Source organism: Petromyzon marinus, chromosome 38 (assembly GCF_048934315.1).
Source record: "Petromyzon marinus isolate PM22_M1 ecotype Great Lakes invasive population chromosome 38, UKy_Petmar_22M1.pri1.0, whole genome shotgun sequence".
Lineage (NCBI taxonomy): Eukaryota > Metazoa > Chordata > Hyperoartia > Petromyzontiformes > Petromyzontidae > Petromyzon > Petromyzon marinus.
In genome coordinates this window covers 9,828,299-9,900,387 of record NC_133704.1, presented here as the reverse complement: position 1 = coordinate 9,900,387, position 72,089 = coordinate 9,828,299, and the positions used below count along the sequence as shown (strand labels likewise).

Below are 72,089 nucleotides of genomic sequence, written 5' to 3'. Positions count from 1 at the left end.
CGTTTCTGATGATGATTGCTTGTGTTGCAGTCGAAACGTCGTGAGAATTGTATTGTTTTATATATTTTTTATTTGATTGTTTCCCTTCTACGTGGTGACTTTACCGAAAGAATCAAGAACATGAATCCCTGCAGTCACGAAAGCTTTAAATCACGGACACAGTTCATATGTTGAGCGGTCAGAGTTAGTCGAGCTAATGGAAGAAGTTCAAGACTTCATTGGTAACCCACACACATGAGAATAGTATTCCATGGGCCCAGTTCATGACCATTTTTTTTTAATACAAATTTTACGAAAATTCTGCCATCAATACATTTCCCAAAATGAATTCTGCCCCTATTCATGGAAATGTCAAATTCCCAGGAGGAATTTGTGTGGTGCCATTCTGCGCCACCAACCATCAACCTTCGCAACAAATACAAAAGACACGAACAGATTGTATGAATTTGCCACACTTCACAATGTTTGCGATTCTGCCTCTGGAATCGGGTCATAGAAGTTGGGTCAGTTTCGACAATGTCGTGGCTCTTGGCCTATGTCCACCCTGGATGCATTTTAACCTTGCCCAGTTCAGCCCATTCTGCGGTGCAGACCCCACCGTGGTAGAATGTGGTCCACCAAAGGTAAAATTAGCCACGCAAGTAAAATTGTGGAATGCGGTGGAGTTTGCCATTCAACTTGGCCATTCTAATAAAACGCGGCAATGGTCAATTAATTGGGCCCTGTGTATCTCATTGTAAATGTGTTTTGGTTGGTTTGAAGTCTGCATATAAAATGACTGGAAATATTCCCGTGAATTTTCTGTTATTGGAACAAAATGTAAATATTGTACAAGATGGCGACTTATAAATATCCATGCTGTCCCGTGCATGAATGTTCATTTCTATCGTTTCTTATAATTTCTAATTCTAAGACCTATTTATTCTTGGTTCTTTCGGTAAAGTCACGTAGAAGGGAAACAATAAAATAAGAAAAATATAAAACAATAAAATTCTCACGACGTTTCGACTGATGATGCAATCATCATCAGGTGTGAAAACCACAGCAAGAAAATGTTTTGCTGTGGTTTTCACACCTGATGATGATTGCTTGTGTTGCAGTCAAAACTTCGTGAGAATTTAATTGTGTTTTTTATATTTTATTGTTTCCCTTCTACGTGACTTTACCGAAAGAACCAAGAATATGAATCCCTGCAGTCACGAAAGCTTTAAATACAAAAAATAACTATAACTTGTGCAGGCCGAATGCTCTCTATAATCACGAGCGCCAGGTTTTACCATTCGCTGCTCTTCCGTGGACATTACACAACATTCCACGTGGTTCGGAGGGAGGGGGGTGATGGGGGGGGGGTGATGGGGGGGTGATGGGGGGGGGTTGAGGGGGCGAAGGGCGAGGGTCCAAACTGGATATCCAATCCGTGAAAACACTTCGTGAGAAGTCCAACTCCCCAGCCGGAACCAACCCAATCTGTAAGTACGATCGGGCGTTTTTATGTGCTGTGTTGAAGGCTCGTTGCCCGGAACGTCGTATTTTCCTTTTTACTGAAGAATGTATTGACTTGTTCTTTGGTTCTTTCGGTAAAGTCACGTGGGTAGCAATAAAATAAAACTGATCACGTTTTGATGGCAACACAAGCGACGCGTGATTTGTCGTGTTGTTTCCTTGTCGCGTTGATGAAACCCGTAGCCGCGGTGAGATTTTTTCCCCCGATAGAACGTAAATGCTGAAGGCGGCCTGTGTTGCGATCGAAACGTCGTGATTTGTTTTATTTTATTTCTACCTACGTGACTTTACCGAAAGAACCAAAGAGTATGGATTCCTGCAGTCACGAAAGCTTCAAATCAAGATTATTGACTTGTTATTTGAGCTTCGTGTGCAACCATTGCCGATGCAGTGGTGTGTGACATAAAATAATGTATTTAGTTGATTCAAATTATGAACCAATCCAACAATGATACTGTGGGCTGGAAAACAACAAAGCTCTTTCGTGTTATACTACTCGTGCTTTTTTATGTGACAATAAAAATGATCACGCGTTAATAAGGGGAGAAAATCCCTCTCAATATTTAACAATTAGAAAAGTTGCGTTTTTTTACCAAATACATTAACATACTGTCTACTACAGTGAGGGGAAAAAAAGTATTTGATCCCCTGCTGATTTTGTACGTTTGCCCACTGACAAAGAAATGATCAGTCTATAATTTTAATGGTAGGTTTATTTGAACAGTGAGAGACAGAATAACAACAAAAAAATCCAGAAAAACGCATGTCAAAAATGTTATAAATTGTTTTGCATTTTAATGAGGGAAATAAGTATTTGACCCCTTCTAAATCAGAAATATTTCTGGCTCCCAGGTGTCTTTTATACAGGTAACGAGCTGAGATTAGGAGCACACTCTTAAAGGGAGTGTTCCTAATCTCAGCTTGTTACCTGTATAAAAGACACCTGTCCACAGAAGCAATCAATCAGATTCCAAACTCTCCACCATGGCCAAGACCAAAGAGCTCTCCAAGGATGTCAGGGACAAGATTGTAGACCTACACAAGGCTGGAATGGGCTACAAGACCATTGCCAAGCAGCTTGGTGAGGTGACAACAGTTGGTGCGATTATTCACAAATGGAAAAAAACAAAAGAACTGTCAATCTCCCTCGGCCTGGGGCTCCATGCAAGATCTCACCTCGTGGAGTTGCAATGATCATGAGAACGGTGAGGAATCAGCCCAGAACTACACGGGAGGATCTTGTCAATGATCTCAAGGCAGCTGGGACCATAGTCACCAAGAAAACAATTGGTAACACACTACGCCGTGAAGGACTGAAATCCTGTAGCGCCCGCAAGGTCCCCCTGCTCAAGAAAGCACATATACATGCCCGTCTGAAGTTTGCCAATGAACATCTGAACGATTCAGAGGACAACTGGGCGAAAGTGTTGTGGTCAGATGAGACCAAAATGGAGCTCTTTGGCATCAACTCAACTCGCCGTGTTTGGAGGAGGAATGCTGCCTATGACCCCAAGATCACCATCCCCACCGTCAAACATGGAGGTGGAAACATTATGCTTTGGGGGTGTTTTTCTGCTAAGGGGACAGGACAACTTCACCGTATCAAAGGGACGATGGACGGGGCCATGTACCGACAAATCTTGGGTGAGAACCTCCTTCCCTCAGCCAGGGCATTGAAAATGGGTCGTGGATGAGTATTCCAGCATGACAATGACCCAAAACACACGGCCAAGGCAACAAAGGAGTGGCTCAAGAAGAAGCACATTAAGGTCCTGGAGTGGCCTAGCCAGTCTCCAGACCTTAATCCCATAGAAGATCTGTGAAGGGAGCTGAAGGTTCGAGTTGCTAAACGTCAGCCTCGAAACCTTAATGACTTGGAGAAGATCTGCAAAGAGGAGTGGGACAAAATCCCTCCTGAGATGTGTGCAAACCTGGTGGCCAACTACAAGAAACGTCTGACCTCTGTGATTGCCAACAAGGGTTTTGCCACCAAGTACTAAGTCATGTTTTGCAGAGGGGTCAAATACTTATTTCCCTCATTAAAATGCAAATCAATTTATAACATCTTATTTGGTTCTTTCGGTAAAGTCACGTAGAATGAGAATAAAATAATAAATTGATAAAATAAAATAACACAATAAAATTCTCACGACGTTTCGGCCACAACACAAGCACCCTTCATCAGGTGAAGGGACGAGACTGTCTGGAGGACAGCGCTGGAGCAAACACAGCCAAGCTCAGACCGCGACCTTTAAGCTGTGTATCTTTGAAATAACGTGATCAACCGGACTATGCGTTAATTGTGTTTTGACCGACCGTCTGTGTTGCTTTACATGGTTCCAAAATTTTTGCTAAACCCTGTTTGTCTGGTATGCTTCTCTCTCTGTGTCCCCTGTTGTATCTGTGTCATTTCCCCCTACTTGGGTGTCTGTATATACATCTGAGATTATGTGTTTCCCCTCTCTCCCAAATTTAGCTCTTCTGTACCTGATGATGGCTGCTTGTGTTGCAACCGAAACGTCGTACGCTATTATGTTATTTTATTATTTCTTATTTATACGTGACTTTACCGAAAAAACCAAAGAGTGATAATTTCTTCGTCAGTGGGCAAACGTACAAAATCAGCAGGGGATCAAATACTTTTTTCCCTCGCTGTATATTGTTTTTACTACTGGACAGTGTTTGAAAGGAAACATTGTCTACTTATCGACGGTATTGTGTCGTTAAGATCATAAACAACGACACGAATGGCAGACATCCTGGTCACTTGATTTGCCACCGTAATTCAGTAGCAAAGCAACAACAACACGAACCCTCTCCATCTCCAGAAGCCCTCTCTCGTGGCCGGCAGAAGCTCCGGGACATTGCCCCCCCCAGTGAACTTAGGGGCCGTCCATAAATGACGTCACGCGATTTTGGACGATTTTTGACCCCCCCCCTCGTCACACGGCGTCAAAAAAAGTCAGACCCCCCCCCCTCAAATATGACGTCACAAAGCTCTGCTCCCCCCCCCAAACCATATTTCCATTTTGAAAATAAAACATGCTTAAAATTGCTTTAAACTATTGTCATTGTAGTGCGTATTTAATGTGGCGCTGCACTCTGATGTTGTAGGAGTGTTGTTATAACAATTCTATATTATTTAAAGTTGCGCATTTTGATGTGACGTCACATTTCTCACTCCCCCCCCCCGCCTCGTCACACATCATCACAAATGTCTGCCCCCCCCCCCCCTGGGTGCGTGACGTCATTTATGGACGGGCCCTTACACGTATTGGCCGTCTTACCCAGTGGTTCTTCTTAACCTTGGGGTGCAGGAGCCCCCTTGGGGGTGCGAGATGCCTTTAGAAGGTGTAAATCGTCGAAATAACAAACTAAGCACAACTACTCTGTGTCACCAAACCCCATGTATTTATTAAGGGGCCGTCCGTAAATGACGTCACGCACCTGGGGGATGGGGTTCAGACATTTGTGACGATGTGTGACGAGGGGGGGGGGGGGTTTGAGAAATGTGACGTCGCATCAAAATGCGCAACTTTAAATAAACATAGATAACACGTTCTACTTAATTAAATAGACGTTTTAATAAATGTTTTCTCCTACAACATCAGAGTGCAGCGCCACATTAAATACGCACTACAATGACAATAGTTTAAAGCGATTTGAAGCATGTTATATATATTTTTTGGGGGGGCAGAACTTTGTGACGTCATACTTAAGGGGGCGGGGGGGGGTCTGACTTTTTTGTGACGCCGCGTGACGAAGAGGGGGGGGGGGAGGTCAAAAATCGTGCAAAATCTCGTGACGTCATTTATGGACGGCCCCTAAGAATAGCGGCAGTAACATGGGAAGACTGGCTTCATCCATCGCTCCACCCCAGTGCGTTGATTGGCGCGCGCGTGTTCCGCCTGACTCCCTTGGCCCCCTTGGGGTGCCGGATGATTTCTGCGTGGGTCATCACCGGCCGCGCGTGTCACGTGAATTTGCTACGTACGCGACTGCAACGTTGAACTTCTTTCGCACCGTGCGTAGCCGACCTTGCTAATCGCGCGTGCATGCATAGCATGCGTGCCGAATTTCTTTCGCGCCGTTACAAGGCCAACGTTTAAATTTCGATTTAAAGCTTTCGTGACTGCAATGATTCATCTTCTTTGGTTCTTTCGGTAAAGTCACGTAGAATGAGAATAAAATAATAAATTGATAAAATAAAATAACACAATATTATTGTGTTATTTTATAATAATTGTGTTATTTTATTTTATCAATTTATTATTTTATTCTCATTCTACGTGACTTTACCGAAAGAACCAAAGAAGAAGGTCAACGTTTGTTCATCGCCGTAGGTGCGCGGGTGATCGATCACCACTGGCACGTTGAGCAGCTTCGGCTTGGCTGTGTTTGGGTGTTCGAGCGAGCACATTGGGGGTGGGGGGGGGTTTGGGAGGGGAGACTAACAGCGTCCTGCACGATTTAAGTAAGCGTTTGCGTCGTCGATATGTGTATATATATTTTTTTTTACGATAATAATTTTTGGTGCGTGTGAAAGGCGCCTAACAAGTGCACTCTGTTGTTGCGGCTGCGATCATTGAGCGATGCTCACCCACCAATCCCCATCTCCTGTGTATGGGATCTGACAATAGTACAGATGTTCACATTTCTAGATTTGAAGCTTTCGTGACTGCAAGGATCCATATATTCTTTGGTTCTATTCGGTAAAGTCACGTAGGTAAAAATAAAATAATATAACAAAAACGTCGTGATTTTTGTTAGATGTTCACGTGTTTAAACGCCAAATAGACAACCTATTATAATGCGTCAATTCTGCTTTAAGCGCACGCGTTTGCGGTACAAAACATGTACTTTGACAATTATGTATGAATTGTCCTTAAAACTGATTGGCCGACACCAGAGACGTTTGCGTCGATCTTTGGCGAGACAAAAGTCATTAAAGAGGCTGTCTCTGGTTTCAACGGTGGACGATATCTCGGGCATGTTCGCACCTTTGGCTGCCACTCCCGTTTGTTCTCAGCCACGGATCATCATCCATCTAGCAAAGTGTCCTGCCACAGCCTGCTCATCTTCAATGTCGGAATGATGCATTCCACGATTGTCAACGTGTAACTGCGGCAAGCCCTCGCTTAGCGCGTGTTCGCACAACGCGTTTTCGCGACAACGCGGTTTCTTTCATTTGGAAATACTTTTAGCGCAACGCACAGCACGCGGAATGGAAAAGTAACGTGGTGGCCTACCCTCAGTTTGTCATGCCGCCACGTTAGTGTGTGCGTACATTGTATCTTTTGCCAATTTGATCGCTACATTATTAATGGTGAAAAAGTTTTCGATTGAAGCATTTTTCGCTTTTTTAATATTTAAGATTCCTATATGTTGAATGTATGCACCTTCCTGCCAAAGTAAATTCCTTGTCTGTGCGAACTTTCATGGCGAATAAAACTCCCTTTCTGATTCTGATTAACGCGGGACTTTTCAGGAATGCATCTACCGCATTAAATGAGGACTGACTGTATTCGGTGTAAATGCAATGTCCTCTCCATCTACATCTTTTAATTTAATTACGTGTTGTTCAGAGGCCCTTCTAAACAAGTCTTCACCTTTTCTGCTCTTTATGCACAGGGGATGCATTGTTATGCACGTGCATTTGCATATCGTAATCGATTATCGACCGATTGATGCGAGTGCTCATTGATACCATTTTCCTGCTCCCGCCCAGCAGAAGACTAGGTCCACTTAAGTCAGGGGTGGGGAACATTTTTTCTAGCCAAGGCCCATTTGGATATTTATATAACATCATCATTCGCGGGCCATTCAAAATGATCAACTTAAAAATTAGCCTGTTATATTTGGTCAAACATTTAATTAACTCACCCCTAATGCGATGGCTGGAACTGCTTCTCTTTGGTGAGGCGTGTGATGATGTTAGCTGGTATTGATGATGTTGCTACTCGCAACTGCTTTTCCAGGTTTGCTCCTACCTAGATTTATTGAATTTAGAGTCCTGCCTGCGGTTGCCTTGGCAGGGCCAGAGACCAAATGATTTCGCGGGCCTCATACGGCCCGCGGGTCAGACGTTCCCCATCCCTGAGTGGACAGCAGGGCTATGCCAATCAACATCAAAACTCCGCCCACTGTTGAAAAGATATGCAACTACTGTACTGTAGAGGTGATTGCGTGGATTTCGGATTAACCGGAGCACAATATTTATTCGGTCTAAGCATGTGACTTGTAATAAACATTTCCAAGAAAAACAATGCATAACTGTTATTAGATTATTCATTTCGGCTCATGGGATTAATTTTTGTCAAAATCTCAGGTGCGCAGTTAATCCGAAAATCGGATAAAACGCACGCGGATAATCGAGCCTACTGTACATTAGTAAAATAAGTCAAAGTGTCTCTCAGTTCTAATGAACAATAAAGTGTGAGTGAAGGTGAAATTCATCAACACCACGGCAGGGGTCAGTGTCTCCATATGATGGCCACCACTGACTTTCCACACAGAGGGTGCTCATTCCGTGACCCTCAAAGGAGCATGGGCAGAGTTCACCCTTACGTGTGAATTGACACAACCTTATTTCGTGTCGCTAAGCTGGGCTGCAGTTTTTAAAAAAATATTTTCTGCTTAAGAAATGCAATACAGTTATTGAAGTATATTCACAGTTAATGTAGTCTATAGAATGTTTTTTTTTTATTGAAGTATGTCATATTTCTACAATCACGTAAATAATGGTTATTGTGGATACATCAGGAACAGCATTAAGTTTGCATGCGTAACATAACCATTATTTATAGTTATTTTTTTAGTGAATAAATACCATGCAGTACAAATATTTCTAGAGTATGAAATACATTTGTGTTTCTTCCCCTCCACCCTCCTCCAAAGCAATGGAGGCCTCTCATGCCATCAAGAGAGGAAAAGGTGCTTCTGCCCTGCAAAAGCAAACGGGAGCACCTTCTTTTCACATCCGACCGTACGAGGATAAAGATTTCCATCGTGTACGTGAGCTCTTCTGTCAGGGAATAATGGGACTGGCGCGACCTCTATTTTACAGCACAGTGAGTCGCTTATCAAATCTGCTGATAATGGTCGCCTTTCTGGCTCTGATTTACATCTGTACCTCCTCACTCTTGGCTGCCATCGGAGGAGTCATGTTGGTGGTTCTTGCCATCTACTACTGCTGCTGGTTTGCGTACAACTCCTACGTGACGGCCATGCTCAACTCACAAATGGCAAACATACGGGAATATTTTGTGGAGCGTCCCGGCTCCTGCTTCTTGGTGGCTGAGACCTGCTGCGACGAGGCCACTGGGAGCGGGGGAGGTGGAGAGGTGGTGGGAACTTTGGCGCTCGTTCCAAGCACGCAGGATCCCAGCGTGTGTGAGATGTTTCGCATGGTGGTAGACGAACGTTACAGCCGACGTGGAATCGCTTCGGACCTCATTGATGCGGTGGTGCAGAGGGCACGGGAGCACGGGTATCGCCTCTGCAAGTTGACGACCACGATGGTTCAGCGCCCAGCCATTGCCCTGTATAAGAAGAAAGGTTTCATCATCACAAAAGAAGCACTGACAACGAATGGACATTCACTTCTCATGCTTCTGATCAAATTGATCATTTACGAAATGGAATATGTTTTTTGAGGGCTTTCAGTAATCGAAAGCATTTACGCAATTGCTGAACCATGGTGTGATACCAAGAACAAAAATGACAGCTCCGTTCTTCTTGATTATCATAATGAATGTACGTTAAGTTTAAATTATTTTGGTTTGAAGTAATAGAGCGGTTAATTGTGTGGTGGTAATAATTTTTGCAACTGTGTATTTTTTAAATAATATATTTTGCAGTCGGTGGCGACTGGACATTCGGAGTCAGTGGGGATAAGCTGCACCAGTCGAAATCGATAAAATAAAATAAAAACACAAAACGTGCACGTTTTCAAATGTATACATTGAACATTACTTAACAATTTACACGAGCCACCAGTGTGAAGTTGTGCGTGGGGCTCCGATACACCAGAGTTGAACTCGCTCTGTTTTTTGGTAATTTTATTAAGAACAGCACTTATAATATATAATCAGTTAATATTGTGTACGTCGATTTACAACCAACGAGGTGTATGCAACACGTAACGAATCACGATTCAATAAACTAACACCAATCCACGTCGTGTCGCATCGTCTGTAATCTACACCCTACAGTCTACGCAGTTCAATTCACACAGCTCCGTCCCATGTCACTCACGCGCGTCAGGTCCCCACACCGATCCCGTCATGATGGTGCATTGCCTTTGAGTTGTGCGCCTTTTGGCGTCTTCTGGTCCAACACCATGTGCGACGAGGCTCTAAAGAAAGCTGTCTCGGGTGTGGACCAATCAATTTCAAGGACAGTGAATACATTATCAGAGTTGTTGTTTTTTGTTTGCGTTCCGACCGCAGGTATTGTGGTCAATGTAAACATGACTCCTTGTAAAAAAAGGTGTCAGTTTTGTTGCCAGATAAAAGGGTAAAAAAACAATTATCATATTTTGTTACTGGCAAATGAGGTTTCCAATGGTGTAAATGCTTACCCCGAGCTCTCATACTCTGATGGTGCATTGTCTTTGAGTTGTGCGCCTTTTGGCGTTTTTTGGTCCAACACCATGTGAGACGAGGCTCTAAAGAAAGCTGTCTCGGGTGTGGATCAATCAATTTCAAGGACAGTGCCACATACATTATCAGAGTTGTTTTTTGTTTGCGTTCCGACCGCAGGTATTGTAGTCAATGTAAACATGACTCCTTGTAAAAAAGGTGTCAGTTTTGTTGCCAGATAAAAGGGTAAAAAACCAATTATCATGCTTGAAATCGCTTTAAACTATTGTCATTGTAGTGCGTATTTAATGTGGCGCTGCACTCTGATGTTGTAGGAGAAACAATTATTAAAAAGTATATTTTATTAAGTAGAACGTCTTGTCTATATTTATTTAAAGTTGCGCATTTTGATGTGACGTCACATTTCTCAAACACCCCCCCCCCTCGTCACACATCGTCACAAATGTCTGAACCCCCCCCCCCCCTCTAGGTGCGTGACGTCATTTATGGACGGCCCCTTAGCACACATTTTGAACTCTCGGCGAGCAGTGCTACCCCCTTGTGGTAAGGTTTAAGAAGATGTTTAGGTTGTGCATGTGAATTAACGTCATGCAGATGACACGAAAAGTGGGCCCGATTTCCCATGGACGACGGTCAAGAATACTTGAACGGGATTGCCAGCCAGGGAACGCAACGCGATTTGAGATTACAGGCACCGAGGAGATGGAGTGATGAAATCAGTTCATTCTCGAGGTGTTTTTTGGGGGGGGATTGATCACGTAAACATAAATGCGTCGCTCTAAACCCGCCACCACCCGACGCAGGCAATCGGTAAGGTTTGTCACGTGAACAAAACGTGGCCAATTCGCTACTTGTTCAGCACACCGGTGTGTTGGAGAGTAAACTCACAAAAAAATCTCTATCTTGGATATTGATCGCAATAAGCCTACGTGTTAAATTGAAATCAGTTCACGTGCAGGATTTGGATGGATTGTCGCATCATAAGATCGTGAGAGGTGGCAGCGGATTGGTGAGGCCTTCATCCAGCAGTGGATTGATCATTGCTGCTGCTGATAGCCCATTCGATCAGTTTGTTGCACAGAAGTGAGATACATTTTGGCATCCGCTGGGGCCGTGACGGACGGAAACGCCATGGGGAAATCCGAAATATTTGACTGAGGTTAATGGGCACGTGTAAGATGATGATGATGGGGGGGGGGGGGTTAAACCTGCAATGGAAAGGCCATTGCCAATTATAACAATAGCCCATTGAAACTAAGCGTCTCTAAAAAATTGCATAACACAAATGCACATCATAAGGCTTAGTGAAAACAGCAGAAATGCATTGGAGTGGTCTCCCTTTGTAATGGGAATAAAACTAACTCATCTTACTCATTGGTTCTTTTGGTAAAGTTACTAAAGTCACGTAGAAATAAAATAAATAAAATAATAGAATACGACGTTTCGCAACACAAGCGAACTACATTTGAGAGAGAGGCCAAACACAGACACTGAGATGCACAGACAGACACAACATAGACACATAGGTCTCTGTGTGTCTATGTTGTGTGTGTCTCTCTGTGTGTCTGTGTTGTCTCTCTCTGCTCGTGTGTCTGTCTGTGTGTCTCCGTGTCTGTAGTTTGTCTCTCTCTCAAATTTAGTTCTACCTGATGACGGTAGCTTGTGTTGCAATCGAAACGTCGTATTATAGTATTTAATTTATTTTCTTTCTACGTGGCTTTACCGAAAGAACCAAAGAGTAATTCCTGCAGTCACCAAAGCTTAAAATCAAACTAACTCCTGTATAGATTTTTTTGTAATTCATAATTTATACCGACGTATGCTTTTAACGGACTCAACATTGTAAGCTTGTCGTTCACCAACGTTGAGTCCGTAACACATTCTCCTGCGAAGAGAGCTGGTAGGAACGTCGGGTTGCTCGGTCAATGGCCAGGGTCAACAACGGCGGCACCACCACGTGGTGTATTCCACAAATATGCCCCACTGTGAGGGCGGGCACAAGCCGGCGTGAGTCGGTTAAGCGTTGAGTTTTATAAGGGCACCACGGGGTGACCAGCCCCCCCCCCACCCTCCCCCTCCACCCAGCCCCACCCCTCCCATTTTTGGATGCACGACGGACGGACGGACACAATAATCCCCTGTGGGCTGCTGGTGTAGTAACCAGGAGGTTCCTACACAGTAAAACCGCACGTGTAAACTCCGTGCGCTTGTCAGTGCGCTGTGGTTGTAGTGTCCCTCCCGCAGTCCCCAGGGGGAGGCATCACCACATGGCCTCGCATCGCTGGATATGTTCCAAGTGTCGATTCAAATTAAAGGCCTTCCAGTATCGATGTCGACTGGAAGGTTAAGAGTCATCGATTGCATTTGGGGCCGTCCATAAATGACGTCACGCACCTGGGGGGGGGGGGTCAGACATTTGTGACGGCGTGTGACGAAGGGGGGGGGGGGGTTGTTGAGAAATGTGACGTCACATCAAAATACGCAGCAACTTTAAATAAATATAAACAACACGTTCTACTTAATTAAAAATACTTTTTAATAAATGTTTTCTCCTACAAAATCAGAGTACAGCGCCACATTAAATACGCACTACAATGACAATACCGTAGTTTAAAACGATTTTAAGCAGGTTTTATTTTTTGGGGGGGGGGGGGCAGAGCTTTGTGACGTCATATTCGAGGGGGGGGGTCTGACTTTTTGTGACGCCGTGTGACGAGAGGGGGGGGGGATAAAAAATCGTCCAAAATCGCGTGACGTCATTTATGGACGGCCCCAAATCGGCATCTGTGGAGGAGGCTCGTGCAGGACGCTGCTGCTGTGACTGGGCAGTTGGAGGCAGTCGCCCTCCAGCAACAACAACAACAACGGAGGGCAGAGGAGCGACGCTCACAACAACGAGCGGAGCGCCGGGTGGCTAAAGCGCAGCAGGTTGGCACAGTAGGGGGCACAGGTGGTGCATCTCCCGGTTATCTCAGTCGACCAACCCATGGCACCATCTGGGTCTGTCCCGAGACCACCTCCTGTCAGCGGCCAGTCTTCGACTCTTCACGTGGTGGCCTCGAAGTGCACCTAGCCTGGCACAGGCGCCGTGGTGACGTCACCGTCACTTCGTGGCATTCAATGAAAACGAGGACCGCGTACAAAAAGAATCGAACCTTCGATTCAGTTGTTCCAATGGACTCTTGAGTGCAGAAATAAGGACATTTTCCAGGAATTGATTTTAATTGGACCGGAATATTTTCGAATGTCGGCGGAAGAGACGTCGTCGATTCGAGGAGCAACGACTCCACCGTCGAAGCGTGGTGGAAGTTTCCGTGTCGATTTCCATCGTAGGGGTTGCTCGAGAATCGATGCCTGCCTTGGGCGAATGCTTCAACGTTGAATCGCATTTGAACGGCCAAGTCTGCATTCATTGCTACAAGAATTAGTAAAAGATGATCGATTCCCGTTGGAGCAAAATACCATGATTCCCCATCCCGCCCCCGACATGAACCACTTTGTTGAGTTATTATTTGTGGTCAGGTCGCTTCTAAAAAAAAGTTAATACCGGGTAAGATTAAAAAAAAAAAGTTTAGTTTAATTTATATGTATATTTTTATCAAGTGATTTATCTTTTATATTTTTTGCACTCCTATCGTGGTTTTGTTTGTATTGTTTATTGTTGTTGCAACGTTCTGACCCGCTGGACAATGTGAGAAAAATAGCTTTGTAGCTCATCGGATTCTTCCACTATATTTAAATTAAATGTTAATTCCTAGAGGAAGTGACGTCGATTCACACCCCCCCCCCCTCTGTGGGGTCGCACACCGGATTGGTCAGTCCTTCAATGCAGTTCGACCAATCAAAGGCCACAAGCGCGCGCAGGCACGACGCGCTCCCGCGATTGGTCGGGGTGCGGGCCAATCGCGCGCGCGACGACCTGCCGTGTGCTTATGCGGTGTAGGGAATGTAACAGCACAACGGTTTGCAATCTGTAATGCAGTTCAGAATCATAATCTTTATTTGGGTCGCGGAAGGAATCCGATGAGCTATAAAGCTCTTTATTTTACAGATGTCCGGTAGGGGCGGGTCAATAACGTATGGGATTCTGTTACCACTACAAATTACTAGCCTTTTTTTTTTACAATCTTTTCAACAAAATTCAGCTCTCCACCTCTGGCTTGAGGCTATTAAACTGGAATTCACGTCTCATATCTTTGCTGAAGTATTGTCCCACATTTGGAACAGGCTGCTGATCCCCCAATAAACATACTGTAGGGCAAGGTTTGTTCAATGTTGGCCCACCGTTGGCCCAACGTTGCATGCTTCCTGGGCCCGCATCATCATCATCATCAACACGTCACAATGAGTGTCACATTACAAATGACAGGTGCGTGTGTGAATAATAAATAACTTAAATGTGTTTATTCCATTCGAGGAAAGTGGTTGCCCTATGGGAATCCAATTCATCTGGCTCCTTAAGGACTGCTTGGTGACGTTATATATTAAGGACCATTCACGTGCATTTCGGCTCTTGAAATATTGAGGGTTTTTTGTTGTTGTTTGTTTTACCGAATTCTAATAAAAGGATCTTCTTACGTTGGTTGCCTGCTACTTTACTGCCCTACGCAAAGACCGAGCCCCCCGCAAAAAAACGTAACAATTCCACCACTTGCTCTCGGGGAATGAAATTCACTGTTCCTTCCTAATTAGAGATCTGAATATATAAACAAAAGCAGGTACCCGCAGTAGTTAATACAGTGAGGGAAAAAAGTATTTGATCCCCTGCTGATTTTGTACGTTTGCTCACTGACAAAGAAATGATCAGTCTATAATTTTAATGGTAGGTTTATTTGAACAGTGAGAGACAGAATAGCAACAACAAAATCCAGAAAAACGCATGTCAAAATGTTATACATTTATTTGCATTTTAATGAGGGAAATAAGTATTTGACCCCCTCTCAGTCAGAAAGATTTCTGGCTCCCAGGTGTCTTTAATACAGGTAACGAGCTAAGATTAGGAGCACACTCTTAAAGGGAGTGCTCCTAATCTCAGCTTGTTACCTGTATAAAAGACACCTGTCCACAGAAGCAATCAATCAGATTCCAAACTCTCCACCATGGCCAAAACCAAAGAGCTCTCCAAGGATGTCAGGAACAAGATTGTAGACCTACACAAGGCTGGAATGGGCTACAAGACCACTGCCAAGCAGCTTGGTGAGAAGGTGACAACAGTTGGTGCATTATTCGCAAATTGAAGAAACACAAAAAAACTGTCAATCTCCCTCGGCCTGGGGCTCCATGCAATATCTCACCTCGTGGAGTTGCAATGATCATGAGAACGGTGATGAATCAGCCCAGAACTACACGGGAAGATCTTGTCAATGATTTCAAGGCAGCTGGGACCATAGTCACCAAGAAAACAATTGGTAACACTACGCCGTGAAGGACTGAAATCCTGCAGCGCCTGCAAGCTCCCCCTGCTCAAGAAAGCACATATACATGCCCGTCTGAAGTTTTCCAATGAACTTCTGAATGATTCAGAGGAAAACTGGGTGAAAGTATTGTGGTCAGATGAGACCAAAATGGAGCTCTTGGCATCAACTCAACTCGCCGTGTTTGGAGGAGGAGGAATGCTGCCTATGACCCCAAGAACACCATCCCCACCGTCAAACATGGAGGTGGAAACATTATGCTTTGGGGGTGTTTTTTTCTGCTAAGGGGACAGGACAACTTCACCGCATCAAAGGGACGATGGACGGGGCCATGTACCGTCAAATCTTGGGTGAGAACCTCCTTCCCTCAGCCAGGGCATTGAAAATAGGTCATGGATGGGTATTCCAGCATGTCAATGACCAAAGACACACGGCCAAGGCAACAAAGGAGTGGCTCAAGAAGAAGCACATTAAGGTCCTGGAGTGGCCTAGCCAGTCTCCAGACCTTAATCCCATAGAAGATCTGTGAAGGGAGCTGAAGGTTCGAGTTGCCAAACGTCAGCCTCGAAACCTTAATGACTTGGAGAAGATCTGCAAAGAGGAGTGGGACAAAAACCCTCCTGAGATGTGTGCAAACCTGGTGGCCAACTACAAGAAACGTCTGACCTCTGTGACTGCCAACAAGGGTTTTGCCACCAAGTACTAAGTCATGTTTTGCAGAGATGGTCAAATACTTATTTCCCTCATTAAAATGCAAATCAATTTATAACATTTTTGACATGCGTTTTTCTGGATTTTTGTTGTTATTCTGTCTCTCACTGTTCAAATAAACCTACCATTAAAGTTATAGACTGATCATTTCTTTGTCAATGGGCAAACGTACAAAATCAGCAGGGGATCAAATACTTTTTTTCCCTCACTGTAAGCCCGTTGCGCTATGAACCTGGCCAAAACAGAGTTCGATTCCCGGCCACGGCTACAAGTGATTTCGATGGTCGCCTCAACGATTTCGTCAATAAAACTGCCGTAAAAGTTAATATGTAACAACGTTTCGGGAAATGCCCCATTGTCAGAGCACATGAAATCAATTTGCCGTGACAGATGGGCCAATCGCTCATGATGTTTGTGCTAAGGATCATTGCCTGCAACGTTGGCTATTATATATTTTAAGGCAGTGTTGTTGATGATAAGCGTTACACGTTTTGTGAGGTATATGTTTCGTGTGTGTATCTATGTCAGTCGTAGTTATTTTTGAGCAGTGCGTATGTGGTGTGTCTGTCAGCAGTGTGTGTGTGATGTGTCTGTCAGCAGTGTGTGTGGTGTGTGTGTCAGTAGTATATGTGGTGTGTCAGTAGTGTGCGTGGTGTGTCAGCAGTGTGTGTGGTGTGTCAGCAGTGTGTGTCAGCAGTGTGTGGTGTGTCTGTCAGCAGTATGTGTGGTGTGTCTGTCAGCAGTGTGTGTGGTGTGTGTCAGCAGTGTGTGTGGTGTGTGTGTCAGCAGTGTGTGGTGTCTGTCAGCAGTGTGGGGTGTGTCAGCAGTGTGTGTGGTGTGTCTGTCAGCAGTGTGTGGTGTGTCTGTCAGCAGTGTGTGTGGTGTGTCTGTCAGCAGTGTGTGTGGTGTGTCTGTAGTGTGTGTGATGTGTCTGTCAGCAGTATGTGTGGTGTGTCTGTCAGCAGTGTGTGTGGTGTGTCTGTAGTGTGTGTGATGTGTCTGTCAGCAGTATGTGTGGTGTGTCTGTCAGCAGTGTGTGTGGTGTGTCTGTAGTGTGTGTGGTGTGTCTGTCAGTAGTGTGTGTGGTGTGTCTGTCAGTAGTATGTGTGGTGTGTCAGCAGTGTGTGTGATGTGTCTGTCAGCAGTGTGTGTGATGTGTCTGTCAGCAGTGTGTGTGGTGTGTCAGCAGTGTGTGGTGTGTCTGTCAGCAGTGTGTGTGGTGTGTCTGTCAGTAGTATGTGGTGTGTCTGTCAGCAGTGTGTGGTGTGTCTGTCAGCAGTGTGTGTGGTGTGTCTGTCAGCAGTGTGTGTGGTGTGTCAGCAGTGTGTGTGGTGTGTCTGTCAGTAGTGTGTGTGTCTGTCAGCAGTGTGTGGTGTGTCTGTCAGTAGTGTGTGTGGTGTGTCTGTCAGCAGTGTGTGTGTCTGTCAGTAGTGTGTGTGGTGTGTCTGTCAGCAGTGTGTGGTGTGTCTGTCAGCAGTGTGTGTGATGTGTCTGTCAGCTGTGTGTGGTGTGTCTGTCAGTAGTGTGTGTGGTGTGTCAGTAGTATGTGTGGTGTGTCAGCAGTGTGTGGTGTGTCTGTCAGCAGTGTGTGTGGTGTGTCAGCAGTGTGTGTGATGTGTCAGCAGTGTGTGTGGTGTGTCTGTCAGCAGTGTGTGTGATGTGTCTGTCAGCAGTGTGTGTGGTGTGTCAGCAGTGTGTGTGGTGTGTCTGTCAGCAGTGTGTGTGGTGTGTCTGTCAGTAGTATATGGTGTGTCTGTCAGCAGTGTGTGGTGTGTCTGTCAGCAGTGTGTGTGGTGTGTGTGTCAGCAGTGTGTATGGTGTGTCTGTCAGTAGTGTGTGTGTCTGTCAGCAGTGTGTGTGGTGTGTCAGCAGTGTGTGTGGTGTGTCTGTCAGCAGTGTGTGGTGTGTCTGTCAGCAGTGTGTGTGATGTGTCTGTCAGCTGTGTGTGGTGTGTCTGTCAGTAGTGTGTGTGGTGTGTCAGTAGTATGTGTGGTGTGTCAGCAGTGTGTGGTGTGTCTGTCAGCAGTGTGTGTGGTGTGTCTGTCAGCAGTGTGTCAGCAGTGTGTGGTGTGTCTGTCAGCAGTGTGTGTGGTGTGTGTGTCAGCAGTGTGTGGTGTGTCAGCAGTGTGTGTGGTGTGTCTGTCAGCAGTGTGTGTGGTGTGTCTGTCAGCAGTGTGTGTGGTGTGTCTGTCAGCAGTGTGTGTGGTGTGTGTGTCAGCAGTGTGTGGTGTGTCAGCAGTGTGTGTGGTGTGTCTGTCAGCAGTGTGTGTGGTGTGTCTGTCAGCAGTGTGTGTGGTGTGTCTGTCAGCAGTGTGTGTGGTGTGTCAGTAGTGTGTGGTGTCTCTCAGCAGTGTGTGTGGTGTGTCTGTTCGCAGTGTGATGGTGTGTCAGTAGTGTGTGTGGTGTGTCTGTCAGCAGTATGTGTGGAGTGTCTGTCAGCAGTGTGTGTGGTGTGTCAGCAGTGTGTGTGGTGTGTCAGCAGTGTGGTGTGTCTGTCAGCAGTGTGGGGTGTGTTAACAGTGTGTGTGGTGTGTCAGCAGTGTGTGTGATGTGTCTGTCAGGAGTATGTGTGGTGTGTCTGTCAGCAGTGTGTGGTGTGTCTGTCAGCAGTGTGTGGTGTCTGTCAGCAGTATGTGTGGTGTGTCTGTCAGCAGTATGTGTGGTGTGTCTGTCAGTAGTGTGTGTGGTGTGTCAGTAGTATGTGTGGTGTGTCAGCAGTGTGTGGTGTGTCTGTCAGCAGTGTGTGTGGTGTGTGTGTGTCAGCAGTGTGTGTGGTGTGTCTGTCAGTAGTGTGTGTGGTGTGTCAGTAGTATGTGTGGTGTGTCAGCAGTGTGTGGTGTGTCTGTCAGCAGTGTGTGTGGGGTGTGTGTCAGCAGTGTGTGTGGTGTGTGTCAGCAGTGTGTGGTGTGTCTGTCAGCAGTGTGGGGTGTGTCAGCAGTGTGTGTGGTGTATGTCAGCAGTGTGTGGTGTGTCTGTCAGCAGTGTGTGTGGTGTGTCAGCAGTGTGTGTGGTGTGTCAGCAGTGTGTGTGGTGTGTCTGTTCGCAGTGTGTGTGTCAGCAATGTGTGTGGTGTGTCTGCCAGCAGTGTGTGTGGTGTGTCAGTAGTGTGTGTGGTGTGTCTGTCAGCAGTATGTGTGGTGTGTCTGTCAGCAGTGTGTGTGGTGTGTGTCAGCAGTGTGGTGTGTCTGTCAGCAGTGTGGGGTGTGTTAACAGTGTGTGTGGTGTGTCAGCAGTGTGTGTGATGTGTCTGTCAGGAGTATGTGTGGTGTGTCTGTCAGCAGTGTGTGGTGTGTCCGTCAGCAGTGTGTGGTGTCTGTCAGCAGTATGTGTGGTGTGTCTGTCAGCAGTGTGTGTGGTGTATCTGCCAGCAGTGTGTGTGTGGTGTCAATAAGGGTGGGGTGAGCCCGAAGTAATAAGTTGTATGGGTTGTGTAAACATCAGCACTTGGGGAGACAAAGGCGGTCGGGCGTGGTGCATTCCACCACAACCCCTTTGCAACGACAGTCTGTTAAAATGCTACATGAGGGGGGGGGGTCTTTATAGTGTGTGTAATGAGTTGTATCTAAGTAATGAGGCTGTAGTATCTTAAGTAATGAGACTGTAGTACGAGTCGTGTGTGTGTTGTGTGAGCTGCGGTGGAGGCTGTAGTTTGTTTGAGCGGTGTGTGTGTGGGTTGTGTGCTGTAGGTGATACTGCTGTAGTAGGGGGTACGGTGTGAGTTGCCATGTGGTTGTGAAACTGCGACGAGGCTTGATTTAAAGATTTCGTGACTGCAGGAATTCATACTATTCGGGTCTTTCGGGAAAGTCACGTAGATAATAAAATAATAATAATGAAAATCACGACGTTTCGATCACAACACAAGCAATCGTTACGAGACATCCTTTGCCAGTAGCAAGATATATTAATAGGTTTTTACCCTTTTATCTGGCACCAAAACTGACACCTTTATACAAGGGATCATGTTTGCAATAACCACAACACAAGCAGTCAAAATACAAACAAAAAAAGACAACTCTGATAATGATATGCACTGTCCTAGTTGTGGTGAGGCTGTAGTGTGTGTGGTGTAGTTGTGGTGAGGCTATAATGTGGTGTAGCTGTAGTGTAGCTGTAATGAGGCTGTAGTGTGTGTGGTGTAGCTGTAATGAGGCTGTAGTGTGTGTGGTGTAGCTGTAATGAGGCTGTAGTGTGTGTAGTGTAGCTGTGGTGAGACTGTAGTGTGTGTGTGGTGTAGCTGTGGTGAGGCTGTAGTGTGTGTGGTGTAGCTGTAGTGAGGCTGTAGTGTGTGTGGTGTAGCTGTAGTGAGGCTCTAGTGTGTGTGGTGTAGCTGTGGTGAGGCTGTAGTGTGTGTGGTGTAGCTGTAGTGAGGCTGTAGTGTGTGTGGTGTGGCTGTGGTGAGGCTGTAGTGTGTGTGTGGTGTGGTTGTGGTGAGGCTGTAGTGTGTGTGGTGTAATTGTGGTGAGGCTGTAGTGTGGTGTAGTTGTGGTGAGGCTGTGATGTGTGTGGTGTAGTTGTGGTGAGGCTGCAGTGTGGTGTAGTTGTAGTGTGTGTGTTGTAGCTGTGGTTAGGCTGTAGTGTGTGTGGTGTAGTTGTGGTGAGGCTGTAGTGTGTGTGGTGTAGTTTTGGTGAGGCTGTAGTTGTGGTGAGGCTGTGATGTGTGTGGTGTAGTTGTGGTGAGGCTGTAGTGTGGTGTAGTTGTAGTGTGTGTGGTGTAGCTGTGATGAGGCTGTAGTGTGCGTGGTGTAGTTGTGGTGAGGCTGTAGTGTGTGTGGTGTAGCTGTGGTGAGGCTGTAGTGTGTGTGGTGTAGCTGTGGTGAGGCTGTAGTGTGTGTGGTGTAGCTGTGGTGTGTGTGGTGTAGCTGTAGTGAGGCTGTAGTGTGTGTGGTGTAGCTGTAGTAAGGCTGTAGTGTGTGTGTGGTGTGGCTGTGGTGAGGCTGTAGTGTGTGTGGTGTAGCTGTGGTGAGACTGTAGTGTGTGTGGTGTGGCTGTGGTGAGGCTGTAGTGTGTGTGGTGTAGCTGTGGTGAGGCTGTAGTGTGTGTGGTGAGGCTGTAGTGTGTGTGGTGTAGCTGTGGTGTGTGTGGTGTAGCTGTAGTGAGGCTGTAGTGTGTGTGGTGTAGCTGTAGTAAGGCTGTAGTGTGTGTGTGGTGTGGCTGTGGTGAGGCTGTAGTGTGTGTGGTGTAGCTGTGGTGAGACTGTAGTGTGTGTGGTGTGGCTGTGGTGAGGCTGTAGTGTGTGTGGTGTAGCTGTGGTGAGGCTGTAGTGTGTGTGGTGTAGCTGTGGTGAGGCTGTAGTGTGTGTGTGGTGTAGCTGTGGTGAGGCTGTAGTGTGTGTGGTGTAGCTGTAGTGAGGCTGTAGTGTGTGTGGTGTAGCTGTGGTGTGTGTGGTGTAGCTGTGGTGAGGCTGTAGTGTGTGTGTGGTGTGGCTGTGGTGAGGCTGTAGTGTGGTGTAGTTGTAGTGTGTGTGGTGTAGCTGTGGTGAGGCTGTAGTGTGTGTGGTGTAGCTGGAGTGAGGCTGTAGTGTGTGTGGTGTAGCTGTAGTGAGGCTGTAGTGTGTGTGGTGTAGCTGTAGTGTGTGTGGTGTAGCTGGAGTGAGGCTGTAGTGTATGTGGTGTAGCTGTAGTGAGGCTGTAGTGTGTGGTGTAGCTGTAGTGAGGCTGTAGTGTGTGTGGTGTAGTTGTAGTGTGTGTAGTGTAGCTGTAGTGTGTGTGTGGTGTAGCTGTAGTGTGTGTAGTGTAGCTGTAGTGTGTGTGGTGTAGCTGTAGTGTGTGTGGTGTAGCTGTAGTGTGTGTGGTGTGGCTGTAGGTGACGAGGCCGGCGCTAAAGCGGAACGACCCCCGGGGGAGTGGGGGGGGGTGAGCGCCTTCATCCTCGTCCCCTCCTCTGCGTGACGCCTCTCCCCCCACCACCACCGCCGTCACCACCACCGCCGTCACCACCACCGCCGTCACCACCACCGCCGTCACCACCACCGCCGTCACCACCACCGCCGTCACCACCACCGCCGTCACCACCACCGCCGTCACCACCACCGCCGTCACCACCACCGCCGTCACCACCACCGCCGTCACCACCACCGCCGTCACCACCACCGCCGTCACCACCACCGCCGTCACCACCACCGCCGTCACCACCACCGCCGTCACCACCACCGCCGTCACCACCACCGCCGTCACCACCACCGCCTCCCTGATGGCAGCAGCAGCAGCAGGCGTCTCTGTCTGTGTGCGCTCGTCGTGCCGCGCCATCGTGCCGAGCTAACGGTGTCCGGCCCAGGCGTCGCGATGTGGCGACAGTCGTCGGGTTCCGCACGGCCCTAGGAAGGCGCAGCCGCCGGGCGGGGGGACAAGACCGCGTGCCGAACACCTCTTTTTGCTCGAGGACCTTGGAGGAGGACGAGGAGGAGTAAGATATATTTATATAGGGCGTCCATTTAGAGAGGTTTGGTAGGTTGGAGGTTGTTTTGCGCTCACGGCGAAGGAGAGGGGGAAGGGATTGAGTCCGTGGCGGTGGGGCGGCGATGGAGGTGGCAGCCGCTTGACCCGCGTCCCGACAACTTGGCACGAGGAGCCGGGGGTGGTGGCGGCGGCGGCTGAGGGGCTGCTGAGGCTGAGGGGCTGAGGGGCTGGTGGCGGCTGAGGGGCTGCTGAGGCTGAGGGGCTGGTGAGGCTGAGGGGCTGGTGAGGCTGAGGGGCTGGTGAGGCTGGTGAGGCTGAGGGGCTGCTGAGGCCGAGGGGCTGGTGGCGGCGTGTGGAGGACGAGAGAGGTAAAAATAACACACGCGGGGCACTGCAGCGCGGGTTTCGGGCTGCCACGGGAGGCCGAGGCCGCCGCCGCCGCCGTCTTCGGTCGTGGCCACGAGCGCGGAGCTGCTGATCTGCTTAGCGTCGTCGGCGTCGTCGCTAAATGTTGTAACTGTTATCACTGTTATCGAGCAGCATCGCAGGGATGAGTGTAGCTGCTGAGTTACCACCATTGACATCGCCGCCACCAGCACCACCCTCGTCGTTAACAACTATAACCACCACCAGCACCACCCTCATTGTTAACAACTATAACCACCACCAGCACCAGCACCACCCTCATTGTTAACAACTATAACCACCACCAGCACCAGCACCACCCTCGTTGTTAACAACTATAACCAGCACCACCAGCACCACCACCAGCACCACCACCACCCTCATTGTTAACAACTATAACCACCACCAGCACCAGCACCACCCTCATCGTTAACAACTATAACCACCACCACCAGCACCACCCTCATTGTTAACAACTATAACAACCAGCACCCTCATTGTTAACAATTATAACCACCACCAGCACCACCACCCTCATCGTTAACAAATCTAACCACCACCACCTGTACCACCCTCATCGTTAACAACTATAACCAGCACTACCACCACCAGCACCACCAGCACTACCACCAGCACCACCCTCATTGTTAACAACTATAACAACCACCGGCACCACCACCCTCATTGTTAACAACTATAACCACCAGCACCAGCACCACCAGCACCACCACCACCAGCACCACCCTCATTGTTAACAACTATAACAACCACCAGCACCACCACCCTCATTGTTAATAACTATAACCACCAGCACCACCACCACCAGCACCACCCTCATTGTTAACAACTATAACAACCACCAGCACCACCACCCTCATTGTTAACAACTATAACAACCAGCACCACCACCCTCATTGTTAACAACTATAACCAACACCACCACCCTCATCGTTAACAACTATAACCACCAGCACCACCACCACCACCATCAGCACCACCCTCATTGTTAACAACTATAACCACCACCATCATCGTTAACAACTATTACCACCACCACCACCACCCTCATCGTAAACAACTATAACCACCACCACCCTCATCGTAAACAACTATAACCACCACCACCTTCATCGTAAACAACTATAACCACCACCGTCATCGTCAACATCACTAGCTTCAACCAGAACTGCTGCACTACCGCCACCATCATAATAACCAACCATCATCGTTGTCGTTACCAAAGGGAAAAGTGCGGCACCGCTTAGCATCATCACCAAAAGCATAACATCCACCGCCATCAACTATCATCACTGTCACTGTAACCACAGCCATCTTCACCGCTACCAATGGAACGAATATAACATGCCCATTCATCACTGCAACCCAAGCATCACCATAACCCAAGCTTCACCACCACCACCACCGTCACACTTTCTACCGATTACGGTCGTCAACCCCCATTGCCTTGTCCGGCAGCAGGGAGGAATCGAGCCAGGAGGGGAGAGCGAGGGAGACCTGGAGAAGTATCTGCTGACGAGTGGGGAGTCCTCCGCAATGGACGAGAAGCTCAAGATGCCGGGCTCCCCACTCGACAAGAGCCCCGAGGAGCTGGGCGCCCTGGACGTGTACGACATCGCGGCGCTCCTGGGCCGCGGCTTCGAGAGGGCCCTGGCGGCGGGGACCGAGGGCGGAGAGGTGAAGTAGTTCCCAAATGCCACCGTCTCTCACGCCAAAACCACTTGTGGTGGTGGTGGTGGTGGCGGCGATGGTGGTGGTGGACCAGTATTCTCACAGTGTGTGCATGCAATGTTGGATTTTGGCTAGTCCCTAACCCTACAGGGGTTGCTCCTTTTGTTTTCCTTCACAAATCAAACCAGCGACAGTAGGCCTACGTCTTATCAAAACTGTGCAGTTGTAATAACGCCCGTAAGGCTCAACGTACTAATAATATCACCAGATCTCGATACAAATCAATACGTGCCACCGCCACAAACATAATAACAATTCCCGAAGGTGGGTAACACAAAGTGTCTTGAAGTAATCTCCTCGGCTACAGCCGCCCACTCGCAGTCAACTAATGTTCAACTTCTAAAAACATAAATAATATATTTGGAATCACCGCAGCTCCACCTCCTATCTCCCACCTTTTGATCTCCACTTGCAAATATGGAGCACTGCCCCATGCTGTCTACTCACGAGGTATTCATTATAAAGTGTAAATGGTGCTTGCTTGGCACTAAATTTGAAACCTGACCCCAAACTCGATTCCATTGCAGTGGTCAGTTCTATAAAGCAACTCGATTAACAATTTCCCTTGGTGTGCCATTTAAAGTAGTCAAGGTAAAAAAGCGTGAGCCTGTAGAAGGGCCTCCAATCGAGGGAGATCAGGTGGAGCCCCCTTCTATAAGGGTAATTTGACTTATTTTTCCACGCTAGGGGAGAAATGCACTTAAGATATGTTATTGCGGCTTGCCACAAAAAAACCTAGAAACAAGCCGTAGCCTTGAGGGAAATAACCCAAATAGTTGAACTGTATATCTTGTACATACACACTCAGGTTGAACCAGTATGAATGTTCATTAGGATAGAAAAAGTCTTTATAAATCACAGGAGAGCATTCAATTATGGTATATCAATGATATCACTAATGTGATTCATACGTGTTAATACAGCTATATATTTACATCACGGAACATTGGGAGCTTTAAACTAATGTCTTACAGTCTGGAACACTACTGTACTGTATTTAGTTTTAACTACATCAATAATCCTAACACTGCTATACTAGTGCTCAATCTATTCTTAGTCAGTTGAACCACAGTGCAAACTCAAACTATAATCCCAACCCAAACTCTAGCATTAACTTGACCGATGCATTTTCTGGAGCCCAAACGCCGGCCACAGCTCAGCCCTCAATGTAACCTTTGCCCTCATCCTCCCACTAATCATAGCCATTATTTTGACCCTTGCTCCAATACTATCACTAGCCCTGATCGCCAGTCTCACTCTAATCCGAACTCTAATCCTAAGCCTATTTCCCCCATGTTAAGATTTAGATCAGTTTTCACTTTCAAAGCTCAGACAGAAACACATTAACGTTATCAAATGATGTGAACCTTGGTGACGATACGTATAGGGTGGCTCGAAATTATAATTTACTAAGATAAATGTACATTATTATTAATGTTTTAACATCAACATGCATTTGTCAAAATGTGAATGCACATTTTTCTGAAATGTATACAAATTAAGCTAAAGTAAGTTTTCAAATCGTTTGTTATTCTACACACATTTTAACGTGTCCTACAAACAGAATATTGTTTTCATGCACTTTTCATACGTAAAAAATGTAATGCAGGATGCTCTGTATGCATTATAAGTGTAATAATTGATTCTAAGCTGTGAATCAATGCATATTTACATTTTATCGTACTGTATCTAAAATATTAGATGCTTGTTTTTTTTAGTTATGTCTTGTAGACATTTACAGTACTTCAAAAGGTCCGTTTTGATGGACAGGTGGCACGTGAGGCAGTGCACGAGCTGATGGCACCTGTGATCCGCGTGCTGGAAATGCTGGAGGCTCTGGCTGTTCGGAACGGAGCGGACACTGAGTCCACTACGCTGCGAGAGCAACTGGAGTCAGCCAAGAGAGAAACCATTACGCTGTCCGCGAGGGACTCCCGGCACAAGCAGGTACATTGGGGCACGCTCGGTCCAGACTGTACTGTTGGCCCCATGGACATGGTAAAGAAAGGAGCGTGCACGTCAAAGTGTCTCAAACGAGTATTGTGTGGCTATCATCATCACCAGCTATGACCAATACACTGCTGGATGAAGGCATCTCCAAAACTGTCGCCATCTCTCAAATGTGTTACTCAACATTTATTGTCGATCGTAAACCAGCGGCTAAATTTCTAAATTATGTTGGCTGCCTACATAGTGGTACTTATTTTAAATACCTGAGAGGAATGATGGGCTGAGTCATCCTCTGATTTGGATTTTAAACGCACCAGCTTTTGATTGTGAATTGGGTGTTCTGCCACAGCATCACCTAGCCCAATCTGTTCCTAATTGTATCATTCGTTGTAAGTTTCCACAACAATGGAACAGAGAAAGAAATTACACCTACTTCATGAATTAATGAAAATAAACTGCTGATTGGTAAAAACTAGAAACTTGTCACTGGATCCCACAGATACTAAATTAATAGCTTGTGGTATTCCACGGTGTACATATGTTTGCCACGTGCCAATGTTGAAGTTGAGTATGAATGTCTCGTGCTGTATAAGGATCACTGCAAGCGAGTTTTGCTCGGTGGCAATGTTTTTACAGTAACAATAGCCAAATACAAAAAGGCATTTGTAGATAGCAGTTAGTTGCAGACAGTATGAAACTCAGGCTAATATGTTTTGCTTTCCATCTCAGATGGGATTGAGATAAAGGCCACTTGACCTTCAGAAGCCCTTTTGTGCCAAATGGCTCAAATATCATCGGAGTATGTGCGAGGGATAGGTATCGAGATGGGCACCAGAATGTGGGTCAGTGATGTGGGCTTTGGTTTAGCGCTTGGAAAATATGTATGGGGAAACATCACTGAAACATGCTGCCGTTTAGTAATTCTGTATTAAATGAGCTGCTCGCATTTCTTAAGTGAAATTATTCTCAAATGTGATTCTTAAAATTGTACGATTTTTTTTTATTACAGAATTTTAAACACGATCAATCATTGCATTTTACTTAAATTATGACGTGAAAGGATATATATATTTTTGTTCCAATTGCATTCTGAAAAGAATGAGCCTTTTTTTTAGTTTGACCTGAAACATTTCATGAAAAACCTTGAAGATGGGCCAGTACTTTTTTGCAATTATGACATTGCCAAACCTTTCAATTGCAACCTAGATAACACTCGAGATACAATTATTGACTTTTGACATAATCCATTCTATAGCGTTTACCCATTGATTAAGCATATTAACTGTCAGCACATATTGTGGACATAATTGGCATAAATGCATAATTTATCTACCAACAGAAATCGATTTCTTCTTGACACATCCTTGGCATTACCAGCTTGGGCATAACCAGATTTGATGCTCTGTAATTCTGTTGCTGGATGTCATGCAATCACGATTTACTTGCTCGTTTTGATGTTATGAGCCTCGATGATGTTGGGTGCGACACAACTCAATGTGGAGCGAGCTATTCCCAGTGCAGGCAGCTGAGGGCTTCTGGCTTGACGGATGTGTCGTTTATTGTGTCAAAAATAGCCTTGGATGCTGTAGTTTAAATTTGCATTATGTTCAACCAAGCCGAATGGTTCAAAACCACAGCCTTGTTTCATCTTTTGCAAACCTGTCGATTAATCTATCACATGCCGCATATAGTTGCTGCTCTTGTGTGGATATGTGGCTTATTCATTACTAGGGAGTTGCAATGCATTTGTCACTGTTGCGTTACTTAGACTGAGCACGTGTGTAATGTTATTATATTTACAGCATTGTAAAAGTTTGCCACACTGAGTTGTTTATTGAGGTACAGTATAGAATTTCCTGAAATGATTGTAGGCAGACCAGTGGTTAGGTTTGAGGTTGTGATCAATGTAGCAATGTATTATATGGTATATAAGAGGTTTCTTGAAGAAAAATAAAAAAGGCATGTGAAGGCCGGTGCGTCAGCTTAGCATCACTCTACAACACATTATGTATCTCGTATGGGAAGCAATGGATTATCTCTTGTAAGATGAGATCTCGATCCACTGCTTAATTTGACTATACTTCACCATTGGTCAGTGCTGATTAATGTAGTAATGAGCCCAGGACCAGTTCATTTATCACTTGCCGCTATTGTTAGCCACGGCAGGAAATCTTACTCAGATCGCCAGGTTCGTAGCGCGGTGCGCTAACCACTGCACCGCTGCGCCTCCTAAATAGATTACTTTAGCTAGAAAAACATTAAATTCTCCATACATTGTAGGAATGTAGGAATATTCAGTGTGGGTTTCAGATCTGTGACAATGAAGTTTCAGTGAGAACACATAGGTCACATGGTAAAATGCATGCTGTGTGCTTAACTGGTGGAGAGAAGTGGCTTTAGAATTATATTATACTTATAGTACTCACACATCTACACTAACCCACTGTCATTATTTTCCAGTGCGCTTTTAATGCATTACCATATTTCACTGTAGTTTTCATCTAAATATGATGTTAAGTTATTTAATCGTGAAAATATTCGAACAGGAAAAGACAAATCAGAATACACTGTAAAAGGTTGATGATGTTTTCAGTATTTTGAGCAATTGTCCTTATCCAGATTTCCAAAATGTTGGAACTGTTCTAAATAATGTACTGCATTGCTAGTTTAACTAACCTACGCTATTAAGTGATATGTAGCGACCCATTTTGGATGAAATCTTAGCTCATGTTCATTTAAGACATTTTAGCCATCCTTACCAGGTGCATACAGCAATCAACATACAATTTAGATTAATAAAGTAATTCACTTGAATTTTCTTGCACTTGAGGTTCATGAAAAAAATTGAACAATAAAAGATGGAAGGGGATACTCTTTTAATGACCAAAGTATACATTTTGTAAATGCGTTCTACACGGCCGTAGTCATTTAGGTTGGTATGCTGCGAGTTCGTAAACTAGTCAAGGGTTGAGTCAGCTCATCATCCAGACTGGGTCTTTGAAATGAATATTGTACCACTATGTTGGAAGTCTAGAGTGATTGTCACATGAAGACTGTTACCAGCCATGCATACATTATTTTATGTGTGTCAATGAAGATGAGGACAATGCAGCCAGCGAAGGCCCAATCTTTGCAGAGCACCTTATTCACATTCGGATTGCAATTGCAAATTCTGGTTAGTGGTCAGGAAACTGACCCCCATCATCCTGTCATTGGTTGTAAAATCTGTACTACGTTGTGGGAAGCCAACAGTCGACATATCTTGGAAATATTGACCCCCACGATGGGAATGTGGAATTTCCACCACTGGCTCGGGGCCACCAATGGAGATGAGTGCCACCCAATCCTCATCTGAGCAAGGGCACACTTAGTCCTAATGTTGAATGAGACAATACTGCATTGACAAGAAGGAAGACAACCTAGTGCAACACAGTTAGATGGTAGGGACCCAAGGGTTTCCCCTTAGAGACCTTTGCTGGTGTGAGTTGTCACAACACTGTTAACAAGCATAGTCAATTGTGTCTGAGCCAGAGTGTCCGTGACCTAATTAACCTCCCCGTGGAGGCTGTGTTCACTGTGGCACATGGTTACCTGGTAAACACACCACAGTGTTTACAGGTCATGGCCACTGGCCTGTATCAGGCTATTCATCAGTCCCTGTTTTAACTGTCTTTAAGCATATTGAGACCTCTCTAAAGTAAAAATAATTACCAAAATAAGAAATTGGTGTTTTATGAAAGTGTACATTTTTGTTGAGATGCCTTGTTATATTTAATAAATAATAATTTACAGCCATATGATAATTTACTGCCAGGTGAAGACCTCTCCGCATCATGTCGATCATTGGGGTTGTTTCACCAAACAACGTGGCCAATGTTGGTTGTTGATGTGGGGGTCCATGGACTGGCTTCGATTGGCCACCGATTAGCACGGTTGGCTACATACGGTGCGAAAGAAATTCAACATACATACATTAAACCATGTAAGCCATGTTGGTATATTGTTTCTGTTCTCTCATGGGTTGCGACTGTAAAACTATGCTCACAGTAATGGGGGTCCTTGTATCTTTCGGTGGTACTTCCTACAAAATGACTTTGGAGCCTTTATAGAAGTTACAGTTTGGCAGGCCCGAATGACAAAGAGTTTTTAATTATAAAAAAAAATATGGACAATTTGTCTACCGTATTGGGAAAATTTTGACAATATTAATGGCAGCTGGTCTTGAAGACCACTGCTGCTTGTAAAGTGAAACTGTATTGCTCTGTGTCTTTGCCGACTCTTGGCCTATCTGTTGACAGGAGCTGGAGTTGGTGGAGACGTACTGGAGGGAAAGGGAAGAGGAGATGCTGGGTTGCATGACGGAGCTGCAGGAGGAGAACCGCAAACTGGACAGCGCTTTACGTCGACGGGACACCGACAATGCCGACACCGAGGTGGAGGAGACGCAGGCAGAAGGTGGGCAGGCAGGACCAGGATCAGGCCACTCGCTCCTCTTCACACGAGTGTAAATTAGCCATGTAGCGGTTTCATGGCCACGATTTGATAGATTCTTCGTCTTGTTTTTTCACTCTCTTCTTTGTATCGTTTCTTCTTTTTTGTTTCGTTTGTACAGTTTTATTTGCTCCATTGTCCTAAACGAACCATTAACATATCGCTTGCACAATTTCGGTTCGTTAGAAATTGCGAATTTTCACACGCATGATTCAATGCATGGATCGTGACCGTAAGAAGCAATTTTATTCGAGACACCTCTACACACCTAGTAGAAAATAATAAAGGCTGCAAAAACTTGTTCCACCACATAGTTCGATTTAATAGAGCGAAAGGACAACGTGGTGGTACGAGCGTGCACCAATCACCACTGAGCCAACAAACTCTTTCCTGCAGCAGACCGGTGATGTCTTCACCGAGTTACAGACTCTTTTGTCAGCTGTAGAGTGTACATTAAACACTGCCATGTGCAAGAACAGGTCATTGCGTGCTGGTGCCAAAGCCTGGCTAGAAAAGGTAAAGTAAACAGTGTATCATTTATTACGTTTAATTCACACACACAACTGCAATCGGTGTACTGCTGAGGTTAATTTAAGTAGTCCTTGCCATTGGGAAAATGTGACATTGGGCTGTGAATGTCATATGGTCCTCATTTGTTTTTTTCATAGCCTCCTGGCCAAAGGTCAGTTTATTGTCAGATAATTTGAACTTCAGATTTACATTGGGCCCAGACAAAGCTGGTCAAAAAAAAAATCGTCACAACCGAATAATAATATTTTCTTCCAAAGAAGAATGCAAAATTACTGGCAGATGGGCATTCATTAGGCTAACGCTGATAATTCACGAAGACATTTTTATATGGTCACGTAATATTATTTACCTGTATTCCCCCTAAAATATGTCACCTTGAACTAATTATGTTGAGGGAGAGTGGAATTCCACAAGAAAGGGACAGAGATGGAAATGCCACCGTGGCATTTATCAAGCGAGTCAGTGTCTTCATGTTTAAGGAGCAATGGATGACGCATAGGTTAAATAGTGGTGCTGTGAAACGATATAAATTCCACATTGGAGACCAGTCTTTTCCATAGCGCAGCCACTGTTGACTTCCCACAAAGTGGTACTCATTTTATCCACATTCTATGGATTATAGGTTGTCCCCAGCCTGAGGTGCTGGGAGCAGCAGCTACTAGAATCTGAGTTTGTAGCGAAACTTTGAAGCAATGGCAGAAATAATGTGCTTTTATTTACTACATTGAGGCTTTGATTATAGGAAATACAAAATTGCCCCCACGTGTGTAATAGGTGTGATAGCAGTTACCATTTCTGAATAGCGCAGTGACAGCATTTGTTTGCAGTGTTTTGCCGCAGGTAGAGATGGCATAAAATGTCAAGTTATGCATTCCCTACATGCCTAGCAAGAGGGACGCACCCACGAAGTTCCAGTGAAAACTATGTGAGCATGCGGGGTTATTATTTTAGCCCTGACAAATGGCCAAATGCTGCACCCTTTAACTTGATACATCCTAAACCTCAAATGCTGCAACCCTTTTACATTGATACACGTGTCACAGAGCTGAAACTTTACATTGGGATTGCAGCTTTTGTGGCACAGAATTGTACCTTTCGGTTTTCTATATTGTGTAATATGCAATACCTTAAGGTGTCATAATCATGCAAAGACATACTGCTCGCAACATTTTAGAGAAAACAGTATTTGATTCCAAAGTCTCTACATATATCCCAACAATCCCGATACACTTACTAAAAAGTTTTACACTCAATTTTATTATATAAGGAGCCACGGTTTTGACGATATTCACCATGTTCAGTTTCCTGTTGTTTTAAAAGTATCGAGGGTTATATATATTAGAAAAAAAAATCAGTGGGGTAGCTATAAATGTATCACCTTGTAAATGTGACTGTACAATATGGAAGCATTTGCAGTGGCTTGTGGAGCACTTGAAGGCTCAGATACGGCAATTAGCAGACATAAAATAGCTCGATTGCAAAGACTGAACGTAACTTATCCCTGTGGCTATGAGCCCCATGGAAAAGCTATCCAACTTGACTTACAGTGGGCCACGTTACAGACCTTTTGATCCTGAGAAAATGTTTAGAACATTAGTATGGAATATGTGGCAATAAAAACAACATAACTTTATACGTAGGCTTTCATGACTAATATGATTTGTAATTGGTTTATTTTGGGTTAGGTCATCATGTAGAAATGTGTGTTGTAAAACCCTCCTCCAGCCGACACTGTGAATTCACAGAAGTGTCACGCGAATCAAGCTTGCCGATGTATTACTGCTTCAGCAGCACTGCCCGGTGTTGTTGTTGGAGAGTAATTATCTTAACGACATTTAAATGGATGTCACGTTTCACTGGAGATTACATCCAGCCTCTTCAGGTCGTTAACAGGGGCTCAGGAGATCAGTTTATACATTTGCCGCTTTTGATTCACGTGACAATTTTATTGATTGGCTTTTTGATGGATGGAGGAGGTTTTCACGCACATTTTTACACAACCTAACCCGAAATAAACATCTTGACTTCAAGCTTTCGTGACTGCAGGAATTCATATTCTTTGGGCCTTTTGCTAAATTCACGTAGATAGGTTGAAAAAAAATAACAACCTATCTACGTGACTTTACCGAAAGTCCCAAAGAATACCAAAAGAAACAAATTACGAATAATAAATATGACGTAGCATATTAAAGATGCAATGTGAATCCTTAACAATGCTGATCATAAATTTGCGCTGTGGTCTATTAGTATCCTGATTGCTTTATTGGAATGTGCTCTTTTGAAGTGCTCCACACACATCATCATAAATGGCCAATACAGTAATGATGGTGCTGCACTTTTATAAATGTATTCAAAATAGCAGACAACAGGGTAAAACAAAAACAAAACGACTGACCTGCTCTGCATGCTGCAAGGATGCCTTTTCTGGCATCTTGCTTTTACAATTGGGCCTCATATCTGAAGGGTCGCCTGTAATGTGTTTCCCACATTAATCTTTCAGGTTTGACTGAGAAGGAGCGGGACGTGATGATCAAACTCAAGGAAGTTGTGGACAAGCAGCGGGATGAGATAAGAGCCAAGGACCGGGATATCAGCCAAAAGAATGAAGACGTGGAGGCGGTAAGTAGCGATGTGAATGCGGGACATGTTTGGGTAGAGGTCTAATCATCATCAGCAATGATCTATGTAAAACTGGATCAAGGCCCTCCTCTGCCGTCACAATTTTCTTACGCTCTTGCGATGCCACAATCCATCTATCTCACTCCTGCAGGAGCAGATCTCCATCGCTTCATCTTCGTGGCGGTCGTTTTCTCTCGCGCTTTCTCTCCTGTTGCTGCCATTCTGCCACCAGTCCTTGTCTATCAACCATCATCCCATGAGCGATGTGTCCTGCCCAAAACCCACTTCCTTTTCTTACCAGTCAATACGATGTCTTCTCCTATTTTAGTTTCTTCCCTGAACCACTTGCTCCTCTATTCATCTCGAGCATAATTCTAACATTCGCCTCTCCGTACTTGGCACACCTTTTTTTTTGCTTTTGTTCCATTTTCTTTGTCAGTATTGATGTTTCTGATCCAATAGTCACAGTGGGTAATATCATTTGGGGTTCGACTTTCGAAGTGAGGACTGCGGCTCTCAAATGAATAACGCCGCCCCCGTGGTCTCCCCCATTGTGACACGTGGATCAAACAAATCACTCGAGACTCCGGTGTACGGCAGCCAAGAGCAGGTCATGCGAACGCTGTCGCAAGAGGTCACACGTTTGATGGAACGGTCCTTTGCTGACTATGCATGATGAATGAATGAATATTTTTTTGAAGGCTGTCTTCCTTAGATAGAATGTATAATTAAATTTACGTTTTCAAAAACACTCAATCCTGCTCTAATTTTCCCTCTTTATTTCATAATCTGGTCCTTTTTCCACCTTCAGTAATTACCTATTCTGCTCATTTTGCAATTGTGTCCTTACAACTGGTAATGTCTTACCTGCCCTGCATTTTAAACCACATTGTATTCCTGCCAATCGATTTAAATGCTTCAAATTTGTAAACTTAATTACGATATATTTTGAAATAGGTATTGTATGATTGTTTAGATTTCAATGTGAAATCTATTTGTCAAATTCTGTTATATTTTTCAGACTAAATTATTTCCTTAATAAAAAAAAATGTAGTAATTATCGGGAGGAATGAACCACGCACAAGTTAAAGAATGTCCATACATACTTTTTGGTTTTATTCGGTAAAGTCACGTAGATAAAATAAAACAAAATAAAAGAAACAATTTGTGTTTTATTTTACCTACGTGACTTTACCGAATAAAACCAAATAGTATGAATCCTTGCAGTCACGAAAGCTTCAAATCTAGAATTAATGTCCATACAAGTGAATATAAAACGGTTACCTTAAATATATTTACACATTGCATATGAATGAAATTTACTTTTTGTACAAATCATATTTTGCTCGTTTGTACATAGCTAGACTTTTATGTTGCCAAGCAATAAGCACAACTGATGATATCAAATAAGGGGAAATCATACATAGGGTCCTGCCTATAACGTCAGTTGGTGAGGTGCATTGTTTCTGCCACTGGGAATCGGAATGGAAAACTTAAACGGTATGAATGGAATCTGGATAAGTGTCTGCAAAGCTTCAGCCAGAGCTTTTTCAAACATTGTTAAGAATTCTAATGCTGCTTGTGGCTGTGTAGGGTTATTACCATGTTAACATGCCAGTGCAAGCACTGTCTGACATTTCTTCTGAGCTTGGAGTTAGTTTCATTTTGAAAATGAACTTCATATCCGAAAGTGCACACATGCGTACACACAACTGCATAAGCCTGTGAGCTTGGTTTATTTTCTAAGTCATATTTTAAAATAATATCGCCATTTTCCACTGTTTACTGTGCCAAACTGCGTTGGCAATTTACCAACACTCACTACATGTACGGGGATGCAGATCCACAGCAAATCTCCTTTGTACTTGCTCATTTTTATATGTGTCCAGAACAAAAGACTATTGTTACTACTGCGCATATGTTGCTGATGTGCTGTACAGCTCTCCGATATGTTGTTCGGCATCATGTCCGACGTTTCCCTCCACCTGCTGGGAGCTTCGACAGGAAGTTCCTGAGCATCCACAGGGAGGGCAATACTACTTCAGGAAGTTCCTAAAAATAAACTCTCGGTGCTCGGCATGGTGCCGAAAAGCACACGGTACAACCCAAAAACACATCACTTTTGTTTCAACACTTTGTTGCTTCTGAAGCACGTATCGCTGCGAGTATACTTTCACAAGTGGTTAATTCTCAGACCTTTTAGATTGAACCAGTTGGATTGTGATAAGACAGCGGACACAAAATAGGAGCACGTCGTCAGTTTTGACACACGTAGAAAAATGTGTTGGGCGAGGCAAGGCTGGAAAGTTTCTACTTTGTTTCCACAAAAATTCATGTTCAGAACTGGGATTTTTTTTATGAGCGTGGGCACCCACAGGGGGAGAGAGGCACAATTTCAGCAGCATGGCACCTGACAGGGCACACTCGCATGCTGTTGCAGTAAGGGCAGATGTGTCAGTTAATCCCCTTTCTGATGCGCTACTGCTCCTTCGCTTTGTACTTGCAAGCCTGATTACATTTCCCTTCCGTCCGACGCCGCTGTGCAACGTTTGGATAGTAATCACACTATTCTGGGATTGACCAAATAGGATGAGCAAAATCTTGACCACGGGGAAAGTCACTGAGGTTATGGGGTAGGTTTGGGGACATCTTTGATGGTCCATGCCTTTACCATCCAACGCAACCATGGGCTAATATTGATGGGCTTGACATTGGCAATTCAGTAAAATAGCGAATATAAAAGTTTGTTTCCTTATTTGTACGTATGTTGAATTTCTTTCGCACCTTACATAGTGAACCGTGCTAATCGGAGGTACGGGGGGAAGGACAACTAAACGCAAAAAGCAATTACAACTCACTCTATTGGCAGTTTCTAAAGGTACAGTGAGTGCACAGCACTGGTTTAGCATTACACGTTTGAGCTAAAGTTAGCCGGGAGATCGCTGCATCGGCTACTCACGCTGGTGGCTCGCTCGCTGTGATCTCACCATCCATCATAATCGCTTGAGTCATAGTCCACACAATTACTGAACGCGGAACTGATTGGGACAGGCTGTTACGTTTGAGGGAGGCGTGTGGGGACACGTGCTTAAGAGACCACATTGGTGGGGCGGATGTGGGGGGGTGCCTTTAGAGAGCTGCCAACCTCAAGCCTCTGATCTCCCCAACGAGTTCAACATAAAATAAGTACTGTACAGTAGCAGCGACGTCTTCTTGTGAGGGCCATCTCGGGAAAAGTCGAAGCTCTGCTGTTGCAATCTTGAAGTGTGTGTCATAGTTTGAGTGTAGTTGCCGAGTGTAGCTTTGTGGGGAGCGGTGGTGTAGTGGTTAGTGCGCTGCGCTACGAAACCCGGCGTCTCGAGTTCGATTCCCGCTCACGGTCAACACCGGTGACAATTATCTGAATCGGTCCTGGGCTTTTTCCCTAGGTCGACTGAGCCTCAAATGAGTACCTGGTGCGGTCTGTAAAACATTGCCACTAGGGAGACAAAGGCGGCCGAGCGTGGTGATGGCCACCCACTTCCTCGTGTGCCGTGTTGGCCTTCATAGGTGCTACTCGATAACAGCACTTGCCCCAATAGTCTGTTAAGGCTGTACGGGGGGTATTTGTCTTTGTTTAGTTGCTGATCAATTGAATTCTCGAGGCTCTGTTTTTTCCAAAATAGGTTATGGCACACTTGCCCGTTGTCATGGAGAATGTCTTGATGAAGCAAATTTTTTGCTCGGGCAGGATGAACTTGGCAAGAAATGTTTCCCAAAGACAAGGGGCATTTGTGACAATTGTGTTTAAAAAACGACGTCAAATGGCGGTATGCCATCGTGGCATGTGGATTGTCGATGTGAATGCAATCGTTGCGTTCAGTGTCGTTGCAAACAGAGTTCTGGCCACAAAAGCCTCGCTTACCGACAAGACGGAACTTGCTCGGTGTGCTTTGGGGCCTTTATTGCTATGACTGCAACTCTCATTCCGGGGATGCTCTCGCGAGTGATATCACTGGACCACTGCTGTAAGGTAAAACATCCTGGGCATTTCTTAAGTCAATCAGGATGCTGCTGAGTTGAACGTCCGAGAGATGACTTCACTGAAGACGAGACGTTGAATACAACACGTCATCTTCCGTTCAACGGTATGTAGTAGCAGTGTGCAAAAGCCGCAATTCAAAACGCAGCAGCGAGCCCAGCTCCCTTCGTGGCCGAGGACTTACGACACGCTTGAGTGACTTGGACCGCATTCAACTCCAGATGAGGTCATTACATTCAAAGTGGTGTATAACATGAACTTTAGCCGCTGTTTTGGCAGAATAAAAAGACAAACACCTTCTTATATGGACCTCCTCCAGATCACATGGCTCTGTGGCGTAAGTGTGCTGAAGGGGTTTCTGGTTTTAAGCCATTTTATGACACGTGCATCGCTAAATCATCCGAATTTATACGTCAAATATTGGCCATGCCAATTGGTCACTGAAAGAGATCAAGTTACCAGCAACATTTATTATGAAACATTTAAGAGAGAACTGAAAGTCGAGTGGATAGCGTGAATTATTCACTTGGTGCCTCTTCGTTACCGCTCTGTGAAAATGTAATGTTTAAATAGAAGTTGAAATGAACCCATGAATTAAGCTGAAGTTTTTCCGTCATGCTCTCCGAGCCGAGCCGCGCATGCACAAGTGCGCTGCATGTACACTTGGCCAATGGCTAGCGGCGGTGTGTGAACGTACTCTCCAGTCTGTGATGCCGCATGTGCACAGGCTGTGACGAGCTATTTCCCACAGCGGACCGTTTCCATTCTGCCTCTCTGTGGGGGGGGGGGGGGGGCACTAAAGGATGCATCTTGTATTTCAATTCATATTTTTTTTTCTCCCGTGTTCAGTTCAATGACTAATACAATCAACATTTGAAAAAGGAAAAAAAACTTCGCTTCCACACACCTGCAATGTCACGGTCCGTTTTTTTGTTGTTTGTTAACGCTGGTGGGGGGGCAGGATGGCCCACGATGTTAATGTACAATCGTTTTCATAAAACGGTGAAGTACAAAGGTGGTCAGGTGCCACGTTACTGTTTGTGGAACGTCGTGCAGTCACTTATTTTTGTGTGTCACTCCGGGGAGGGTAAAAAAAAGGTATCCAACAGATGCTCTAGCCGGAAAGGCTGCTGAACGGGATTGTGCTGTCGTTGTTAAGCGGTCATTGGGAAGATAGAGTAACTGTTTAGAGAGAAAAGAGGATGAAGGCAACGTTTTGTGTGTAGGTATATGCGTTGAACTTATTTCGCACCGTGTGTAGCCAACCGTGCTAATCGGAGGTACACATCCGCAGTTTTAAGGGCATTATATAATGAAAATATTATCCAGTTCACGTTGAAATTATAGCTATACTGCTGAATTGTGCGGTGTTGGTTTTCTTTTCACGAGTGGCACCTTAAGGATTTGTGTTTATTGCAGCTTGTTGGTAGTTACTGTACTTCAGTCATTCATGTGCGTTTGTAAGCTTTGCACAGTGAATACAGAGGCATAAAGCCAAGCAGATAAAACAGTTATTTAAGTTACTTAAAGGGGTACACACGACTATAACAACTCACTAAAATAACAAGATACAAATAGATAAAACGATAAAAAAAGACTCGATCTGTGACATCGCAAGCGGGGTAGTCCAGACAGCGATAGAGCAAATGACAACATTCGGCGGGGAGCAGGAGGTGAGGGAGGAGGTGAGGAAGGAGATGGAGGAGGAGGAGGAGGAGGTAGAGCTGCCGACCCTGCTCGACACGGATCCCACGGATCTGGACGTGGACGACGTGTACTCCATCGCGGCCATGGTGGGCAGGGATTTCGAGCAGATGGTGGCGCACGGCGGCTCTTTCCAAGTGGCCCAGTTAATGCCCAAAGTGGTGCGCGTGCTCGAGATCTTGGAGGTGCTGGTCGCGAACAGCCAGGCCCGCGGTGATGGCCCGGGGTCCGCCGAGGGGGGCGCGTCGTCGGATGACGAGCAGGTGGGTGCCTCGACCGCCGTGCCCGCTGGGCGTCCAGGGGTCACGGCGTTTGTGGCGATGTGTGACGGGGCTGGGATGATTACCGAGGAGCGTAGGCGCGTGCAAGTGTCGTGGCATGATGCTGCAAAGAATCACGCCAGGGGGATGTGTGTGTGTAGGTCGAAGTTGTGGGGAGCGGTAGTGTAGCGGTTAGCGCGCTGCGCTATGAACCTGGCGACCCGGGTTCGATTCCCGCTCACGGCCAACACCAGTGACGATTATCTGAACCGGTCCCGGGCCTCCCCTAGGTCAACTCAGCCTCAAATGAGTACCTGGTGCGGTGTGTAAGCATCGCCACTGGGGAGACAAAGGCGGCCGGGCGTGGTGCTGGCCACCCACCCCCTCGTGTACCGTTCCGGCCTTCATAGGTGCTCACAAACAGCACTTGCCCCTACAGTTTGTTAAGGCTATATGGGGGATCTTTAGCTCTGTCTTTGTAGGTCGAAATAAGCCCTCAAATGGGTAACGGAGCGGTAGCGGTTAGCGCGCTGTGCTATGAACCTGGCGACCCGGGTTCGATTCCCGCTCACGGCCAACACCGGTGACGATTATATTTATCTGAACTGGTCCTGGTCCTCCCCTAGGTTGACTCGGCCTCAAATGAGTATCTGGTGCGGTGTGTAAGCATCGCCACTGAGGAGACAAAGGCGGCCGGGCGTGGTGTTGGCCACCCACGCCCTCGTGTGCCGTGCCAGCCTTCATAGTCTGTTACAGGCTATACGGGGGATCTTTGCCTTTGTATATGTGTGAACATTCGGATGAGGCATGGGCAATTGATGTGACGCTTGTGTTTAGGTTGGAGACGCGGTATTAAACGTTTTTGGTACTTCTGATGTTAATATCAATTTTACATTGCCTGTAGACCAAAATTGGTGGGATTTTAGTCTGTCATTACAGTCACTTACAGCGAGCATGGTTTTAGTCGACAGAGCATAGTTTACTTTCATAGCCTCTTCCATCATTCGTCATTTATTGGTTTTGTTGTGTATTTAAGTTCGATGTCATTTGTTTAAAGAAAATTAAGACATTTAAAATGACTTGTCCTTTTTCACTTGGTGAGGTAATTTCCTAGCGCTGCCTTTAGGCATTCAAACCTGTCGTCTTGATTCTCACACTACGTTAAGTATGGTAACAAAAATTGAAATAATATTATCGCACATTTAGTTTATGCGCTATGTATTGCGAAAATATTTCCCCATGGAAAGCCTCGTGTGTGGGGTGAAACATCTCATTTGCATCGGAATCCTGAGCAATCAACAGAGGAATCCGCGGCAGATGGAATTTAAACAGCAATTAAAACACGTTAAGAGGCACGTAACAAAAATAAGGTGAACACATTACTGCAATGCCAGAAACACTGAAATTAGCCGCAGATTCTCACCGATGTTCACAATCGCATGACGGTGGGTTTAATGTTTTGTGAATGTCAGCGGGTAGGGTATTCCATGCATGTGCAACTCTGTAGATGCGATTCAACACTGGTGAGACCACCTGCAGTAGCACACACAAAGCAACGATGATCGGCGGTGGCCTTCTGAAACACGGCCGTTGCCCAAACATGTTATCGCCGACTAAATAAATGTATTTTGTCATAAGGCTGTTGCTTAGCACTCCGTTGTGTTGCTGGGTTGTTTCGCCTGTCCTTTTTAGCATCATGTCCGACATTTCGCTCCATGTGCTCGGAGCTTGTTAGGGTAACGTCGGACGTCATGCCGAACATCACGGTGCGAGTACAACCCGAAAAAGACATCGGCTATATAACATGACTGCTAAAGCCTATGCAAGCGGTAAAGGGTTTCGTTAATGTTAGTTACAATAAACTTGGTTCGAAGCTTTCGTGACTGCAGGAATTAATCTTTGGTTCTTTCGGTAAAGTCACGTATAAATAAGAAATAATAAAATAAAATAATAGCGTACGACGTTTTGGTTGCAACACAAGCAGCCATCATCAGGTACAGAAACGTTTTACGGTATTATGTTATTTTATTATTTCTTATTTATACGTGACTTTACCGAAAGAACCAAAGATTAGTTACAATATTTGAGGGGGGTTTATTTGGTGTTTGTACACCACTTATTTGAAGTATTGTAGTTAAGATTGCCTTGTGGCCACAATGCTCCATTGTAAGAGATGGTCCCGGTTGGCGTAGGGGTCAGAGTACTCTACGGGCAACGTTGAGACCCAGGTTTGAGTCCTGGGCAGCCACCGATGATTATACTGGGTTCTCGTAGGAGTAGTAGTGAGTTTATGCTGTCAGCCCCGTCACCAGAGACTGGAAATATACTCTCAGTCACATTAAAGTTTGTGTTTCACTTTGGCTACATTCTAGCTGTTAAAATGCAATATATTGGTTGCACTGCCATGCAATGGACATTTTTCAGCAGCAGGGTATGTGGGAGCTACCCCTCCCCCCTCACCCCAGTGTATGCATTAAAAGGGTCTTTGAAGGTATTACAGAATTAGTTCAGTGATATAACATTCACGCACCATTCTCTAATATATGGATACACTGCTCATTGTGAGAGTTGTTTAATGGAGACTTCACCTCATGATGTGACGCCGCTCGCGCAATTGTAATATTTCCGGGGAAAATATTTATTTTAAAGTGCCATTGCCACACCGATGATGAAGAATACTGATGGGATTGTGAAAGCCTTTGGAACGTGTCCAAGAGGACATCCACCAAGGAGATGGAGTGATAGAATCACATCGTGCTTGAGGCTTTCGTCCAGCGGTGGATTGACCACAGCTGGCGACGGTGCGATCGTCACACGCGTGTGTCCGTGCCTTCCGTAGCTGCAGCAGCAGCTCTCGCGGCTGATCAAGATCAACAACGAGCTGCGGCACAAGCTGGCCGTGATGGAGGCGCAGGGGAAGTCGCTCATCGAGCAGAAGGTGGAGCTGGAGGCCGATCTGCAGTCGCGCGAGCAGGAGATTGGGCGCCTGCGCGAGACGGCGGCGAGCGTCGCCAGCGCCTTCCTGGAGCAGAGCGAGTGCCAGGAGGGCGCGGTGGCACACCACCCCGGCACGGGCGAGGACAAGGTACATCAAGCCCTCTGGAGGCTCGCTTGCTTTATTTGTGTATTTACTACAATTCCTGGGCCAGTGTTTGATAAACGGCAGTTCGGTTGAAAAAATGTATGCTTACAATGTGGATTTTTTGTTGTTTGTTTGTTGTTGTTACCTGCTTCTCCACAACTCTGACTGTCGCCTGATGAGGCTGGTTGTAACTACGGGCGAAGCGCCGTACTCGAATGCTAAATGTTTTGGGTTTTCTCTCCAGCACACCGGTGTGCTGAACTAGTAACGAATTGGAATGTCTTGTTTACGTGACAAAACTTACCGATTGGCTGTGTCAGGTGGTGGCGGATTTAATGACACATTGATATTTACGCGATCTAACCCAAAAACGCCCCTATCATGGACCTGAACACGCTGCCTGTATTTTTCGTCGCCAAATACCTCCACACCCCAGCCCTCGAGAGGTTTCCTTTGCTCATTTGTGTTGGTGCTCTTACAATTGCTGGACCAGTGTTTGATAAACAGCAGCTCAGTAGAAAATTGTGCTTGCAATGTTGATTTTGGTTGTTACCCGAACACGTTCCCCGTATTTTGGATTTGTCGCCAAATATCGCCGCACCCCCCCCCCGGCTTTTGTCAAAGTCAGGGTGTACACCGACTCTCTCGGCGTTCCCCTTGGGTCGTTGTGCATCCAAATGCTGGTTGCTCTTGCATCACTTGACCAGTGTTGAATAAACAGAGACTCGGTAGAATTCTTTTTCCGAGCATGTGGAATGTTTTTTGTGACCTAAACACGTTACCCGTTGTTTGGATTTTGTCGCCAAATATTGCGATCAGGTTCTTGAATTTCAGGGTTAGGCATCAGGCAAAAGTGTGACCTCTTAACTTTCTACACCCAGGGCCCAGATAAAGGTTCTTGTAGGCTTTAGTGATAACTTTTTTTTCCAGTTGGCACTGCCCGTGGTGCTCTCCTTGCACTGTTGTCTGTTGAGAGAATGAGATAATGCGAAAAACACAATTTGAAGATGTTATTGCTAATTTTGCAATGAAGAAATCTCGAAAAGTTTATCTCCGGCATTAATTTTTCTCACCTTATGAAGAAAAACTATTGAGATTGACATGACTCTGCCTTTTTTTTTTATTATACACTGCGTTAATCCTTGCTACATATAAATATATTTATTCGAGAAATATCTTGGTAAAAATTTGTATCATACAAAAAAAACACATGGTAAAAAAATTCCCATAGGCACCTTTAGTTTTTGTAGGCCCCTAGGCCCGGTCCCCACTCTGCCCATTGGATAATACGGCGCTGTCTACACCAAGACAATTGACCCTGACTCGTAACTGCTCATGATGTCGCCTTATATCAGCAAACAGGGTGGTGATCCTTCACGCCGTGCGCAAACGTACGCATTGCCTCAGAGCATTATGGGTTGAATCATATATATATGCAACGCTCTGTCCTGTGTCTCCACACATAAATAAAAACATACTTGTAGTCCTTTAGCCTCTTGGTTTTCCACACAAATATTATCAGGCAGCATTTATTTTCGGCGAGTAAACTCTGTACTGGGTTCCCATCTTTCAGGGTCTCATCAGCAGGGTCACGTTTGGTGAATGCTGCTGGATTACCAGAGGTTATTGGCGAGAGCACTCCATGTGAACCGTGGGACCCGTTCAACACACTGCAGTGTGATTCGCCCATGCATCTGACATGCCATTGCCTGCTTGACTGACTATATAGGTTGTAGCTGGCAGAAAAAAAAAACGCATTGACTTCAGTTGCTTAATATTATATATTTTCTTCTTGTGCAGCCATTGGCGACAAGGCTTTGATCGTCAACTGTGAAGCACAGTTGAGATGTTTTATAATTGGTGACTGATTCACAAACGTCTTGTTTCACAGGTTGGCGATGATGGTGCTGTTGTGTTTATGTCTTGCTTGAGTATCACATAACTGGAGCAGCACATATATGTGATTTTTCTTCTCTTAAACAGCTTTCATTCTTCCCTGGGGTAGAGGATGAAGAAGATGAAAGTGTGTGGGTAATGAGTCTAAACTACTTACCAAGAGCTCTGATTGACTGCCTTGCTAACATTAACGTGGTGCAATACACATCAGCATTATGAGACCTCCTTTGCCAGTAGTAAGATATAGTAATAGGTTTTTACCCTTTTATCTGGCACCAAAACTGACACCTTTATACAAGGGATCATGTTTGCAATAACCACAACACAAGCAGTCAAATTGCAAACATGATCCCTTGTATAAAGGTGTCAGTTTTGGTGCCAGATAAAGGGTACAAAACTTATTACAACACACATCAGCATGTTTGCCATTAACACAGTGGGCATTAGAAGCACATCAACTCGGTTGTAAAGATGAAGGTATAACCTACTTAAAATGTTTCATTATTTTCTTTGTCTATCCAGGAGAGCCTTACTGAGTCCTGGGACTTTTGTTTTCAGGAGGGTCCTTCATTTAAATATTTGTCTAGACTTATCTCCATATATATAAAAGGCAAAGTTGTGATTATGTGTGTTTGTTCAAAATGTTTAGCGTACTTCCCGACATGCAACAAACTTGAAATTTGCCAATGTGGGTACTTTCCATACTCTACACCATGCAAAAATTATAAAAATAAACTTTTTTTGGGGGGGGGGGAGGGGAGAGCTCAATAATGCATATAATTTTTGCATGGCAAGTGAGCTGAGGTCAAATCTGTCACGTGACCCGCGCATGTGGAAGCGTAACGCATTGTAGTGTAGTGATTAGCGCTACGCTGCGCTACGAACCCGGCGACCCGAGTTCGATTCCCGCTCTCGGCCACCACCGGTGAAGATTATTGTAACCGGTCCTGGGTCTCCCCTAGGTCGACTCGGCCTCAAACGAGTAACTCGTCTGGTGTGTGAACATCGCCACTGGGGAGACAAAGGCGGCCGGGCGTGGTGAATCCAAGTCCCGGGCGAAGCCGGGTAGTAAAGCTAGTATGGAATATAAAACTAGAGTATCTGCAGAAAATCCCTGCATGTACCCAAAAGCTGCACAGGTGTGGCGTGTTTTAGTGATTGGAGTTGCATGCAACCTTGGATACCCGTGCATTTGATTGCCTCGTGTGTATCCGGAAATATTTGGCACTGAATATTTATCTGCACATTGAGGCTTGGAACTTAGTTTCAGATCTTATTTCAGGCCTAGGCACGTGAAGGAGGAATGGTTGTCTGTCCATTGCTGCCACTAAGAACGAGGACTCCTAATTGATGATGCCATATGTCACCGAACTTGAAATATAGCCATTGCACAACTTATAAAGCTCATCCAATATGTTTTATGTTTACACTACTAATGCTTTTTGTTGGGTTATATTGGCCAGATAGGGGCAGGGGGAAGTGAACACTCAACACTGCCATCTCCTGGCAGAGAGACTCAATCATCAGATAGATCCAATCCTTAATATCCATAATATAGTTTTTTTTTGGTTAGCTCACGTAAATATAAACGTGTCGTTTCGCCAGTAATTACAACTTGCATAATCAGGCGACAGACAAATTTGTTGGTAATATTGGTCGCGAAAGCCTACGCGTTCAACAGATCCAATCCTTTAAATAATTTGTGGACTGAACCCATTGGATGTTCTGCCATCTCCTGGCCACCTCGCTTTCAACACATGGCATGCACGGATGGGTCATCCATCCAAGTACTAACCAAGCTAAATCCTGCTTAGCTTCTGAGATGTTGGTGCATTCAATGTGGTTTGGTCTATGGAAAAATAAATAAAATGTCAATTTACCTTGGCGATTGGAATCTCAGTTGGATGTGATTAACCGAGAAGTGGGTTGCGCTGATAATCCACTTTGCTTATTTTATTGCCCTTAGCAGTGTGACATCGCCTGCATGCTGATATGAATCCAGTAATCCACTGTGTGCCAACAAAGTCAATCCAGCAGATGGCAATATAATGCTACTTTTAGCTCAAAGGTCCTGCCCAGCATCTGTTCCCTTAAAGTCCTTTGAAGTGATATTTAAATTGTGCGCTATCGTCTTGTTTGAACAAGTGTAAGCAGTTTCTTAATGATTATTTTCATTTTTTACTAGACACATTTGGGTTTATTGAGGATTGAGGGTGGAGTTAAAACTTGGTGGTGGTGGTCGTGGTGTAGTACCACGCCTGGTTTAAGGTTCATCACACAGGTCCAGTAGAATCATATGACTATTTAAAAAAAAAATATATGAATTGACCAAGGCTATAAATCATAATTATACTCTTTGGTTCTTTCGGTAAAGTCACGTAGGTGTAAAATAAAATAAAAATAAATCACGACGTCCGTCATCAGGTGGGAAAGCATCCTAATTATGTTTGAGGTGTTATTAACTGTTTAACAGATGGCCATGCCAGGTGTTTATTTTTTTTCTTGTGCATCAAACACATTGTTTTAAGTCTTGCACATAATTTTTATTTTTTTTAAAATCTATTAAAGCCTGACTATGTCCTCTTTGGGGGTTCCTGCAATGGAATGTTTGGTCAGTTCCATCCATCAGGATTTGGTGTGTTCGAGAAAACGAGAGTGACCAGAGAAAACCCACCCATATGAGGGGGTAACACTCAGAGCTGTACACACACAAAGATTTAATATTCAATTGCTGTACTACAGTGCCCAATTAGTCGGCATATTTTTTTGTTACAGTGCCTAGTTTAGTTGAAGACAGCGTGCAGAATTTTAGTTCGGTTTTAATGTGTGAAATTCATTTAGTCATTCTTTTTGTCGAGTTGACTCGAGCATAAAGCAAATGTAGCCCACTTTCATTAAATGTTGGGGTGAGAGGCGCACTTTTTTTCCCCCCACCCAATATCAGATAAGCAGCGTGATTTTAATAACTTTGCAAAATGATCTTAGCCTGCACCTTCATTCACAGTCGTTAATTTTGTCTGGTGTTTGGTGGCTAGTCAGCAGTCATCGTCGCGTTTGATGAGTTTCGTCGACTCGGCCATCAAAGTAAAAAATCCCCTCCTTTACGAATATTTCGTGACTAATTTTGTAGCGCCATCTGCTGTTGCCACCTGCTGTTGGCGTGCACGCGTTTTGTTTTTGTACGCCAACGTTCGAAATGCAGCGAGCGTCGGTCTCGTCTCGCGTGGCCAAGGTTGTTCGAGCTTCTTCGCTCGATGGCGGCGCGGAGCTGCGAGTGTGCGCAAACGTGGGTGCGTGGTGTCGTGTGTCCTTGGTCGAGCTCAGATGGACGGGAAGCTCGTGGTCGATCTCAAGGACCCCAACCGGCCTCGCTTCACGCTGCAGGAGCTGCGCGAGGTCCTACAGGAGCGCAACGAGCTCAAGGCCAAGCTCTTCCTGCTCCAGGAGGAGCTGGTGTACTATAAGAGGTGATGAGCGGCACGACCTGCCAGGTGTCGGGGATGTTGCGGCTCAGCCCGCCACAGTCTCAGAACTGTTCTCATTGGAAGCAGCCATTCAGAATCAGTGGAAAGGCGTTAGGGTGTGAAAAAAAAAAAAACCTATCAACTATTTTTTATTTTTTTATATATATAGTTCTTTATCAGAAGCAAAATGGTCACACGTGATAGCTCAACTAAGTGGCTTATCACGTGGAAATTTGTAATGAGTACAAAATGTAACAAAATGGACAACATGTATTCATTACACTGTGCAGCCTGCGTTATTTGCGAGCCCCCCCGGTAATCACGAGCACCACAACATTAATTCAGCCAAAGAGGGTTGAGTGTGGTTCCCAAAAGGTGGGGTCCTGTTTGGCAAATTTTGAATGCAGATGTTTTCAAGAGGTAAGCAAAATGAGGCTCACATATTGATATATTTTTTTGTAACTAATGTTATATTGCTTAATATTAAATAAATGACACGATTAATTTCAAGTCCTTTTTAAGTACTGTTCTGTAAATGAGAAAAATAACCAGATGTGGGTATCTTTTTCATATCCATATTTTAAAAATTATACATCGTGAAATATTTCAATTCTTAATTGTGTTAACATTTTCAGCTTGCAATTCACTGTGTTGTTTTGATTACACATTGGAATGTACAGATTTGCTATCCTTAATTAAGTCGAGGTCACCCTTGGACAGGAGGTGCTCGCTCCCCATGGCCTCTGACATGGTCACAAATAAAGGGTGCACATTCACAGTGTAGCTAAGGATGAGCATTCTGGGCTCCACTTTGAGTGGCCACCTTTGCCCCCTTTCTTTCTGGTCACGAGTAATGTCTGCTTTGACCCAAAGGACCCTGTTTTATGCAACGCATTAATGTTCTTAGGCGTTTAATAGGGGATGTGTAACAATTCGTCCTTCTCACGATGTGATTATGTTTTCATGATTTGGGATTGCAATTCAATTCAAGAAACAATCTTTCTTCACTTGAACCGATTACATACAATGACGTACCAATCGAAAACAATCGATTCGTACGTGCACGATGAAATGCATGTGTTGTGATTGTAAGAATCGATTTTAGTCTTTGAGTTGATGCATTGTTACATTCCCAGCATTTACACTTGCTTCACCTGAACTGGTTTATTCCAATTCTTGCATGGCGCTGCTTTATAATGTTGCTCGTCAGCCTTTACCGTGGCAGTCTTCCAAGAGGTAAAATTACTCCCGTCATGTATGGAACTCTTGATATTGGTTAAGCATTGTTTTTCCTCCATCTAAGTCTGCTTTCTGTCCACCCGTCACCTTCTATGTAAGATGTTCTGCTCGTTTTTTGCACGTGCTGAGCAGCTTGTTCTTTTATTTACTCTTAACTGTACAGTGTCTTGGAGATCAGGATTTGTGCGGTGGGCAGAAATGGAATGGGTGGAAGGATAGATCTTGCTTTTTATGTACGTGCCACCTGGCTTCCGCTTTAGCTGATATTGCTGCTGTATTGCCTTTCCTCCACTAAGGGGCTCAATTTCGGCTGCGTCGCCTCAATCGCATGCACTGCCTCGATGTTCGCTGTGCTCCTCTTGGTGAACGTCCGGCTGTGATCCCTTCTCCAGCTTCACCGATTTGCTCACGTGAACACAGGGGGTTTTCCTTCAACTCAATCCTAAAAATTCCCACCACCGTGTCTTTTTTACGCTTACCATTCGTAGATTTGACAAAAAATACAAAACAATAAAATTCTCACGACGTTTCGACTGCAACACATCAGTCATCATCAGGTTTTCAGGTGTGAAAATCAGGTTTTCAGGTGTGAAAACCTGATGATGACTGCTTGTGTTGCAGTCGAAACGTTGTGAGAATTTTATTGTTTTATTTATATTTTATTATTTTATTGTTTCCCTTCAACGTCACTTTACCGAAAGAACCAAGAATATTAATCACTGCAGTCACGAAAGCTTTAAATAAAAAAAATACAAAGTTATCACTGCTTGCACCTGATGGTTGATAAATACGTCCCACGTGACCTCGAGAGAGAGAGAGCGAAAGCTGATTGAAATTAATATCCTCAAGTCTATCACACCTGTACGTACACGCAGACATGTAAAATCTGCTGGTGCAGTCGGCTCAGTGCTCTCTACATCATGTGTGTTCATGCCTGTAATGTGATTTGAATTGAGAAAGTAGAAAGATGTGCTGCAGTGGGTCTTTCAGAGTTGTGTTTGGAATTTCCTGCTGAAACATCCCACGAGGCATATCTTTAACAATCCACAAGGCATATCTTTAACATCCCACGAGGCATATATTCCCATCATGTGCCCTCTGTGAGATGGTATACAAGTTCCGTCACCCCAACACACCAGGATTTTCATGACGTTTTTGTGATGTGGAGGTGAGGTTGAATTCAAGATGAATTATTTTACTCGTACCGTCTCATTATTTTTGTACCGTCACGTTTTGTGCATTCTGTAAGCCCAAAGGTAACATCGTATTATTTTGATGCATCTAAAATTATATATATTTTTTAATATCATGAGTATTAGGAGTTCATTTTAACGAATGAATTGTTGCGTTAATGTACATTTAATATGTGTTGGCTGGGTTGACCAACATTTTTTTTACGCCCATATTTAATCAGGCGAACGTGCATGTATACAGATTTCCAGTTACATTTTTTTCTCAGTGATTTTTAACATCGACAGTAAAGTATATACCGGGTAGCCTGGAGGTGGCACTGCAACACCACAAACACAACGTGTGTGCCGTACAACCAAGCGTGACTGCAGCGATTGCATGGCTTTGCACCAGTTAAAAAAAACTACATTCTTGTGTTTTTTTACTCTATCTATCTATGTTATATGTGTTCTTGTCCAGTGCTTCAAATTTTACCCCTAGGATGGTCATAAGTACATTGGTCCAATGCGAATTGGTGACACACTGATGATAAGAGGTTTGGTATGAATGTGTAAATCTCCCTTGAGAGCAAAGTATATTAGTGGCGACACTGTGGTCTCCATAATAGAGGTTTTTTTTGGGTTAGATCGCGTTAATATATAAATGTGTTGTTAAAACCCGCCACCACCCGACACGGCCAACTCGTAAGGGTTGTCACTTAAACAGAACATGCCAATTCGTCACTAGTACAGCACACTGGTGTGTTGGAGAGCCAAGCCACAACATTTACAATCTGAGTTTCGACGTTTCGCCAGTAATTACAACTAGCTTCATCAGGCGACAGCCAGATTTGTGGAGAAGGCTAACTATAGAGGCGTAGATGTGGTGACCACGCTTCTGTGCTCTTGCACCACGTGGGGGGGGGATTACTGATGCAACGTACATTATGCATTATGCGAGCCCTTTGAACATGTCCTTCCTGTCTATTGTGTTTATTAAAATAGCCGTACCAACGGTAATCCCTATTGAAGTATGCTGCCCTTTGTAGGCATGCATTTAAACAATGTTTTATTTGATAATTCGCTTCCACGCAGCACTAAGGCGGTAGCTATCCGAACGGTTAAAATTATTTTTATTTCTTTCAATTTCGATAGATTATTTAATTAGTCTTAGCCAGTAGTAGCTAGTTTTGCACAGAACTTCAACATTATCAAAATCAATTGAGTGTCCTTGTTGGCACGCATGTTCTGCTACTGTTGAGAGTTGTATTTGATCAATTGATTTTGGTACGTTACATTTCGTACGCATGCAGTTTATTTCTCCGCCTCTCCACGCTTCATTGTATATTCTTTAGTTTTCCATTGTCTTCGTCAATTGACCTTATTTCTGATCCATGTGGGTAAATGAACAAATACAGGTTAAAGACGTCACACGTACGCTGTTAAGAAAAGTGGACTTGGACGGTACGCGTCGATAGAAGGGATGACATTTACGGCTGAGAGCACGTAAACCGGGGAGATGGAGCGATTAAATTGGCTCGCGTGCAGGTAGATCGTTACATTGCAAGACCACGAGAAATGGTTGTTCGACTTGAGGATGCCTTCACACAGCAGAGGATAGAGCATGACTGATTATGATGATGATGATGGGAAGCAAAGTATATGCTTCTCGAACTTGACGCTATTTGATGCAATAGTACTGAGGACAAGCATTGACCAGCGCAGTGAAGTATGGTCAAACAACCCCCGTAACTGACTTGGCTTGGTCAGGCATTCATTCACAAGGGGATTAAGAAAGGATTGTAAATAAAATAAAACATTGTAAAGGTTCTGTTGAATGAAGAAGATACTCTTAAGAATGAGGAAATCAAGCTCTTGTGTATTTCACTTGATTGTCTGGGTAGTTTCAACTTTGTGTAAATGTCTCATGACATTAATATGCAAAGGTTCCATTATGCTAAGAAAGAAAAAAACCCACACATGGGATAAATCGATAGACCTATACAATTCGAGTAGATCACAATTAAACCCATATGAAAAACACGGTCAGTGGTTAAAAAAATGAATGAACACGTCTGTCTAAAAATAGTCAATGAATGAGGCTTCTGCATTTGCAAAAGCCATAAATATTCGATATATGGCTCACTAAAGTGTGGACTGATATGCCTCCCAGAACTAATTAATGTTTACTGCGCATAACAGGTTCCTCCGCAATTGATGAATGCACTCTCTAAACAGCAGGAATGGGTAGATATAATAAAATCCAGATTTTGCATGGGGTCGCGATTATCATAAATCTTCATTGAAGAAATGACATAGCGGTGAATGCTAACTCGCTGGGTTTGCCACTTGCTGTGGTTTTCACACCTGATGATGATTGCTTGTGTTGCAGTCGAAACGTCGTGAGAATTTTATTGTTTTATATTTTTATTATTTTATTGTTTCCCTTCTACGTGACTTTACCGAAAGAACCAAGAATATGAATACCTGCAGTCACGAAAGCTTGAAATCAAAACTTGCGGTCTCGTCCGCCGATGCCTGGGTGCCGCATTGCGCTGGCTTGTGTGCGCTTGTGTGTGTGCGTTGCCCAGGCTCTGTCGCGAGTCACAAGAACCATGTGCCTGTCCGACGTATTCTCGGGTTGTGTACCGCGTGTTGTTCAGAATGACGTACGACATTTTCACTCCCTGTTTTTGCTGGGAGCTTCTTTAGGAACTGGTGTGTCCTTCCAGAACAAATTAAAGAAGCTCCCAGCACGTGGAGAATAATGTCAGACCTAATGCCGAACAGCACGCGGTACAACCCGAAAGCATGTCGGAGAGCCGTACAGCACAACCGCGAAAACCTACAAAGTGAAATTACGAACCATGTTTCTGGTCTGCGAGTGAATAGCGCAGCTTGAATCGGCAAAAAACTAACAAAAGTGGTTGGGGCAAGGGAGATGCTGTGAATATGCTCGATTTTTTTTTTAGTATTACCCTTCAAGGAAGGCCACCTGTTGCCTTTCTCTTCCGCTTACCCCTTTCTCCACTTTCTCCTTCATTTTATTTTGTGCCCGCTCCTTCCCTCCTGTCCCTGCTGTGTCCCCCCCCCCCATCCTTTGCTCTCTGAAACCCTTTCGGGCTTCCCCCGCCGGCACCCACCCCAGCCACAACCACCCATGGATGTCGGGCGTCCGGAAACGGCTGCGAGGTTTTTTTCCCGTCAGGTATTCCCGCACTTTCCCATTGCTCGGCGTCGAACTGATCGCCCGGAATTCTTGTCCTGGCACCTCGTTGCCGCCTCTGAAATCCCCCCGCTGTCCTCTGTCGTGTGCCCACTCGCTTTATATTCCCCCAGGGAACCGATGCTTGCTCACCTCCCCCTGCCGCCCCCCCTCCCCCCCCCCTTGCCTGTATTCGGCCGGCAAAAAGTGTTACGCGTTTGCTTTCTACTTAAAACCAGTTGAGATGTCATTGACAACGCGTGGTGTCTTGTCCAAGGGAGGCCGGATCAAATCCCAGACAACACGTGCGTAATGCAACAACTTAGCCGGCCAAGGCAAAAATGCAGCACGCGCTTTAACTATCACTTTTACGAGGAGTAAATTATATTGTTGTAGTCTTCCCTCATATGTTCAATATATATACGTGTATCCAGATATAAGATGGTGCCCCAAAATCTCATTCCCTTAACCTGCAAAACAGTAATTGTAACAACTTCCCAGTACATGTTGTGCGTGTGTCATCATTGTTCATATCTGGTGATGAATGTCATCTTGCTTTGTGAACTAATAGATACATTTCACAATACTCTACTGTGCCATTGCTCTATAAGGGTGACTGTCTTTGCTCACTTATTCTGACATGCGCACTTTTGGTTTGTGAAGAGCGAACTGCGAATGGGGGGGGAATTCTGACTGATTTTTTTTTGTTTCACACCTTTTTCAATTGAGTCTAGGTTTTTCAAATTGACGGTTTCAAATTTCGTGGGACGCTTGTTCAAGATGAGCGATTTGACATTCAGTTTAGACCACCAGGTTTTGCATTCCTTCATGGATCTGAACGTAAATCTTGACTTAAAGCTTTCGTGACTGCAGGAATTCATATTCTTGGGTCTTTCGGTAAAGTCACGTAGATAGGTTCAAAGAAAATAACAAAAAAATTACAAAAAACTACGACGTTTCGTTCGCAACACAAGCGGTCGTCTTTCTGTAGTTTTTGGTTATTTTTTGTTATTTTCTTTGAACCTATCTACGTGACTTTACCGAAAGACCCAATAATATGGATCTGAACGTGTATTTTGTTTGTACCAATGTCACATGGAGACACGTAGGTGTCAGCCTGTGACATTCCAACACGTTATCACGTGTGTCTGCAACTGTGTGGCTGGTGAATGCTACAGAAGCAGCGGACAGCATGATGTGTAAAATGTAACCTGTCCTGGGTTCAATGCGATCTGAAGTAGCTTGTTTTGTCCGCGGGTAATATATGCTCTATACTGTAGTATTCACATGTCTTTGCAAAACATCACATAAACACAACGCTTTACATACCGACACTCAATATGTTGCACAGCGTTGTTTTACCGTACACACTGTGAGATGTGTGGATGTTCAGCAATAACAAACCTCACTTGTCATTGGCCGGAAAGACTCCACACGTTTCCTCCTCGTGTTCTTATTCCATAACCTCCAGCCCTGTCTCGAGGAATACAGTTTCATCCACAAAGTTTCTCTGTGTTCCAGTAGCCGAATGCTTTGTGTCCGCTTTGCTCCGTTGGGCTTCCATCACTTTCAATGCACCCAAATTGGTTAATCTTCAAGATGCATCAAGTTGTTCATTTCAATGGCTTCTGCGAGGTGGGATGTACACAATGCTCTGGGTGTGTTTTAGCGCTGTACTGCAGGATGTAGCAGCTGGGTTTGTGAGCACAAAATGAACACATTTTCACCCCCATTGCAGTGAGGATAGTGACCTGGACCCATCACCTCCCGGGAGACCTCTCCCATCACAACACGCCATCGTCAAGCCTTCCCCACAGGACTCGGGCATCCGTCGCTTGTAAGTTTATTATTATTGTCGCGACACTTGTTTACCCAGTACAGCCTCTCGGCGCCTCATTACTGTCTTTCAGGAGGGTTCCTACAAAAAAATGTTTGCAGTCGACGGCAATGATCGCTGTGTATTTGCTTAACGCGGTAGATGCGTTGACGACTAATGGCGCGTTCAGCAAAAACGCGCGGGGTGAAAAATAATTTCCCCAAAAGAAAAAAAACGGCGGGGACGGGGGGGGGGAGAGTTGCAGGATGGCGAGACAAAGAGCTGAGGTGAGGGTACACCGTCCCGCGCTGCTATCATTCCGCTCGTGCGCCCGGAATTCCCGTACCGGATCGGCCGCGCAGCTTGAGGAAAAGGTGGTCGCTCGTCGATCGCTCAAAAAAAACGCGTCATTGACGGGCGCATTCCGCCTTGTGTGAGAAGCGTTAGAGCGACAGAAAAAACGCGTCACTGACGGGCGTATTCCGCCTTGTGTGAGAAGCGTTAGAGCGACAGAAAAAACGCGTCACTGACGGGCGCATTCCGCCTTGTGTGAGAAGCGTTAGAGCGACAAAAAAAACGCGTTGTGTGGGAAGACGTTGAGCGAGGACTTTTCGTGACGATTCCAGTCGAGTGATTTGTGGGTAATTTGTTCACACTTCGCAAGTTTGGACCGTGACGCTGGTCACACAATGGGGTGCTCTTGCGAATGATTCTCGCAGGATCTTTTGACGTCCATTTTGAAGTAAGAGGGCTTGTATTTGGATGGTTAATACACCCGAAGTGTGAATGAAGAGAGGCTGCTGGATTCAAACCGTGAATATCTACAACAAGTGGCACACGTGCTACCATTAGGTCACTTTAAGCGGAACAATATAAAAACATCCACTTCTCTGTCTATGCGGACGTCTATTTACCCATTAATTAATCTGTTCCGTTTTTTGTTCATATGTGTACGTTTGCATGCTCGTCTCGCTGGTTCATGCGGTGAGCCCAGGGCATTCAATGCAATCAGTTAGGTCTCGACTTCATTAACAGTAGTTGAGGTATCAAGGTCAAGAGGTCACCATGATGGCCAGTGTCATGAATGTCACCCACACCTCGCCATTATTGTTGCTTGTTTCCGTAGTTGTTTTCAAGTCGACAGTTGACCCTCAAGGTCTGCTCTTAGACTACCCCAGCATCCGGCTGTCGTTCGGTTAGAGCTCGACAGCATGTTTACTTACTAAAGAGTTCCCACTTACCACTGCTTTATCCTTGTTTGGGCCTTATCTTTAATCCGGATTCTTCCTTTCATGTTTTACGTCCTCATTTCAGTAATCTTCCTGCCTTCTAGCCCTGATTCCACAGCTGGAGACAGGGTCGATACAGCTGTGGAGACAGTAGTTTAAAAATAAGTATTGTGAATGTCCACCTTGTCGTACTACCTACAGGATAACATGGTATAAGTGACCGGCACAGTTTACCTGCATTTGTTTATATAGCCAGTCCTTTTAAAGGCTTTAATTCAAAATATCAAGTTCCATAGTTCATTGTTAAATCATATAATAATTATAATGCACTGAAATGCCACTATCCTGTAAATCCCAATTACGAATGTGATGAAGTCTTGCACACAACTCACATAAATGACATTCGTTGATATTGTAACAGGAGAGGGATGAGGAGTGACGCTCGCCGTCCCTAAAAAGTAATGTTTCATTTTAGAATAATAGATTCACGTACAAGTCGGCACGTGTAGCGTTAGGGATTTTTCTTGTGCGTGCAATTTATTCAATAACTACCTGCCTGCAAATATCACCCTGCCAATCGGGGCAATCCAATCCTCATGAATTTCAGCGCGTTAACGTTCAAGGGCGACTGCCGTTCCCAAACCGTGCCTTTCTGTTACGACTATTGAAACTTTTGCTTATTTATTATATTCATATACATTTTTTTTGTTCTGCTCAGGTTCAGTTTTTTTTACAAGGACCGCCCCGCAGGCATGAGGAAGCTGTCGGTGGAGGCGACGCGCCCCGGCGAGACACGGCAGTCTGCGACGGCTCCTGAGCAGAGGCCGCCCTCCGACGGGGAGGCAGTGGATGCATCAGGCCTCACCGGCAGCACGGCCACCCTCAAGTCCATCAGCCTCAACCCGTAGCCCCCTCCCCCCCCCCCCCGAAGCGCGTACTACGGGGGGGTCAGGGGGTCGGGGGCGGTGTTTTGACGCGGAGGCTGCGTTACAGGGTTAAGGGCAGAGATGTTCACCCTCTCGAGCGCTGCGGTATGGAGCGCGGCCGTCGATTCGTGCAGCTGGAGCCGCAGGCTGAGCACGTGCGTGGTTGAGAAAAAGCGCCTTGGATCAGGGAATGTGTTTCCTTGTTCGAAGCGGTTTTATTTTTTTATTTTCTGCTGTATGTATGTATGTACGTTCGTAAGTATGTTGTACTTATTTCGCACCGTATGTAGCCAACCGTGCTTATCGGAGGTACTGTGTTTTATCACTCTGGATGCAATTATTATTTGGCATGTCGTGGGGATACATACTTCTGCTCATTAATGTGGACATATGTACCTCAATGTCGTCGGCTGAAGTCCAGAGTGAGGCCACTTTTTCCTCATTTTGTACAGCGTGCGCCTGCCTTCCTTAGCCGTCGCTAACAGCAGCATTCGCTTTTGATGAAAATTAGAATCGCGTTACTTATGCTTTTGTTTTTTGAATATTTCTACGGACTGCTGTGCACATCTTGAGACTTTGTGCAAGGTCAACAATTGAGTGTTGCTTGTTACTGCACTCAGTTTTTCTTCATTTAAAGCAAGTGAGAGCCCTGGCGATGATAGCTTCGAGTGGACGTCTCATGGATTAAGTGGACGTCCCATGGATTAATGAATGAAAAAAGGAAATTTTTACATAATCATGATGAATTAAAGTATTAAATAGATCATGTCTTGCACCTGTTAAGGCATTGCTGCTTCAAAGTCAACTCGTGTTAAATAGTTGTTTTAGTAGGTTTGTTTAGCTGGGTCAAGTAGCACAAAACCACCCTCACACTTAAATACGTTTTACTTCATCGCATTTTAATAAGCACAAGTGACTTTTAATTTATATGTGGTGTATTACAAATTGGTTGGAGTTCATGTATAATACCACAGTATGAAAAGGTGCAAGGAATGCTTTGTTTTCTTGTTCATAACGCGCGCATGACATACCGGGTCATGTTTGCAGCACTCGAAAGCAATAGTATTTTAGCGTCGTATTAAATATTTGATTACTTGACGAGGAATCGTCAAAAAAAGTCTCGGTGACTTATGATGCACTGTAGCCAAATATCACACAGCCTGCAGAGGAAGACTTCAACCGGTGGCAGCAGAGAGCAAAATATTAGGTGGGCGAGCATGGCAGATACTGCCATGTAAGGTGAAAGGGGTTGGAAGTGGAATCTGTTGTTAATCCACTGCTGGATGAAGGCCTCCACAATCTCCCACCATCTCCCGCGAGCCTGCGATTTAAACCTTTAACCTTTGCTATTGTTGCACTTATTGATTGTCTTAACGACCGGGTGAATATATTTATAACAATTCTACTTTTGTCAATCCAAAGCGTAGATGAGGGGCCTCCCCATGCCCACTTTGGTCGTGGGATATTTGACCGTACTTCACACTGGTCAATGTGGGTCGGTGCAGGGGGGCGCCCAGGATTGGTCCAGACATTTCCCCACCGCCGGTTATTAACCTCGCCCGGCAATCGAATTAAAGGTCGCCAGTTTGGGTAGCGCGTCTCGCGAACCACCGCGTGCCACCGCTCTCCCAAGCAGACATTCATTATCATCTGCAGAAGTGGTGATTTGTTGGACTCGAGAGCACATTGCCTTAGAACCCGTTTAAGGGAGGCAACTCAATCTCGGCAGTAGTGTGTGGGGGGGGGGGGGGGGGGGTGAGGCACGGTGGATTGACGAAGGGGTGCCAATAAAATGAAACCTGCCTGGGCTCGAATAAGACGACACCCTGCTAATACTGACCAGGGGCATCTGCCGTGAAGGCCGGTCTCTGCTTCACGCGATTTTTCGAGAGAGAGGGAGAGAGGTGCCGGCGACACAGTCCCATTCATCACTCGCGCCGCGCTTGTCACAGGGTCGTTACACGCCGGACTCCGCACTGCCTCTGCTCACGCTGCGGCCAGTGGCCGGGTGATGAGACCGCGCGGGAAAGGCGTTGCTCTAGCCACATGATGACGTCACATGACGACATCTCTCTTCTGCCCCGGTGGCACACGGATAGGAGCACTGCGCGCCTCTTCTCGTTGCTCGACAATACAAAGCAGTCGAAGGTTGTTTTATATTTCAATTATTGTTGGTTTGAATCTGGCCACAACCGATTATTTAGCGACCAGTACATAATCTCATGATTACGTTTTCAAGTGCCCTTGCTTTCACAGTACTTGTGTGTGGAGCACCCTTAAGCCAGCCTACAATGATTATCATCATGGCAAGTGTTAAATACTCCTTCGGTTGCATATAGCTTGTGTTGGATAACATTGGGCAGTTTTATCAATGTGTCCATTGGTGCACCTTCACCGATGCTATTTCATCAATTCTGACCATTACATGGCATCTGTGCTGCCGGATTCTCATTTGAATTTTTATTGAAAGAGAATATAAACGCCGCTGCATCTCAAGATGCTGTATGAAATGGTGGGATGCGTGTCACAGTGACCATAGAAACGGGGAGGAATGTGAACGTATTGGCGGTACATCGGTGGTGCGCGGTATAAAAAAAAACGCATTTTTTTCGCAATCATTTATTTTACGGTGAGAATATTGCGGGGTGGTGGTGCTGGTGCTGGTGGTGGTCGTGCGTCAAAGTCGGTGTTGGTAATGTCGAAGCAATCGTAAGAAGACGGACATTATGAGCGGCTGAACACGAAGCTTCACAGTCTGTTGCCGTATAGTAGCACCCAGCCTGATGGCGATTGGCTGGCTCCGTGTTCCAAAGGCCAAGTTTTGACTCCTTGTGCCCTAGACTTGGTTTGTCGGTTCCTCGATTAATTTCCGGAATCATTTCTTGCGAGACGGTGGCACCAAACGTTTACGACTCATGTCACACATTCGAAAGGCAACTGCTGATGGAGAATCTGCGGCTCACTCAATGGCAATAGCGACAGCGTCAGACTGTATTATGAGGACCGGTGTGTTACGCTGCACCGGTGTACCGCTAAATACGTCCATGTGTTATGAAGGAAAGACACTTCTTAGATATTCTATGGGGCTTTCGGTACAGCCACGTAGATAGAAAAAAAATAATACAAATATCACGACGTTTCGATCGCAACACAAGCAATCGTCTTCAGGTGAGAGGGAGAGAGAGAAAGCTGCCGAGACGAGGTCTTATATTGGCCTGAGATGGGTGCATCAATGTAGGTGGGTGGAGCTAGAGATGGTCCAACCACAGAGGCTGGGGCAGTGCCCTTGTATTGTGAGAAATTAGCCTGTCAGATAGTCGTAGGCTGAAGAGAAGAGTAAGGTTTTGAGCCTGGATTGGAACGGGCAGGGAGATGACAGCATGAATGGCCCTGCCCTGTTGTGGAATATGTCACAACTTGGGGCATCAGCAGCAGAGAAGGAGTAACCTCCCACTGAGTGGAAGTTGTCGGATGTTTTTGAGAGGTGGTGCTGGTTGTGCAGGGCCTGCGGAGCGAGTTAGCTGGCAGGAGTCTACGCCGCTCTTGATGTACGCAAAGCTCTAAATATATGAATGAGATGTGTTTCTTTGCAATCAAAAATGCATTTATAGGATTGTGTTCTGTTTTAAGCATTGAGATGCATCTTCGTGATAACATGAAATTATGTTGATTTTAAGCTTTTGTGACTGCAGGAATCCATACTCTTTGGTGCTTTCGGTAAAGTCACGTAGGTAGAGAAAGAACCATAGGGTATGTATAAAATTGTGTTTTAAGGGCGACATTTCTTTTTCATAGCAGATGCAGAATTGTGAAGATAGATGTGCAGTTTCAGTCATGGAATTGGCTGAGTGAGAGGCATTTGGTGGTTTCAAGTGTGAATTAAATTACTCCAAATTCAAATGCGTTTGAGGCCAAAAGTTTTAGATCGGATATTTCAAAAGCACGGTGGTGATATGAACCCAATTTAAGAACTTTTTCAACGCGGATGAGTAACTTCTGTGAGAAGTCTTCTAAGTTGGGGAACGTTATCTACACTCAGTGATGAAATGCATGGGCATCAATTGATTATTATGTATAGCCATTTCCTTGAATAGCAAAATTCATCATCTTGTAGGGATTGATGTTAACGGTATTGTTATGACTTGCAATCGGCAGGCGTATCCCCCTGTTTCAATGGAGAGTATTTAAGTTCCCCTTGCAACTCCTGTATCATATTCAAGTACTGAACGTGCAATTGTACAAATTTACAAATGTGTTGAAAACATGCTGACAATAGGTGGGCAGTGGACACACTTCGCGTGTTACATAGCAAAGCATCCGAGGGAGTTCAAGAAGATGCTTTGCAGCAAATCGTTTGTGTACATTTCTGACCACATGCCACTGTGCAGTGAATCAAGTGCACTTGGCAGAATGGTTACAATACTGATCATTATTGTTATCTACAGTACAGCACATTTTCTTTTGGCATAGAAACACCAGGTGACCAATAGCGTGTACCATGAAATGGGCCACATGCTTTCTGAACTCAACCGATTGTTTGCAATGGGTGACTATAGTGATGTAAAGACTGACATTTATGGATTACTTGTAAATCGGATCATTGAGACGCTGTTACTCCCTTGTTCATCACCAAACTAGTGACGTGTTTTCATATGATGAGTGCATGAGAGGCACGGAGAGCCGAATATTCCAGCACACTGCCCGTTTAAAATGCAAAAGCACTAGTTGTGGTGATCATTCCACATTCCAGTTTGTTCTAATCCAGTCTGAAAAAAAAAACATCTAAAACTTTGCCTCGTGTACACCAAAAGTTTTAATCCACCGAGCGTGAAAAGGAGACCCACTCGTCTCTCCACAACAATTAATGTACTAAATAATAAAGTGAACAGATAACGACGATAACAACGGACACCCACTTGACAGAAAGAGAAGTCATTTTGGGAGAACAGAATATTGCTTCGCACGGTAAATTTGTGCCGAATATGATATGACCCAATGGGAGATTGCTCACTATATCTACATATTTTAGTTGTGCATTATGGAAAATTACTATTTTAAGAAACACTTTTTGGTATTTTCCTTACACCAAGGAGTGAAGATACAGGGTGGTCTTACAGGGTGTTTGCTGTCAGTGCAACTGCGATGCCAAAACCAATTTGATGTCGAGCTCGCTGAAATTTGACGGGGAACATCGTACATGACTCGGTCTCGTTGGCGGACTTGTATCAGAGGTTGATTGGAATGTATTCATAGCTCTCATTAATGTGAGAGCTTTGAATAGACTAGGACTCACTGGGTGACTCGTATCAAAGCTTGATTGGAATGTATTCATAGCTCTCAGTCATGTGAATAATTACATTTATTCACTCAGGAAGGCCTTGCTGATTATCCATTGTTACCTTTTCAACTGGATCCAGTTTTATCAGTTAGATATAAAGAGTATTTTACATTTTGATTTAAAGCTTTCGTGACTGCAGGGATTCATGTTCTTTGTTCTTTCGGTAAAGTCACCACGTAGAAGGGAAACAATAAAATAATAAAAATATAAAACAATAAAATTATCACGACGTTTCGACTGCAACACAAGCAATCATCATCAGGTGTGAAAACCACAGCAAGAAAATTTGAAAAAAGTGGCGTTTTTTTTAACGTTAGCACCACGGAGAGCGATTTGCCAGTTATTCAGATGGACGAGTCCATCTATGTTCGGACAAGAGGAGGGGGGAGACCAAAATAATGGATGCGGTCTGAAAGCCACCGTAAGCGTGAACAATCAATTAAGACCCGAAATGGTTTATCAAATCCTTCCAATGATTGCTAAGCCAGAATCCATCTTCTCGGTTGAAATTGTCTCTGTGTTTGTATATGTGGATAGCCTCATGAACGAATCTCTCATGGTAGCCAGATGACTTTACCGAAAGAACCAAGAATATTATTTTACATGTGGAGGGGGGGGGGGGGAGATAATTATCTGTCAGAGAAAACCCACGTGAGGGGGAATAACAATCAAAGGTCTGCACAGATAGGTCCATGAACCCACTCGCTGTACCACCATCTTCTGGCCACCTCGTAGCCCAACGGTCTCTGGGAGGATGATCCATCAACCCTTGCCTCCAAAAGCATGTGGTACCACAGCATCTGGCTTAAATTACATAAAGTAACAATGATGCCTCATGCGATGGGTTTTCATGTCTGATTGGCTTGCTCTCACGTCCTAATATATGATCGTTGCTTGGCTCACACGTGTCAAAAGTGCGATAGGCCCTCACATGCTGTGGCATCTTGATCTCACAAGATTGATGTATCCAGCTGCATAACGATTACTCCTCTTTTCATACATTTTGCTCTAGTTTTGGAGCTTCAGATACACGCGTTTTAAAGTCTATCCAGCCTTTAACAATCCTTAGCTAATCAGGATCTAACGTTTAATCATGTATGAATGTAAATGCAATGACGATTTCATATTCTGGTGCCGAGGGAATTGGAGGAGTGTTCAGAAGTGCATGCTGCTGTCGTCATGGACACCTCGTTGAAGAACACAAATTTTGTGTCTACAACTTCAAATGCTTTGGGGTTCAAATAATTTTTGTATTATTAAAACATGACGGTAAATCATTTGGGGGAAAATGTTTTAACATTTGGTTATGTTGGGTCAACATGTTTATAAAAGTCTACAGCGCAAGTATACAATTGACATTTACACCACATCGTTGAGGTATATGTGTGCGATGCAAAGTATATACATTTGATACTTTCAGTAAAAAAAAATAAGATGCTGTGCACCTTTTGACCCAACGATGCCATTGGCGTATGGGTTGCAAAGGCCATCTCCCCCAATTACAGTAATTTATTTATTGCTCAGGGGTTGTGATGACGGCCAGATCACGTTGGCCGTCGCAGCTGCTGTGTGTTCCCATCAACCTGGTTTGTGCAGAGCCAAACTGAAAGGAGACAATCGCATATCACTAACCTGGCGATCATATAAATATTACGCTGCACGTTTGGAACTGACAACATAAAGTATCGTATGTATATCAGATAAGGAACATACACCATTGTTCCATTCTTGCAATCCTAGGAACATGGCTCTTAAGACACGTGTTTGAATTTATGCAACAGTGGGAGAGTGCTGTTTAACTCGATGTCTTGATTGCCGTTTCATCCTCCACTGACTCTCTCTCGCTCTCATCTTTAAACACAATGACCGACGCATATTGGATGGAGGTGAAGGCGAGCGCTGCTCTGCATACCCAAGTTGCTTACCGAGAATCGTGGTCCTGTACCACTGCTATCTCTTTAGTATTCATTTGGCGACGTGGAATGTATAGTGCCAAGGAGCAGCCAGGCCCTCTAAAACCCATACAACTAATCTCGTGGGCTTTCTCGTGCCGTACATCACATTTAACCGAGGATGCTCAGAATACTAAGCACAATGTAGCTAGATCAAAGCAGGCAGATATCCCAGAATGGCTACGAATTTAAGCGTTGCCTTTTGTTGATGAAAGAGGATATTTAAAAAAAGTGTAAATCATGTTAAAATACACGTTTATAAACATCAGTTTAATCTTGATTTGAAACATCAGTTTTACAATTTGAAGTTGCAGTATTGGTTAAACTGTGCATTTTGAATCATGCCATCAATCTGAATCGCATCTGAATATGGTTATCGATAGAAACAACTTACTAAGTCAGGATTTCTATTAAATATACAGTGATGTTTAGCCGAAATCAAAATTTAAAATGAACAGTTTATATAGCAAGAGTCGAACAGCAGAATTCAACTGAACAGAACCCATTAATGTATTCGTAAGCCTTTCCTGCTGCCAGACTAAAAAAATGTTAGTTTTTTTTTAAAGATAAATAAATGCCTGATTAATTAATACATGGATGAGCAATTATGCCCCCGGTAAAAGAAGGAGTTGCAGCTGCAATTCACTGGGTTTAAACGCCCCCGGAACCCAGCCTCCTACGAATTCTGTATGCACCTGGGGCACGGTACGCTTATTTGCAGTGGAAATGGAAGAATTCCGAAATGTGTCAACACAACTGCACTCTCACCCCTCCTGTTTCAAATGGTGTCACGCAAAGTGTCTATCGTGCAACTCGGATCCTGGAGTAGAATCCAAGCAGCTACTCATTGCTCGAACGGAATTGATTATAGAGTGCAGCGGGTTGATGGTCTCAGGCTGGTCACCGAGAGAAAATATTGCTTCTGTCGTAACGACGAACAACCTCATTGTTGCACGTTGTATAATTGCGACTCGCACTGTTCGAAAGACCACTTGAGGGATTGCCAAACGTCCCGTGGAACATCACTTTAACAGTCTCGGTGGATGGAAGCACAGAGATACACTTGCTCTTGTGAGAATGTTTGAATGGATTTATTTGGTCTTTGAGACATGATGCCGAAAGTGCAGTTGGATTAAACCGGGGGAACTAATAAGACTGGGGCAATATGTTTTTGAAGCTTGTCCCATCTGAATGGTACCAGAGGCTGCCAGTACGATGGTTGATATTCTGTTGGTAATTTGAGAAGGCACAATAAGATGAACAGCACAGACCACGTGGATCAAAAGTGTAGAGGCAATGAGGCCACGCAGCCTTTACAAACCATTCGGTGAGGTGTAATGGGAGGTAATTATCATGCTTTAGATGTTGATGCCAGAATAACCCGTCACTGTCTGAGAACGTGGATCATTGAATCGTCTTTTTCCATTGCCTCTATTTTGAATTGAGCTCCTTTGTTCGCAGCCGTGGAGGCAAAACTCTTTTAGTGGCTGCTTAACAGCGTGGAGTATGAACGGGTCTCTGTTACCGCTCGCATTTGTCCTCCTCACTGCTTCTTTCGGTAAAGTCACGTAGGTATAAAATACAAAACAAATTATTATTAAAAACATTAAATCACGACGTTTCGGAAGCAACACAAGCATCCGTCATCAGGTGGGAACACCACAGCAGCAACAAACTTGCTGTAGCCAGGCAAAATCTCTTGTCATAAGCAACTCTTAAATATTTTATTTGATACCTACGTGACTTTACCGAAAGAACCAGAGAGTATGGATCATTGCAGTCACGAAAACTTCAGATCTAGATTTGTCCTGTTCACTACGAGTGTCGTCTGTGATCTGCTGCAGCCAGTGCTGATGACTATTCTGTTTGTTTCAGTTTCCGTGCAGGAAGTCTTCAACTTACGAACGACCTCACTTACGAACCAGCTTCCATGAAAAAAATAATATATTTTTTAACATTCACTTAAAACGCGAACTCTCGATTTGCAAATTGAACAGCGGCACTGTTTTGTTCAGCTGAGCGATACTCCGCTGATACGTAAATGAGTCGGCCTCGTGCTGGGAGTGTGTGTGCGTGTGCGCATTTAAATATACAGTAAATTACTGTTCCGACTTATGAACCGTTCGACTTACGGACGGGTCTCGGGAACGAATTGTGTCCGTAAGTCGAGGACTGCCCGTGAACGGGTGCTGCTCCGTGCTGCTTCTATGCATGGCAGTGCTTTTAAGGCCTTCGTGTTGCGTTGCTCGCGTTAAGCGTAAACTCGGCCAACGTTTCTACGTTAATACGTAAGCGCAGTGGAATGTGTTCAATTAATGCGTTCTGTTTCGATTTAAAGCTTTCGTGACTGCAGGGATTCATCTTCTTGGTTCTTTCGGTAAAGTCACCACGTAGAAGGGAAATAATAAAAAATAAAACTTAATGGAATAACATTATTACGACGTTTTGGCCACCTGAGGACGGCTGCTTGTGTTGTGGCCGAAACGTCGTGAGAAATTGATTCCGTTATGTTTTATTTTATTATTTTAATATTTTCCTTCTACGTGACTTTACCGAAAGAGCCAAGAAGATAATGCGTTCTGTTTAATTTGCTTCAGCAAGAACAAGCAGCATTTACGTTTGACTTTAAATGTAGCCCGTGGATATTTCGCCGCATCCACTTTTGAGCACTCCTGATCAAAGTATACACGGATTGTGTCAGGGTTTATTATTACATAAAATCGATAACAGTGTTTGGGTGTATGGCTGTTTATACTATAATCATTGGGACAAAGACGTTCTTGTCCGTTTTTATGGAAATAAGTGTTCGCCTCCAACGTACGAAGTATGGTATTCTCAGAAATCCCATCAACATAAGTGTCGCAGAGTGTGTGTTTGTGTGTGCCGCGTAAAACAAACGCCAGTGCATCGATTGAAAGTACATATTTCCTGAAGTAGTAATCCGATTTATTAGAGTTAGTGAGGACATTTAGTTTGGACAAGGTGTGGTAGTGCCTGGAAAGTGTGAGTTGCATTGTGCCAGAGGAAGTGGACTATGTCCACAAATGTTGCCTTTTCTGTAGCTGAAGGAGAAGACGAATGACAAGAGTGAAACCTCTTTAAAAGGGAATGTATGTGTGCACATTTTTTTTGCTCGCTTTGATATCTGCCACCATTGGTTTAAATACAGTATTGATATTTCTTGAGAGTTGGATTTCAGGGCAATTCCTCAACAAGTTGAAATTTTTTTTTTCTTCTTACCTGCCGGTAACTTCGTTTATTACCAAATAGCTGCAGGTCTGGAGTACGAATACGAATAATGTGTGAGAATGTAACAGTAGCAGTCCATTGTAAACATGTGTGGTTTTTTTTTTTGGGGGGGGGGTGCGGAAATTATCTGAAGTGAAGGCCACTTTAAAATGTTGTTGTTGTTGTTGTTGTTCTCCCATGCACTTTGTAACGATACAACAAATAACCATGAAAGTGAGGAGAAATAAGAGAGAGAGCTCAATTTTCGATTGAAAGCTTTCGTGACTGCGGGGATTCATATTCTTGGTCCTTTCGCTAAAGTCAAGTAGAAGGGAAATAATAAAATAATGCAAATAAAGCAATACAATTCTCACGACGTTTCGTGAACAACCGCCAGTTGCTGTCCGTGGTGCTAACGTTAAGAAAAAACCGCGACTTTTTTCAAATTTTCCTGCTGCGGTTTTCACACCTGACGATGATTGCTTGTGTTGCAGTCGAAACGTCGTGAGAATTTTATTGTTTTATATTAGTATTATTTTATTATTTCCCTTCTACGTGACGTTACCGAAAGAACCAAGAATAAGAGAGAGCTCATCACGTGGCGTGGAGTTGCACACAGCAAGTTGTTAGTTCACGTTGTAAGCACAGATGCCAGTTTTACCAAGTACAGGAGGGAACACTCCTCTATAAACACCCCCCCCCCCCCCTCATTCATCCACGCGGTAACCTGTGGGTTATATTGCAATAAAGATGACCACCGTACGAAAAAAAAGATGCTACCCGTGTCCCGTGAGCCGTCGATTCTACACTGGTACAAAGAGAGACAGAAAACCTCTCAATCTTGTATTATGAGACCTCCTTTGCCAGTAACAAGATATAGTAATAGGTTTTTCCCTTTTAACTGGCACAACAACTGACACCTTTATTCAAGGCATCATGTTTGCAATAACCACAACACAAGCAGTCAAAATGCAAACAAAAGAGACAACTCTGATAATAATATGCACTGTCCTTGAATTTGATTGGTCCACACCCGAGACGGCTTTCTTTAGAGCCTAGTCTCCATTGGTGTTGGACCAGAAGACGCCAAAGGCGTACAACTCAAAAACAGCGCACTATCAGAGTACTGAGGGCTCGGGGTGAGCATTTATATTATGAGACCTCCTTTGCCAGTAACAAGATATAGTAATAGGTTTTACCCTTTTAACTGACTGCTTGTGTTGTGGTTATTGCAAACATGATGCCTTGAATAAAGGTGTCAGTTTTTTGTGCCAGTTAAAAGGGTAAAACCTATTACTCTCAATCTTGATTTGAAGCTTTCGTGATTGCAGGAATCCATACTCTTTGGTTCTTTCGGTAAAGTCACGTAGGTAGAAAAATAATAGATCACGATGTTTCGGTTGCAACACAAGCATTCGTCATCAGGTGGGACAACCACAGCAGTGTTTTTAGTTCTTGCTGTGGTTGTCCCACTTGATGACGATTGCTTGTGTTGCAATCGAAACGTCTTGATCTATTAATTTTCTATCTACGTGACTTTACCGAAAGAACCAACGAGTATGAAAACGTCTCAACCTTTCCAGCGATGTGAGAGAGATGGGGGGTCGGGTGGGGGGCACAGGATCACTTGTTCCCCCCGTCTCCCCCTCCCCTCCGCCTTGGATCGCCCCGCACCTTTATGGACCAATCGGCGCCGTTCGTGTGTCCCCTTTGTGACGTCACCGATTTGGGCTGCGTCACAACCCGCTCACGCCACAGGTGTCCTTTAGTAGTTGTCGCATGGCGAATGTGGCGAAATCAAAGCATTGTAGATTTGTGTTAAATTATTATTTCTGTTATGAATTTGATTATTTTGCATACGTTGGTATGTGCGTCTGGAGGATCCTTGAACAGCAGCGATCTTACCATGAATTTGACGCTTCTGCATTATCCCTTAGCAAGATGGGGAGCCAAAGCTTCACAAAGGAGTATTTTTATTGATTGCAGTCTGGGACTGCAAACCTCAGGTGCTCACGATCACTGCTGGACATGCCTCGGACAAGATCACTCAACAATCGGTTGTAGTGCTCGTGCCACAGTGCCGATCCGCTCCATGAAGGCAAGGGCAGAGAGGCTCCTCCTCCTCGTTCCTCCTCCTCCCTCTTCCTCCTCCTCATCCCTCCTCCTCCCTCCTCCTCCCTCTTCCTCCTCCTCGTCCCTCCTCCCTCCTCCTCCCTCCTCCTCCTTGTTCCTCCTCCTCCCTCCTCCTCCTCCCTCCTCCCTCTTCCTCCTCCTCGTCCCTCCTCCTCCCTCCTCCCTCTTCCTCCCTCCTCCTCCCTCCTCCTCTCTCCTCCTCCCTCCTCTCTCCTCCCTCCTCCCTCCTCCTCCCTCCTCCCTCCTCCCTCCTCCTCCCTCCTCCCTCCCTCCTCCCTCCTCCCTCCTCCTCCCTCCTCGTCCCTCCTCTCTCCTCCTCCCTCCTCCTCCCTCCCTCCTCCCTCCTCCTCTCTCCTCCTCTCTCCTCCTCCCTCCTCCTCCCTCCTCCTCCCTCCTCCCTCCCTCCTCCCTCCTCCTCCCTCCTCCTCCCTCCTCCTCCCTCCTCCTCCTCCCTCCTCCCTCCTCCTCCCTCCTCCTCCTATCGTATGGGCTGATGTAGATGCAGAGGAACAACTACAATTTCACATTCAGGCGGTGAAGCCCAGACAACCGCGTCCGGAGCATCGGAGTAGTGTATCATCGATGTGACGTCTCGCCTTCGTATTTGTCAATCGGACTTCGCGTCGTTATTATGTTGTACGGTCTGTTCCGGATGACCACAGTGGCACATTGGAAAGGCAGCGCCTGCAAGGTCCCCCTCCTTGCCCTCCTGACTGGGGGGCCAGGGGGGGGGGGCGGAAGGGTACCCTCTGTCCCCCCCCCTCTTCCCCCACCGGTGCAGACCGAAGCCCCTGATGAGGATGCGCGGTCCACATCGTCGGGGACAAGTACTCCGCAATTCCAACAAGGCATTTGATTTTTCCAGCCGGGTCTTTTGATGCATCTTCCTTACTTGCTCGTGTCTTCTTCAAAATTGTGTGACTGTTATGAGCCCCCGAATCTTCCCCTGCGGCGTGCAGCAGCCATTGCGCTTCGTCCATTGCCGTGCTCTACAGAAAAAAGCATTCGTAATGGTCCCTCGTTCCAGTAAATGTTGGCAAGTGAAATTGTTTC

The 72,089-nt window shown here is 45.0% G+C and overlaps 1 protein-coding gene across 6 annotated transcripts; it reads left to right on the top strand.

Annotated features, from left to right (window-relative positions):
- Window positions 1-22,079: 22,079 nt before the first annotated feature.
- Window positions 22,080-66,234, top strand: LOC116950143 (RILP-like protein 1). Of its 6 annotated transcripts, none has more exons than XM_076072648.1 (11): window positions 22,080-22,636; window positions 24,514-24,729; window positions 26,554-26,730; window positions 31,032-31,188; window positions 34,256-34,374; window positions 43,199-43,444; window positions 45,425-45,472; window positions 48,662-48,804; window positions 54,358-54,417; window positions 56,153-56,251; window positions 58,178-66,234. In XM_076072648.1, exons 2-11 carry the CDS (start codon window positions 24,589-24,591, stop codon window positions 58,365-58,367), a joined length of 1,380 nt encoding a protein of 459 aa, XP_075928763.1. In that variant the 5' UTR covers window positions 22,080-22,636; window positions 24,514-24,588; the 3' UTR covers window positions 58,368-66,234. The 6 variants fall into 6 exon arrangements, with proteins under 6 accessions (XP_075928763.1, XP_075928762.1, XP_075928761.1 ...); XM_076072647.1 differs by having other exon boundaries at window positions 24,511-24,729; XM_076072646.1 differs by having other exon boundaries at window positions 22,080-22,997.
- The last annotated feature ends 5,855 nt before the right edge of the window (window positions 66,235-72,089 follow it).

What these genes read in the sequence shown, in the direction of transcription:
- LOC116950143 (XM_076072648.1), top strand. Translation starts at nt 24,589, where the DNA reads ATGGACGAGAAGCTCAAGATGCCGGGCTCCCCACTCGACAAGAGCCCC. An exon ending in GGAGGAGACGCAGGCAGAAG is followed by an intron (nt 31,189 to 34,255) that starts GTGGGCAGGCAG and finishes TTAATCTTTCAG; the next exon opens with GTTTGACTGAGAAGGAGCGG. An exon ending in GAGCTGGTGTACTATAAGAG is followed by an intron (nt 48,805 to 54,357) that starts GTGATGAGCGGC and finishes CACCCACCCCAG; the next exon opens with CCACAACCACCCATGGATGT.